General features: G+C 40.6%; 4 protein-coding genes and 3 long non-coding RNA genes across 8 annotated transcripts; 5 read left to right on the forward strand and 2 right to left on the reverse strand.

Annotated features, from left to right (window-relative positions):
* The first annotated feature begins 5512 nt into the window (after positions 1–5512).
* LOC4348218 (V-type proton ATPase subunit a3) lies at positions 5513–14065 on the forward strand. Its single transcript, XM_015758994.3, has 18 exons — positions 5513–5754; positions 6783–6827; positions 7602–7721; positions 7803–7910; positions 8733–8840; positions 8930–9103; positions 9396–9533; positions 9909–10016; positions 10161–10268; positions 10370–10518; positions 11624–11777; positions 12010–12170; positions 12251–12457; positions 12605–12788; positions 12876–12959; positions 13053–13252; positions 13344–13403; positions 13491–14065. Exons 1-18 carry the CDS (start codon positions 5608–5610, stop codon positions 13693–13695), a joined length of 2460 nt encoding a protein of 819 aa, XP_015614480.1. The 5' UTR covers positions 5513–5607; the 3' UTR covers positions 13696–14065.
* A 6868-nt stretch (positions 14066–20933) lies between these two features.
* On the forward strand, positions 20934–24096 carry LOC136353787 (uncharacterized). The gene is made up of 3 exons (XR_010737219.1): positions 20934–21095; positions 22381–22499; positions 23896–24096. It is a non-coding gene; the product is annotated as an uncharacterized lncRNA (long non-coding RNA).
* Positions 24097–29142: 5046 nt separating this feature from the next.
* On the reverse strand, positions 29143–30251 carry LOC107279185 (uncharacterized). Its single transcript, XR_001540523.3, has 3 exons — positions 30043–30251; positions 29833–29898; positions 29143–29699 (listed from the first exon to the last, which is right to left on the reverse strand). It is a non-coding gene; the product is annotated as an uncharacterized lncRNA (long non-coding RNA).
* Positions 30252–45948: 15697 nt separating this feature from the next.
* Positions 45949–46434, forward strand: LOC107279136 (antimicrobial ginkbilobin-2-like protein). Its single transcript, XM_015758370.3, has one exon. It carries the CDS (start codon positions 45949–45951, stop codon positions 46432–46434), a length of 486 nt encoding a protein of 161 aa, XP_015613856.2.
* Positions 46435–47162: 728 nt separating this feature from the next.
* On the forward strand, positions 47163–53200 carry LOC107277867 (L-type lectin-domain containing receptor kinase IX.2). Its single transcript, XM_066304931.1, has 4 exons — positions 47163–47566; positions 50531–50638; positions 50895–51262; positions 52333–53200. The coding sequence occupies exons 1-3, from the start codon at positions 47473–47475 to the stop codon at positions 51176–51178; spliced, it is 486 nt and encodes a 161-aa protein (XP_066161028.1). The 5' UTR covers positions 47163–47472; the 3' UTR covers positions 51179–51262; positions 52333–53200.
* Positions 53201–58327: 5127 nt separating this feature from the next.
* Positions 58328–58984, reverse strand: LOC107279058 (pectinesterase inhibitor 7-like). The gene has a single exon (XM_015758070.1). The coding sequence runs from the start codon at positions 58982–58984 to the stop codon at positions 58328–58330; it is 657 nt and encodes a 218-aa protein (XP_015613556.1).
* A 6924-nt stretch (positions 58985–65908) lies between these two features.
* LOC4348219 (uncharacterized) lies at positions 65909–68184 on the forward strand. Of its 2 annotated transcripts, XR_010737071.1 has the most exons (6): positions 65922–66540; positions 66630–66843; positions 66953–67035; positions 67493–67542; positions 67666–67836; positions 68003–68184. It is a non-coding gene; the product is annotated as an uncharacterized lncRNA (long non-coding RNA). The 2 variants fall into 2 exon arrangements; XR_001540220.3 differs by lacking the exon at positions 67493–67542 and having other exon boundaries at positions 65909–66540.
* Positions 68185–71798: the final 3614 nt, after the last annotated feature.

Genomic DNA, 71798 nt, shown 5'->3' on the forward strand with positions numbered 1-71798 from the left:
CTGAGAGGATTTGGGCCACTTATCAGTACATCCATAGTGCAAAGAGAAACAATCTAAATGCCACAAACGCGGATAAGCTTGTGTCAATCCACTCAAACTTACCTCTTCTATCAAGATATACTCAAAGCTATAAAGGAGGGCCTAACGCCAAGTTGGATATAGATCCCGAAGACTCCACAATCTAAGTGGTTGGAAATGCACAGAAATCATAAGTTAACTGATTGTTTATTTATTTGTTTTTCATACCTTGGTAATAATGTTCATATATATTGTTATGTGTTTACATGAACATGGAAAGATCATATGAGTGCTACCGCAGAAAAGACCTTCATGGTGATGTTGTGGATCATGATGCTTGCCGCCAGCAACCACCCACATCTATAATTTTATATATATGAAGCTCAATTTGTGATCTTTCTCCTTTCATCCACTGCTAGAGCATATTGGTTTATATACTTTTTCATTGTAATAATTTATTCTGAGAACTTCTATTACACTTTGCTATAAACTTGAGTTAAGTTACTTGTTAAAAAAAATGATTGGAACAATATTCTTGACTAGGGTTCCACGTTCCATGCTATTGTTCCAACAAATATAGGAACATATTCCTCTAGTAGGGTATACCGTTCTGGATTATCATTCCGAACAACCTAGAAACATGTTCCATCTATAGTTCCGTAGAGTTTTGGATTATCCTTCCAAAAAACCTAGGAACATGTCCCACCTATAGTTCCATAAAATTGGAAGAGGTATACCCCTCTCATTCCATGATTTTGGAAAATGGCGTCCCCCGTTCCACGTTTCAGTTCCTGGATCCATCGATCCAAGAACTTTTGTGACTTAGGCCTAGTCCACAGCAGCAAGCAATCCCACCAGCAGTTGTAGCAGCTCGTGGCACTGTAGTAGCCTAAAAACACTGTGGCGTCGAGAATAATATCTGAGGAGCAGCTGTTATAAGGTGAAGATGCCTTAGGGCTATTAACTCCAATCCAGATTTTTTGCGTGAAAGCGAGGACGAAAACAGAAGAGTTAATAGAGTAGGTGTGGTCCAACAAGATGAGATGGACCCAATACCAATTTCGGGCCCTGGGATTCACACTCCCCCACTTATATATTAGGTCCATTGCCCTTCCACAACTAATGTGGAACTATTATACAATTTTCTTGGTTCATTTAGGATGTGTTTTTGTTGGAGAGATATCCTTGGATGGGAGATGTTGACCCAACTTTTGAGTGTATTTGGTTGGTGAGCAAGGATTGATAGGGCGGTCAGGAGAGGGAATATTCCACGAAGATGTTGGATGAGTGCATGTGCTTCTGGTCAAATTGGGTAGATGAGGATATCCACCCTTACTAGTCTTGACTGTTAGTAATTAATCAGTGATAATTACTATATTTTGTTGTTAATTAGTAATTAACTTGTCAAAAATAGTGTTGATAAGATATAATTAGTCTATTTTATGGCCAATTAGTATAGTTTGGGGTAAGGTTAACGATAACTAACATATGTCATTGTTACTTAATAGTTTATTGTTTTCATTCTATTCACCCTCATTCATCTAACCATACAAAAACTAGATGGTTGTATCCACTCAACTAAACAAAATATGGATCACCATATCCCTCAAATATGGATCGCCATTATTGTATCCAACCTTGACCATCAACTAAAAGCACCCTCAGCTCATGAGCTACTCGCAAGCCAGCTCAAGATGGCTCGAGCAAACAAACCATGAGTTTTTCATCCAGCCCTAGGGCCGAGGTGAAATAACTTCTAAGTTAGGGGTCCTTGAACTTGTTTAGGCTTTGCTGGCAAGTGGTCTAGGTCATTTTGTTTGCTAGCAAGTTCATTGTCTTTCTATCCTTTTGTTTATTTTTGAGTTTTGTACTTTTTTTTCCTATTCTTTGATGAAATAATATGCAGTTCTCCTATGTATTCGAGAAAAAAGGTATAGAAGGAAAAAATCACTTGGTTTTGTTTTTGTGTTTTAACCACCAATCTGGATAAAACCCATCTCTCAACTTTCTCAAATTAGTTGATACTCATCCCTTATACTTCCATTATTCTTGTTGACAATGGTTTTCTTACCACTGTTGAACTAATCTAAATAAATTTGGGCAATCTACATTTCTAGCCCTTAAATTTTGCTCAATATCTACTTCTTATTCTAACCTAAAAAGCAGGTTATTTTTTGTCCCCAATTTTCTGAACTAGACAAAATAACCCCTCAGAGTATTTTTAAGTAGTTGTGTATAAAATGGAGGTGGTTATACTTGTTCATAATTTTATTTTGTTGACATATGTGTGACTTAATTAATTCACAAGCATTAAACTTACCTAATTAAAGTTCGCCTTAGCATAAAATTCACTATTGTACCAATCAAAATTACCATAAATGTGTTTAGGGTGTCATGGCCCCAACTTTTTAAACTGACACATATCTTGCTAAACTTTTCGTGTAAAGCAGGATGTGATGTTGAGTAGAACAGAACCATGGAAGAAGTAGTACTATATGTGGGACTAGCTGGATGATGATGTGACTCCATGGAATCCTTTCTTACTATAAAGTTGTAACGCACTAATTCCTAAAACTTAACATGCAAAGATGCCACATCATAACCCTTTAACAATTATTATATTTAAGCATCATGCAAGCATCTACGTTACCTGGATACTCCTCTCAGGCCTCGTATCCGTATCGGATACGAGGCCGGATACGGATACGTATCGGATACGCCCCGATACGTATCCCGTACATATCCTCTCTTTTCTTGATTTTCAAATAAATAAAAAAATTCCCGATACATCTCTGATATGTTCAAAACCTAAATCCATCGATCAAATCCCCAGCCTGCATCGAGCGAACCAAATTCCACAGTCCACACCACCAGCGCCGCCTCCCCAAGCCCTGATTCTGCTCGCTCTCTCCTGCGTGGCTGCGTCGTCGCCGGCTCGCCGCGTCAGCGCCACCGTCGTCCACCGTCGCCGGGCCGCGCCTCCGTCGTCCGCGGCCGCCACGCCGCGCTTCCGCCGTCGCCGGCTTGCCGCGTCGGCGCCACCGCCGTCCACTGTCGCCGGGCCACGCCTCCGCCATCCGCGGCCACAGCGCCGCGCTTCCGCCGTCGCCGGCTCGTCGCGTCGGCACCGGCGCCGCCGCCGTCCACCGTAGCCGGGCTGCGCCTCCGCCGTCTGCAGCCGTAGCGCCGGGCCTCTGCCGTCCGCTGTCGGCTCTGCCAGGCGCAGCTCTATCGTGAAGGGAAAGAACTCGATGAGCATTCTTCCTTTTTCTTTCATGTGAATGAGATCTTACACTCTCGATGGGCAAAAAATAGTACTCCCCTGCATTGCTTGGCACACTCACTAAACCCCAATAAAGTTCTAATTCATTTTGTTTTTTTTCCATATCTTGTAATAGTTGCTAGCAGCTTGATTTTTTTTTTACAATGTGTAGGTATTATTGTGAAACTTGGTCGGAGGATGTTCCAACTAGCCAAGGCTCTCATATGGATGCAGAGATTTTAGAAATGAGAAATAAATGTTTTAGAAGGTATTTCTCTGAGGATGACTTAAGAAGGATCAAACAACAGTTTGCAGATTTTTCATTGTCTGAGAGTGGGTTTAATTCCTTTGACTCAATTGAAGATAGAGCCCATAATGGAATCTGATGGTTGGTCGCTTGGTGTTGGCATGCTCTGCTCTGCTAATTGTCTAGTTTACTCTTCAATTTTTTTTGTATTTTTTAATATATATATATATATATTAATATATATATACGCGTATCCCCGTATCGCCGTATCTGGGTTACTGGGTAACATAGGCAAGCATATGCTATATTATCTATAATTTTATAAAAGCTTAACATGCAAAGATGCCACATCATTATCCACTAACAATTATTACATTTAAACATCATGCAAGCATGCTGTATTATCTATAACTCTATAAAAGCCTAACATGCAAAGATGCCATATCATCATTCACTAACAATTATTACATTTAAGTATTATGCAAGCACTCTATATTATCTATAACTTTATAGTTTATTAAATTTTAGAGATATAAAATGTAAGCATGTTAAATCATTCCACATAATTTACATAATATTTCAATATATCTCTCCATCATTTTTTTAATATTCTATATATCTATATAGTTTATCCTCACTTGGTTAAATATTATTTCTCTTTTCTCTCATTAAGCCATACCACATCAATTGTTTTAGCCCTTGGATATATGCATAAATTATCTTCCTTCTCTTGTTCTCTCATAAAGCCACATCATCTTACTTTTAAATTTGAATCATCATTCTATATACTATTTAAATTTAAATCATATCAACTTATGTAAACTTATGTTGTTTACGTTATCTTACACATTGTTTTTTACTTATTGTTATCATAGTAAACTCCCGCTGCAATGCACAGGGTTTCACCTAGGTAGTGATATGATCGCTACACCACAAAATCATTCTCAATACCAATTAGGAACTTTTTTTAAAAAAAAACCAATTAGGAACATATTTTGTCTAGTTTTGTAAGTTTATTGTTGCCGTCATCTAGTTTCGAAGTTGAGGGACAAAAATTAGACAACACAAGTTTAAGAGAGATATTGGAGAATTGGCTTGTAGGAATTGATGAAAAAACTAACAAATTTATGGGGCATTTGCTATATGTTGGACTCTATAACTTTGTAGAAATAATATGGTGTTGGACAAATCCTTATCTAAATAAAAAATGCAGATCCTTTTCATAGCAATGTTCTGATTTTGGTTTTAGGCACAACTACAAATATGTGATGATGACAGTGATCTTATACATCATATCGTAATTTAGAATGAACAGTTATACTTTTTTTTTTGTCAACTATGGATGGAGATTTATAAATAGGTTTCAACAATGTTGGATTTCTATTTCATATTAAAGGTCATTAGTTTGTGCATCGTATCCTATTCTTCCGTGCTATTTGTTGAGAGGATAGTATGTGCTCTTCTTTAAGAGAATGGTTTGTGCTCTTTATTGAGTGAATTTTAGAATAATTAGCTATAGTTAATTTGAAGCAAATGCTAGGATTTATATCCTTATCTTTAAAAAAAGTTTAAGAGAAAGATAAACTTTTTACTCATAGGAAAACATATACTTGCCGTATGGGCCGCACGAACAATATGCACGAGACGTTCGTAGTCTACCATTTTATACCGAAAATAAAAACGAAACGAGACGTATTCGCCCACAGTAACTGCCTGACGATGGGCCTCTTACGTCGTGTAAGCAACCGCAACGTTCGTCCCCCAAAACTACACCCACAGTCCCTGACCAATGGACTCCACCCATCCGGGAACCATCCGGGCCCACCATGTCAGTGACTGCCTACGACACCCCCCTCGGAGAAAAAATCCCTCGCACACGGATCGCCTCCGGCGAGGAGAACTAGTTGCTTTCTTCCACCTCGTCTCCTCCCCCCCCTCCCCTCTCTCTGAACCCGTCGCCCTCGCCTCCCCGTGGACCGCCCCCCGAGACGCCCCCCCTCCGCCGCGCCGCCCACCGGAGCGGGCGCGCATCGGACCCCCCTCCTAGCCCGCGGAGTTCACCGTCAGCCGGGCCACCGCGATGTCGCGCGGCGGCGGCGGGTGCTGCCCGTCGATGGATCTGATGCGGTCGGAGGCGATGCAGCTGGTGCAGGTCATCATCCCGGCGGAGTCCGCGCACCTCGCCGTCTCCTACCTCGGCGACCTCGGCCTCCTCCAGTTCAAAGACGTACGCACCGCTCGCTCGCTCGCTCGCTTTCGATTTCGATCCATTTTTGCGCCTCTGGACGGTGTGTTTCTCGATCGAGGGGGTGGGGGATTTGTTAGGGTTTGTGGCGTGGTGTTCCTCCTCCTCCCGCACGGATCTGGCGTGGATCCTCTAGGGTTTTGGGGCTCCGGTACCGTGATCGCCTAGCCAGAATGAGTAGGACGGTAATTAAGGTTTCTGATGCGCCAATTAGAGTCCAGGAGGTGAATGGATGGATGTGTGGATGCTATTTGTGAAATACGGTGGGAGTTTCGCAAATTGGTAGTGGTGATCGCAGAGTAGTTAGTTAGATGAGGTGATCTTAAGTGGCAGTTTAACATGGGCGATCCTGTTGCTAATTATAGGGTGACTCTTGATGAGCTAAAGATAGCAGGTAGGATGCTTCAAATTGTCGAAATGGTTAAAACAGTTTTGTGACAGTTGTACGAATTATTTTTCTGCTAAAAGGGATGTCTTGACAAAAACCAAATTGGAAACATTTCTGCAGAAAATTAATAATAATAATAAGAATTCCAACAGTTACTTTGCTATTACATTTTTCATATTCCATATTGATGTAAATCTTGTTAGTAGAGATCTTATATATTGTTTTCCCTAACTGATTTAAATGTTTTAGGTGATGCAAGATATATAGAATGATATGATGCTACGAATGAATATAAATATCCTTTCCAAAAGATCAATTGAAACACTAATGGTTTTCAAGTTAACAATTACCTAGTTTATGTCCCAATGATACATTTACAATACATTAAAAATTTGAGATAATGGTTTGACACATTTTTTTCTGGAAATCCTTTCATGGCAGTCCTATCATGTGAATAATAATAAGGAATCTAAGGCAAACTTACTTTATTGTTGCTACCAATAATACCTAAAACCTATGGGCACAGGGTACTGGAAACTGCTATTGGGTCATGCCATGCCTTTCTAGTTCTGTTGTATGGTGGTTTAGCCTGGATTGATCTGACATTTGTTTATTGCTTCAGCTTAATGCCGACAAAAGCCCATTCCAGCGGACTTATGCTTCCCAGGTACTCTTATCTTCTGTGTTTGTTTTGTCTTCTCTCTGATGTCATGCTGTGTTTTATGATCTTATATCTAGCTGGTTTATCAATAGAAACGATTGTTTGAATACCCAAAAAAGCTTGTAGTCTATTCTATTTTACCCAGTCATGAAAAAATGTTTTGGACATCGACATGGTTTAAAAATGAAGCTTTGACCACTATTTCCATTATAACATATTTATATTACTCAATAAAACTACATTACTCTGAAAATTTGAGACAAAAATACACATGATTTTCATACATCCAGCCTAAGTAAGTTTGGAAAAAAAAAGCCCAGAGCATGAAAAGTATAGTTGGATGCCAAAGTTTGGAAATTGCATGTCAAAAAGACATGTTTTCATGACCAGAGGGAATATATACTTCAGTGAGAGTGCTGTTGTTGGAAAGAGTACCTATTGTGAATGCCTAACTTTGAGCAAGTAATGAGAAGACTTATTTTGCTATCAATTTCTATCATCAATTCAATTTTTAAAACTAATTGTAAGATTTGACCCCTCTATATATTCCACTATGTCTATTTGCAATCAATTATGCACACACGAAATATGTCCACTTGAGGCACCCTAGACGTAATCGTCTTGTGCTGGTTGACATTTTTTAGATTAGTCTCTTGGGAATTGACTAACTCTTTTACTTTATGTTGTGTTGCAAATCTTAACATTTTGTTTTACAAATGCATGCTGTCCTATGAATATTTACCATCTTACTGTTCTGCCTATACTTTACACCCTGCAAAGATCAAGAGGTGTGGTGAAATGGCTCGCAAGTTGCGGTTTTTTAGGGAACAAATGTCAAAAGCTGCCATAGCAACTTCTACACAATTTTCAGGGACTTCTTTGGAAATTGATGATTTAGAGGTATTTAGCAAAGAACCATACACCATTATCTTGTGCAAATTGTGTATAATGAATTTTGCTCTAACCTTGTGAAACAAACAGGTCAAACTTGGAGAACTAGAAGTTGAGCTGACTGAAGTTAATGCAAATAATGACAAGTTACAGAGGACATACAACGAGCTGGTGGAGTACAACATTGTTCTGCAGAAGGTTTGATTCTAGCTAATAGCATCAATTCTTAGTTAGTGACAAGTGAAAAGAGCTAGGTTCTTAAAATTATCATTAGGTGGAACTCTGGAAAGCACAAAAAGGAAAAAAAAAGTGCATGCCAGTAAAATCTTGAATAAAGGAGAATTGTTCTGCTCATACCACTATTCGGTTCACATATTTATTTTAAACACGGAAAATTAGTAATATACACTCTCTTGCAATTTGTTCTTTTACATGTCTTGAAGTTTAGCAGCTGATCTTCGATTATAGGTAGAAAGCTACAAAGATAAAATATATAGTCACTGATGTGTCTTTCTCCAAAAACCATCTCATTATTTTGACAAGTTTTGGCACATGGTTCAATTTTTTTTTTGGGGTTCTCATTTTCTAAATCAAATCTTAACTTTGCCTAGAAGCAGGTCCCAGAGTGCTTTTGTGATGTAGTCCAAGGCTATTTCTCTTAACTACATGTTCCCACCCAGCCAGTTTGCGATGCCTTGTTTGCCTTACTATGAGTTTCCAGGCAGTCCTTGTCTCCTTTTCTCTTCCATGCGCGGATGTGCCTAGCCTTTAACCTAAGTATGTATCTTGTGATTTTTACTACACTGGATATTAGCTCGTTCTCTTTTATGATGGATCAAACTTGATGCTCCCTTTTGTGCTGCTTTTTGTACTTGCACATGTTCATGGTGAAGGATATTTTTCAACATTACTATAAATTCCTCCTTACTGTTTTATAGCACAATATACATAGTTAACCATACTTTAACCATTCTTGGACCACTTAGTACTGTGTTTTTGACTCTTGATATTTGCTTTCAGGCTGGTGAATTTTTCTATTCAGCTCAACGAAGTGCAACAGAACAACAGAGGGAAATGTCAGCAGATCAATCTGGCGATTCTTCTCTGGAGAGTCCTTTATTGCAGCAGGCATAAACCATAACTCTAGAAAGCAATATCTTAGATTTCTTTCTGTGTTCTCCTGGAGCCCCCCTTGATGGTCTTTTTCCTTATTTCAGGAAATGGTGACAGATCCATCAAAACAAGTGAAGCTTGGTTCCCTGAGCGGTCTTGTGCCGAAGGAAAAGGCTATGGCCTTTGAACGCATACTTTTCCGTGCTACTAGGGGTAACATGTTCCTTAGACAAGAACCTGTCGATGAAACTGTCACTGATCCATTATCTGGAGAAAAGGTCACTATCTCTAATATCCCTTCGCTGGAAATTTATGGAATATTTCTAATATTTTTTAATATTATCCTGTTTCCCATTTTTGTTTCTGCATTGAAGACAGCTGTAATCATTTCAATCATTTTAATGAGTGAAAGATGCACCTAATGAGCATACTATAGGGCACACTGTAAAAAGCTTAAGTGACATGTATCTGTAAAACATTAGTTTTACAAATTTATTTTTCCTGCTAGTTTTATTATTCTGAAGTTCAGTTGTTCTTTCTCTCTTTTGAATGCTTGTACTATATTGACAGGTCATTAAAAATGCATTTGTTATATTCTACTCTGGGGAGAGAGCAAAATCCAAGATTGTGAAAATATGTGATGCTTTTGGTGCCAACCGTTACCCATTTCCAGAAGATCTAGGCAAACAGCTGCAGACTATTCAGGAGGTATGACACGCCACACTTGTTGTCTTCATTTTGATCTTGTTGCAGTAGTTCTATGAGATTTTAATTTTCTTTTTGTGTCTCCAAAATGTAAGCTGTTTTTTTCTCATCTGAAAAATAGTTGATTGCTTGCTGTAGCCTGAAACTTGAAAGAATTTCATGCCAGATGATTCTTGATGTGGGAATTTCTTTATGTATTAATCTTTCATGTTGGATGAGATAGTTCCTCTTATTTTGTTTATTCACACTATTCATGCTTAAATTGATCTCTTTTTGTTTCCAACTGCATTTTTCAAAACATATGTTTTATAGCAATTGTATAATTTAAGTCAGAGTTATTGTCTGTTCTGAAATATTTGCAACTCTGTATTTTTATAGGTATCTGGAAAAATATCAGAGTTGAAGGCAACTATTGAAATAGGTTTAGCTCACCGTGACAGCATACTTAAAAATATTTCTTCCGAGTTTGAGCAATGGAACACCCTGGTAAGCTTGTATTATTCAAGATGTTTTCTGTAAATTCCCTACCCCACAAATTTTCAACCTATACTATTTGAATAACTTTTACGTCTGTATATTTTCTTTTGCTTGAATTTAAGTTCTTTTGTGTTTTTTATACAAATGTGCCAGGTAAAGAAAGAAAAAGCTATTTACCACACATTAAACATGTTGAGTCTTGATGTGACAAAGAAATGCTTGGTTGCTGAGGGATGGAGTCCGGTGTTTGCAACAAGTCAGGTAACCAGATGCACTCTCATCCTTCTGCACTTTTTTCTTTTGTCTATTGACACATTTTTAGTTTTCTATCTGTTTTCTGGTTTTCATTTTCTTTATTTCAGATCCAAGATGCACTTCAGCGTGCTACTGTTGATAGCAAATCCCAAGTTGGTTCAATTTTCCAAGTTCTCAACACACAAGAATCTCCTCCAACATTTTTCCAGACAAATAAATTTACTTCTGCATTCCAGGAGATTGTGGATGCCTATGGGTAAGCTCAAGAAGCATAGTGCTGAGACACTTACTCTTATCTATTCCATGATTTGGATGATTTATTTTGTCTTTATATTTTTCTTAAAAAATATTTTAGCTTTTTATAATACATTTCTTGATTCCTTAGAGCTATTGTGTATCGTTGCTGTTTATTTCAGGGGTGCAGTTTCCACACATAAATCAATCCTAAATGTTATAATTCATGATACACTCATAGTAAACATCTCAAAACCATTGTAGGTTGCAATTTTTTTGCTTGTCATTTTGGCAACTTTTGCTTTGTACTTTTAAAAATGTTCTTTATTAACTTGCATGCTACATGAAGTACATAATGAGCATATACAGATATAAACGGATTATAAATGTGTTGTGAGTTGTGACTTTAAGTTATAAAATCTATGCCAATACAAATTCTGCTAAAAATGTGAATTATTCTGATGTGGTATTATTATAATTAAAGAGATAGCTAGTTTTAAATAATGAGTTGTGAGTTGTGACTATAAATAAAGTAAATTTTTACCTTAAACTAATATTTTTAGTTTTACTCCTTAGTCATCAAAGAAAGATATTCATGGCTTATTAGCAGCTACCAAGAAAAAAAAATTAGTTCTTTTACAATACTACCCTTTGAACTCACCTCCATTGGGAATTTGGGATCATAACTTGCTGTATTGAATACCTGGTGTTGTTTACTTATTAAGAAGTGCATAATAGGGGCCTAAGTGGCCAAATCCAAACAAAGTTTTGTGTACTAAGGCCCTGATTGGTACAGCTCCAGCTCCAGCTCTAGTTCCACCTCTCTTGGAGCTGGAGCTCAGCCAAACAGTTTCAGCTCCACCTAAAATGGGAGCGGAGCTAGGTGGAGTGCTCTCACAAAATGAACTAGAGATGTGGAGCTGGGTTTTGGCTGCTCTACAACTCCACTCCAGACCCAATTCCTGGAGCTAAATTTTGGAGTTGGGGCTCTACCAAACAGGGCCTAAGTGAGAGGCCCCCAAACAACTTCACTCCTTACAGGAGGGAGTATATGATAGCATAAAGGACTCAAATCATGTACTATACATTGTTTGTATACTAATATTATGTTAAAACATTGGCTGCAGGATTGCCAAGTATCAAGAAGCGAATCCTGGTGTCTTTACCATTGTAACATTTCCTTTCTTATTTGCTATCATGTTCGGAGACTGGGGCCATGGAATTTGTTTACTACTTGCAACACTGTACCTCATAATCAGAGAGAAGAAGCTAGCTTCACAGGTTCTCTTGACAGCCTTCATTATAATTTTATTACTGTGGATGTCACTGTTACTATTACCCTGTTGAAATTATCTTAGGGATTATATATACTCCCCTAAAGATTAATTAATTAAGCCTAAAGAGAAAGATTAACTACAAGAAGACATTCCATTGCTCCTTTATTTTCTGTCAGTTTTGGATGCATACGTATCCTGGAACTTAGTTTCTAATAACTTTGAATTTGGCTTTCCAGAAACTGGATGATATAATGGATATGATGTTTGGTGGTCGCTACGTGATTTTGATGATGTCACTCTTTTCAATTTACACTGGGTTGATATACAACGAATTTTTCTCAGTCCCATTTGAACTCTTTGGTAAATCTGCCTATGCGTGCCGTGATCCTTCTTGTGGGTAAGGAGCTTTTGAACTGCTAATTTGCAAACCTTATTTGATGCCTTTCTAAAATTTAATGTTCTGCCATTGTTTTATAGAGATGCTACTACAGAAGGATTAATTAAGGTGAGGCCAGCATATTCGTTTGGCGTCGATCCTGTATGGCATGGTAGCCGCAGTGAGCTGCCTTTTCTTAACTCCTTGAAGATGAAGCTGTCTATTCTTATTGGAGTTGCACAAATGAACCTTGGAATAATGATGAGTTACTTTAACGCAAAGTTTTTCAGAAATGCTATTAATGTTTGGTAAGTAAGAATCTTCTATGGAATATGCCATGATTGAGTTGTATGACAATAAGATTACATATGATACATGATATTTTTTTAGAACTATTATATTGTTTTACTTAAAACAGTAGGCCATTCTCATTCAGTTGTGTAACTATGTAACAGGTATCAGTTTATTCCTCAGCTGATATTCTTGAACAGCTTATTTGGTTACCTTTCACTCCTCATCATTATTAAGTGGTGCACGGGCTCAAAAGCTGACCTTTACCATGTGATGATATATATGTTCCTGAGTCCAACTGATGATCTTGGGGAGAACGAGCTATTTCCTGGGCAGAAACTAGTGCAGGTTTGGCCATAATCATTTTTTGCTGCTATATGTTGATTGTGTTGTACATGCACACCGTATTCTGAACATTTTCTTAATTTCTTATAGCTTGTACTACTTCTGCTTGCTCTGGTTTCTGTGCCTTGGATGCTGATTCCGAAACCATTTTTCCTGAAGAAGCAACATGAGCAGGTATGTGTTTGCTTGTCTCAGTTGTGTTCTTAACTGACTTCCCACCAGAGTTTATAAATACCCGGCTTAATTTCTGTTTTTGCTCTGTATTAGAGGCACCAAGGCCAGCAGTACACCATGCTTCAGGCCACTGATGAATCAGTGACAGAGCTAGAAGAACACCAGGATGACCCTCACCACCATGAGGAGTTTGAATTCAGTGAAGTCTTTGTTCACCAGCTGATCCACACAATTGAGTTTGTGCTCGGTGCAGTCTCAAATACAGCCTCTTACCTTCGTCTTTGGGCTCTTAGGTACCTCTGAACTTACATGATACATAACAATGCCACCTCTTAATGTCACATGGAAGAAATTGACGGTTGAGTAATTCTATTGTTCGTGCAGTCTTGCACACTCGGAGCTGTCCACTGTCTTCTACGAGAAAGTTCTTGTTCTATCATGGGGGTAGGCTGCTCTCTATTCTACTGTTCCTTTTCTCTCTCACACAAGTTCGTGCGCGCACACATGCTGACTTGCTTGCTTTCTCTGCAGGTACAATAACATTTTCATCCTGATCATTGGAGCAGTGATCTTTCTCTTTGCCACTATTGGTGTCTTACTTGTGATGGAGACCCTAAGTGCATTCTTGCATGCTCTGAGGCTCCACTGGGTGGAGTTCCAGAACAAGTTTTACGAGGGTGATGGATACAAGTTTGTACCCTTTGCTTTCGCATCAATCATCGAGGAGGAAGATTGAATCTGAATTGTTGTATGTAATCTAGAATGTAAAATCGTAAGAGTCCTTCCCTTGAATAATCATTGTTTATCACCATTGGTGAAGATTCAGAAAACCCCAGTTCGTTGTGTCTGAGCAGGGGATGCCAAATCATTCTTTTTTGCCTACACGATTAGCCATGCTAGGTTATTCTGTATATTATGATCTGTTATTACTTTGAGCGGTGACAGGAGCGGCTGGGACGAAGTTGCAAATAAGTCTAGTGCATAGCATAACTGCCTTTTTACATGGTGCTATGTTAATAAAAGTTCTGTACTCATGGCTGTGACACGAGTGATGTGTCTTTTGAATTACACTTGTGGAAATAAATAAGTTCCATTCTTTGTGATTATTATTTCATTGTAGTGGTTTATCATCCATTGACCGTGAAGCTAAAGTACTAGGACTCTGGATTTCACTAGAAATTTGGCGCACCTGTTGGTGCGCCTGTTAGATTTAGCCCGTTTTGTATTATTTAGAGTTAATATATAATGAGCTTTATGAAAATCATTGTAAATCTTGTAAAAAATTATACATTTTATTTAAATTTCAGCAAATAGCTTATATTTATGTGTTATTTTTTGTTGTTAAAAATATTATTATTTTTCTTTCAAACTATAAATACCATACCTTCCACTGTGTTTGTAGTTCTACTTTGTGATTATATTTCAACTTCTATTGTACTTCCACTGTGCTTTTTATGGAATTAATTCAGCTCCCATTGAATTTCTACCAAGACTTGGAAGAAACACTTGATGGGTTATTAATTTGTAACTTAACATGTATAATAGTAGATTTGTTGAATTGAAAAACCTCAAGATTCCCTTTGCTAGCTCTCATGAGTCTAAATCTTGGGGTTGGATCGATTGGGGCACCTTCCATATTCTGGCTCCCATCGGATGGCCTATTCAGCCAAAGAAAAAGCCAAATTTTGAATTTTTAAACTTAATTTTGACATTGATTTTAAGATATTTTCAACGTAGTTTCTTTTTCAGCATTGGCTTTTAAGTCACCGAGAACACACATATAAAAGTTTTACCTACAAATTTATTTTTATTTTCTAATAAGCCGTTTTGGCTTATTAAAAGAAAAGCCAAACGATGGGGCCCTCTTATTGGAGCTAGTGACATTCTTATTGGAGCTAGTGACATTCTTCTAGATCGCATCTGTTGCCATTTTATATATGTAGATCTCCTTCATAATACAATAGCAAAACACTAAATAGTAAAATAATTAGTGAAGGGAATTTAGCTTCCAACTTAACCTATGATAAATCGAGGTTTTCTCATTATCCCTGAGAACCAGAAATCTTGATATTTCCCGTATTAAACATATTCTATTTTTTCGCATGAAAGATACATTATAATTTTCAATAGATTTTTTTAGTGATGTATGGAACATAGAGAGTTTAGTTTATCTTCATACATACAGTGTTGGATTCATTTTGTTTCTTTCATCATCTCTAACGTAAAGAAGTAGATAAAAATAGCTTCTATATGTATGTGATTTATTAGATGTGATATTAGTAATTTTCTAGACATATTACTTAAGCAACTAAAAAAATATATAGCGCAATATTTTTTTTTCTTTTGATATTCTTTTGTCCACTTCAATTGGGAACTTAGTAGAAGTTGATGGGGATGTGTTGTTGTTGTTGAAGTCAAAGAAAGGAAGAAGTGCGAGAGAAGAGTATTTGAGACTTTTAGCCTAGAACCCTCTAGAAGTTTGTGCTCTCAAAAGATTTTTTTTTTCATATATGATCTTATTTACCTGCAAATTTAGAGGTGCCAAGTGGTCCAATAGGCTTGCAGGAAACCTGCCAGCTTTAGATTAGTAGATTTATTGCAGATGAACCTTATGTGCAAGAATCGTTTGTCGACTAGACTGAAAAGATATCAGAGTAAAATGTATTCCTTCCATTTCAAAATATAGAAAGTTGGATAATTTTAGAACGAAGGTAGTAATTGTGATTCTCACAAAATGGGTAGAAATTCTTCTGCAATCAAAACTATTTTTTTTAAAGAAAAAAAAATCATTTTTACTCCCTCAAACTAATTCGATGGATCACTTAACTCCCTGAACATTTTATCCCCCAAATTATTAAAAATGGTTTGTTTTACTAGAACTACTATTAGAGCGCACTTCGTTCCTAGTATTCCGTTCACATTATTATCGGAGTAAACGATTTACTTTAATAATAAAAACAACTTCCCTGCTTCCTATTACACCCCATGTCTCGTCATCTTGCTTCTAGTATTATCGGAGTAAATGATTTACTTCGATAAAAACAAGTTACCTCCTTATTGTATTTTTTCCCGTACCCAACTTAACACTCGCCCCCACTTTATTTTTTCCTTTTTTTTATCTGAATCGATCCACCATCCCAGCGCACAGATCGGTGATGCACCATGGAGTAGGACGACGACACCGTGGCGGTTGATGGCAGTGGCTAGCGGCGGTTGAGGCGAAGGCGCTGCTTCGGGCCTCGCAGTCGGACGCCGGTCAGCACCTTAACTAGCAAGGAGGTGCTAAGAGCAACAACCGACGACTGCTCCACGTCGGCGACATTGACAAAACAAGCAAGTGAGGAAATGACACTCTGATTTGCATCTGCATACTATCCTTCACCTTCACGCATGAAGCTCCAATTTTTTTTTTACAAATCAAATTAATGTGCAATCTCCAATATTACTTGATTTGAATTGATGAGCTACTCAGGTCCTACATTTGCACATCGTGCTTCATGTGGCTGGGTGCAGAGGATAGGGTGGAGTCCGCCGTGATGGAGGTTGTTTGCTACTTTTCCTTTGCTCGTCGTCTCTATGACATGAACAAGAATGCTTTTTGCATTTTTTTTTGCTTGCTAGATGAAGGATGGCTGCTACTGCGCAACGTCGAGCCCATCTCTATACCACGCTGCTACATACTTCCATGATTCCATCATTGACTACAGCTCACCACCCGGTTGCCCTCTCTACTACCAATCACAAGAGACAGATCAACCTCTTTATCCTTATTGCAAGGTCTAGCAAAGCCACCAGGATCCCTGTTTCACGATGGATTTTTGGCTGAATCATTTTTTTCCTTTTTGGTTTGATTCACTTGAGAGTAATTTTATCACTTGTGCGTGATTGTGCCTGTAATTTTTTTTCATTTGTACGGCCATTTTGTGATACAGATTAACAATATTCTCAGTATTAGTTTTTACTCCTATACTGTGACATCAGTAAACATATTACTACACAGTGACTACGAGATCATGGGCTATATCGAGAGGAACATGGTAATTGTTTTATTCGTAGACCACAAAATCTAAATAATATTTATAACATTGGTAAAATAATTTACTACTCTCTCTGTCCCTAAATATAGGGGATTTTGGTTGGAAGTGACGTATTCTACTACTATAAATCTGGACAGTGCACATGTCCAGATTCATAGTACTAGGATACGTCCCATCCGTCCAAAAATCATTTATATTTTGGAACGGAGGGAGTAGCGTTCTAAGCTGGTAGTAATTTTTTACGACCATCTAGGAATGGTGCCGTATGATGTGGGAGTATTCATGCAAGTAAATTTGTTACTTTTGAATGAGTAGATGATGGAGGCTGGGAGTAATGGAAAACTCCACAGAGTAAATTCGTTACTTTTTTGAAACGTGGGAGACACTAGAAAAATAGAAAACTTGGAAAGAAAAACTAGACGGTAAATATTTTACTAAAATGCGAAAACAGAAAAATTGGAGAGAAGAAACCGAAAAGGAAAAGGTGGGGTGGTAAAAAAGAGGAAAACCGGAAGGAGGGAGCGTTGTGTGGCGCTCGAACTAATATACTGTGCGCAGCACGTGGATGAGCGCTACCGTCATTTTACTCCTTAATAACAATTCTCTCTTTTTGTTACTCTTTGTATAAGTTTTATTTTAAGCTGAAATTTATTAGACCATGGATGGCACAATTACCAAAGTTCAAAAATATTTTGAAATTTTTCATGGCGTTTGCTCGAACTATAAAATTTTGATGTTTAAATCAGTTTGAAGTGCTTTCAACATATGTAAATAGTGAGAAGAAAAAAAAATCAAAGAAGAATGTTGATACGTAAGTTGTGGATGCATCTATATTCTACCAAAATTTCAATGCAAAATATGACTTATACAGTGAGAACTGAAGAAGATGAATAGAGTTAATGGGGTTAAGTGAACCGTTTTCAGTAGTTCGGGTGTAAAATGAAAAAAAATGAATAATTTAGGGGGGGGGGGGTTAAGTGCTCCAGTGAAATAGTTCGGGGGAGTAAAATGGTGAGGCCATAATCATGGCCACTTTATATATTATCAACCTAAGTTGCAAGCTATGTAAAAATTGCATGTTATATATTTGAACAAATATTGTTGCATCGACTTTTTATGTTCTCGTTTGTAAAAGTTTTTGTTTGGTAAAGGGAAAGAGACCGAGCGTGGGAAATGCACGGATGATCAAAGCAATTGATTGAGAACCAAACCTATACTTTTCCCAAGTCTACTCCTATATCATTACGTCACTTTTGATCAATAGAAAACAAAAGATGAAATTCTGCACGTTTTGGATTCGGATTTGGACCCCCTGACAGCATCATCTTCAAACGGACTAGTCACTATCTAGAAGGGTTTTCGGGGGCCATGAGTACTTGTTAGAAAGCTTAAGGAGTCTACTTTTAGATGGTTCTAGTTCCACGTATTCCTCATAATCAGTCGGAAATTTGCAAAACAAGTCAAGCACATCTTCCAGTTCGAGTCTGATTTAGTCCTTGGGTCTTATAATTGTTTCGTGGGCTAAGCCTAAGAGGAGGACGGCCTAAGGCTAACCCTGGAATGTTCGTAATCATATTTTTCTAGTAGCTGTCATAGTTTAGAGTTGGGTTTTACTTAGATTATTTTGCCAAATGCAGTTTCGCCACTAGTTCGGTACGTAAAATCCCAACTTTGAGTGCTAAGTCATTTATTTGCAATTGAGTTGCAATCTACCTAGCTCTTGCTTTTGTTCTTCGATTCACATGTAGGGATTAACCTTCTTGGCAAGTGTTGACAGCTGTTAAATGCCAAATTTACGCCGTCAATACCTGCATAAATCTAAAAGTATAAAACATTCAATATAGTGGTAGGGTTTATTTCTTATAGTTTCCACGAGTGTTGGTGTATATTTGGATGCAGGTGACAAACTACCAAAGTTGAGACAAAAGATACATAAAGAAGGAGGTGAATTGAACTTCCATATTCAAGCCTATGGAGTTTTGAGCCCACAAACCTAACGAAACACATTCAAATGGGTCCATCCACCATACATATGGGCTGAGGGATTCTTCACCAGAGCCTACGAGAAAGATCGGGGCCAAATGAGCCGGCAAGGGATTCTTATTCCGTGATGAACAATTGTCATTTGAGATTATCAGTTTTAATTCCGCTAAAAGTTTTGGTTTTTGGGTACTACAACCACTCACCCCCCTCTGGTTGGCTTAGTTTTTGCTGTTCGATCCTACAAGTGGTATTAGAGCCTTGTTTTCTTCTTTGTATTTTAATCGATCTAGAGTTTTAGCCATGGCTAAGAAGTTTTCAACTAAGCCACATGTTTTCGACGGATTGGATTTTTCTTATTGGTGTGACAAGATGCAATCCTACATTGGAGCAGGATACCTGCAGGTACCCCTCACACTCCACTCCACTCCGGCTAATTCCTCCACCTAACCACGCCGGCAGTGCTTCACTGCCGTTTGCATCCCTTCCTCATGTGTGTTTTTCTCTTTTTTTTTGCTTGATGATTTCCGTGCTGATTTTTTCTCCGGCTTATATGGATGGTATTGATTCCCATGTTTCATCCTCTTGAATTCCCCCAATTCCACGGGTACCAGCTACCAGGAACCACACACCATGCAGCAGATACCATACTGTTACCAGGTACCAGGTACCATAGGTACCATACACCATGGAGCTGGCACCATACTGGTACTAGGTATCAGGTATCATGTACCAGCCTATGTTGTGCTGTGCTGCTCCGGCTGCTGAGGAGCGACATCAGCGACAAGGTATCGCGTGCACGGTTCCGAGGAGAAATCGGATAGGTATCGTGCCTCTGGTATGTGGTACCAGGTACCAGGAGTGAGCACACGTGGAATCTCATCTTTACAGAAGAAAGGAAAGGGAGGAGTCACTTAAAGTATCCTGTAGCAATGAGGTCCCGTTGTGTAGCTGCCCTCGAATTAGTAAGGCTTTAATTAAGAGAGCAGCTACAAAACGGGATCCCGTTGTAACGGGATAGTTTAAGTGACTTCTCCCCGCTTCCACGTGCACTCCATCTTGATATCTAGTACCTTGGGTATCAGTTGGTACATGGTACTTGGTACCTTTGGTACCTGATACCTGGTACCGGCTGGTACCTGGTATCTAGTACCATGATACCTGGTACCAGGTACCTGGTACCCGTGATACCTGGTACCTGGTACCCATGATACCTGGTACTTGGGTAGCCTGGAGGAGGAGGAGGCGGTGGCGAATCCGGTGGTCGGCGAGGCAGAGTGTGGAGGAGGAGGCAGCGGCGAATCCGATAGTCGTCGAGGTGGAACAGCCGATGAGAAGACCAACGAGGGCGGGAAGCCAGAGCAGCGCGGTAAGGGAGGCGAGCTTGAGGGCGACCCTTGCCGAGGCCGCGCCGTCATCGTCCTCCTCGGCGGCCGGGGTCCTGAGCCGACAGGAGAAGCTCCCGCCAGGGAACGCCTTCCCCGGCGCCAGCAGCGGCCTCCGTGTCCCGCTACCACTCTCCCTCTTGTTCACCGCACCCGTCGCCGAGCTTCTCGTCGTCGCCTCGACCCCCGCGGAGGTGGGGCAACGGCGACAGGGACAACGGCAGGCACCGGCTCCGACGAGCGTCCTCCACGCCCAATGCGCCACCCCACACAGCTAGCCACCATCGTCGTCTTTGTGCTGGTAGTCACAGAGAGAGAGAGGGAGAAGGAAGGGGAAGAGACAAAGAAGAGGATAAGAATGCTAGATATTTAGTGGTAATAGTTGTCCCATTGCAACGGAAGCCCGTAGTGTAGGTTTTCTGTTAACTAATCATAAAATCAACTATACGGCCTTCCGTTACAACGGGACAAATTAAATGCGGGATTAAATAGCGTAACCGGCTAAGAGCGATTAATTAGTGTGACCGTTATAATCTTTTTCCGACAGCATTATCCCTTTGTCCGCTCCATCCCCCCACACCCGTGGCTCCTTTAGAAACGTGCGGCGCTCCGAGCTATTTCATCGTCGCCCACGTTGGTGGTTCTCTGGCTGCTTCCACCGTCCCCATCGTCGTCCCCATGCGTGGCGGCGCTCCGTCGCCAGTGACCTCCTTCTCATCCCCTCTACATCATAGGTATTGCGAGAATTCCACCTTATGCGTGTTCTTTTTTTTTCTGTTTTTTCTTAATGATTTCCTTGCTATTTTTTCTCTGCGTTACATGGATAGCATCGATTCCCCTGTCCCATCTCCATTCTCTTGAATCCCCCAATTTCACAGTTTCAATTTTTTTTGTTACCTCTATGTTTTCTAAGGTTTTACAAGGGTTGGTATTAGATGTTTTGGGGTTGATACGGTTGATTTGGGGACAATCACTACTGAGTAGGACGCGACTATAGGGACCGTATGCACTCATTAGTGCTAACCAACGACCATCCTTTTTTTTTTACCAAAAATAATACAGTGTGTATCCACTCGTTACCCTTCTTACTAAAAGTAGTAGCACCTGCCACTTGCATCCTCATTACCCATCTAAATTTCAAATAAAATTTTCTCTTAAATTACTTATCTGATCTATAATCCGATTATACCGTTGTGTTCATTGCAATTAAATCTGTATAAAAAGATCTTACATGATTATATTATAATAAAAAAATATTTATGTTTGTAAATTACTTTTATTATATACTAAGTTACTTTTATCATATATATAAATTACTTTTAGATTTGATTAAATTACTTCCTATACATTCATAATGCTATGAGGTGATTACTTTTATTATTGGTTTTAGTCAATTCCATAATTTGTGCTATTAATTTAGTTTCTAGATAGAGTTATGTTTTTATCCCAACAACGGATTTACTTCTAATGTCATGGCAAAGTTACTTTCTTTTTGTTTAAGTTACTTCTATAATATATGTAAATTACTGTTAGACTTTATTGAATTTACTGTTATATATCTAAGAAGTAATTTAGTGAAATCTAAAAGCAATTTAGATATATTATAAAAGTAATTTGTAATTTTTCATTGTAACATAATTATGTGAGATCTTGTTGATTTAATTACAACGAACGCAATGGTGTAATCGGATTGTAGATCGGATAAGTAATTTGAGAGAAAATTTTATAAGAAGGGAAAAAAGACATGGATGCCTAACACTCAGATGCCTCTCTCAGGCCTCTCTCAAATTCTAAACTCTGATGTTTCTCGACTAAATCAGATGGCTGCGCCTAGTGTCGCTGCATAAGACCAGATCGACAGACCTCTCGTTATAGATTTTACGTACTGAGTAACTATCCATACGTTCAGTTAATTTTGTGTGAATTCAAATAGCATATATACGAATAAACGAATAGTAGTGACAGTTATCTAAAATGGTAAATTTGTAATGGCATAAATCCAATTAATCTTTTCTTTAGAAATGACGCCATGACAAGAGAGACAAATACCCATGTGCAGTGCTTGAAGATTTGACGCCTAAATGGGGAGATGCAGGGATCGAATGGCCTCACCAGTCAACCAATTCAGCGTGCAGCTGGTAAGTTTTTTTTCTAATGTAGAACTACCTCCATTCCATAATATAGGTAGAATGAGTACTATGGATTTAGACCGTGCTGACAAGATTTATAATATTAGAAAAATATGTCTTCTATATTAGGTAACTATATTTTAAATTTTGTTAAGATTCATGCTACTACGACCTACTATCATCTGTCCATTGTTGGGGAGGGGAGTGGTGGCGATGCGCCGGCTCTTGGCCTCCGTCCTGCTTTGTGTGGCTGGTTCGCGCGTGGAATATGGAAACGGTCGAGGAAGCGATCTGTTACAACATCTGTACCATCTGCTGGTTGGAGGTTCGGCTAAAGTTGGGCTGGGCTTTGATTTGTCCCATTAGAACAGGGCATGGGGCTTCCAGTTCCGGTGCTGGCTGGATGGCTTGTCTACCTATCGGGAGACTGCCCACGCTCGGTCGACCGGCGCCAGCCGCCTGGATCGGTCGCTCCCCACACGTGTCTTCCACATTAGGCCCCACCACGTGTCCCTATCCACCTGCCACTTATCCGCACATAACTCTATTAAAAAAAACCACATATTTTAAAAACTCTCTATTAAGAAAATTTGGTTTATTTTTTTTCCACCAAAAAATATTTCACCTAGTGTACTCACAATGTTTTACTATGTAATATGTATAGATCTAATGTTGCAGTGAACGAAACATTTCATTGTAACAAAAAACCCACATATTTTAGAAACCCCCTATTAAGGGAATTTGATTTATTTTTTTTCCACCGAAAAATGTTTCACCTAGTGTACTCACAATGTTTCACTATGTATAGATCTAATGTTGCAGTGAACTGAAACATTCTTTTTCTATTTGCTGAAATATTGTTTTTATATAAGGTGAAACAAGACTCGATTTAAACGAGTGAAACATTTTCGATTTACTTAGTGAAACAATTTCGATATATCTGGTGGAAAATCGTGCAACATTTAAAAATAATTCAACAATAAGCTAAAATTTTTTTCGTCGGAATATATCCATGTGTGGTCTTGTTTTGAAGATTTAATTGCAACGAATTTAATGGTGCAATCGGATCATGATTTGGATAAGTAATTTAAGAGAAAAATCAGTTTAAAATAGTTTTGCACGTAAATCGGGCGCTGACGTCATGCTGACGTCAACGCCCGATTTTAACTTGCTCCCATCGGACGCCCGACGGAGAGTCACGTACATACCTATCGTCCAAGAAAAATTGGGATGACGTGGAATATTGGGAATAGGATGAAAAATACCATTAACTATATTAGGTGGAGATAAATTGTATCGGTTATTATATAGATTCTTCATATTGTTTCAATTATTGTAAGTATGGTTCCCCGAAAAAAAAATTATTGTAAGTATGGTAATTGAGTGTATGGTTTCTGTTCTTTAGGACCTGGACGACAGGGCAGATCCGAGTTACAGTTGCAGAAATAAAGCCAAGGCGCCAATTAATTTTGAGAGTTGTTTTGTCATGTTAATTTAGAGGTTGACGATGTGCTTCCAAGATGTTAAGTATGTAACTTCTACTATTGTACATTAATATGGCGAAAAGGAAAATTGATGCAGTTATTGAGAGACTGAAAGTTTGAAATTGTTCACGAGCGAAAGATTTCCTCCACATATGCGCAATGCACAGATCCTCTTGTTAGAAAGACCATGTTTATCTCTTCCAATCTCGTTTCGTCTCCAATTTGGTTTGATCTCAGCAATTTGCATATATGTGTAGGATCGAAACACAAGAACTAAGCCAACCAGAGGGGGGTGAATGGTTAATATACCCAAAAACCGAAAATTTTTAGCGGAAATAAAAATTACCCTCGAAATCGATGGAGATCGGTCTGACCGGAGTAGATTAGCCGGTCTGACCGAAGCGTAGCCGCCGGTCTGACCAGTGATGATCTACCGGTCTGACCGCCGAGATCGCCTGCCGCTCGCTGTCGCCGCCGCCGGTCTGACCGCCGTGCTCCCGCCGGTCTGACCGCCGCAATGCCGTTGGTCTAACCGCCGGTGAGTTGCCGGTTAGACCGCCGAAACCCGGTGAAACACAAATCGAAGAACTCTTAAAGTAGATGACGACTTTATTACTTCTCTCTGTATTTACAAAGTGCACCAACAGCACTCCTTACAAAAATTTCGACTAAACTCGAAACCCTAACTCAAAGCTTAACTAAATTGCTCTCTAAGCGATACCGGGAAGCCTCACGCTCCCCCTCTATTTATACATGAGGTAGGCAGCCTAAAGCCACGAACCAAACTCATACTAGGAGTCCTAAACACCTTAGCAAACCACGAACAAGATCCAAACCACTTAACCTAGTGAGATGATCAAAACCAACATGTCCAAGTCTACAATGCCAAAACATCACATCTTTATCAAACTTAGCAACCAAACATGTTATCACAGGTCAAACAGAATTTTCAAAATTAGCTTTAAACACTCTTCCATAGCGAGAAATATTCAGCACAATCACCACGAGAATCAAAAACTTTACTTCCAGTTTTCTTAAAGTGAACTTCAAACTCTTCATCAACAATTTGTGAAACCGAAAGCAAATTGTACTTTAAATCCTCAACCAAAGCTGCATTCTTCAATTCAAATTTTTCATTTACCTTAACCAAACCTGTAGCGACAACGGCACTAGTAGAAGCATCGGCAAAGACAATTGTTTCAGTCTTGGATGCCTTCTTGAGGGAGGAGAACCAATTTTTATCACCGGTCATGTGCCGCGAACAACCGGAATCCACGATCCACACGTTCTTATTCCTTGCCACCAAAGCCTACACACAAGCAGAAGTCGAAGCCTCAGTACTGGGGTTAGATAATAAAAATTTAGGAATCCAGTACTGAGACACACGACCAGAAGATCCAATAGGCATATATCCACGTGCAAAATCAATTTTAGAATTTTCAGAAAAATTCCTCCGAGGCTGGTCTGACCGAAGAACAGTGGCCGGTCTGACCGCCTCTGTACCGCCGGTCTGACCGGTGTCCGGTCTGACCGATGCACTGCAGCCGGTCTGACCGGTCGCTGGTCTGACCGCGGAACCCACTACGGTCTGACCGGTTTCCTCGAGGGAAAACCCGATTTTTGCCACTTTGATTTTGCAAAAGCAATCTCTCTCTCCTTTTTCTGTTTATGAGCTAATCTGAAACAAAAATCAACAATATGTCCATCTTTTCCATAAAAAGAACAAGTGTATTTTTTACGTTGTTTAGATACATTGTTAAAACTTGAAGATTTAGCAACACATGCAGAAACAGGAGGTTTTGCATGCACAACATTGGATTTTAAAGAAGATGCATTCATAGTAGACATGATACCAGCAGATTTAAACACAGTTTTATTTGTATCAGGTTTAACCAAAATCTCACCTCTTCTAGCACCAACACCTAACACAACAGGAGGATGTCTAGAATTATGAGCATAAGGATCGAAACCTAAACCACGGTTATTTGTGCTAACCTTTGATTTATCCAAAATCATATTGAGGTTCTTTTTACTATCAGAAAATCTTAGCAAAGAAATTTTCAAATAAGAAACCTCTTTTTCTAAATTAGCACAATTTTCACAATCTACCATGACACCTTTGCTTTTACGACATTTGGGGCAAGAAAGCACTTCATTGTTTTTCACAACATCTTCCATGTACTCAACACGACCTAAAGCATCTTTTAGTTTCATCTTATTCAAATTACATGTTGAGCAATCCAAAACATCATGAGGTTGTTTTAACTTTTTAATACAAATCATGTTAAACATCAAACTAGCATGAAAAGCAATTTGATATTTTTGCAACAACTTTTTAGTTAAAAACAACTCATCCAAAGTACGTGTGTGCAAATCAAAACTACAAGCAAGAGAAGATCTATTTCTCAAATCTTGTGCAGCATTAACATCTCTAATTTTTGAAATCTCATTCATTAAAACCTCACAATTTTCACAATCATCATCATTAGGAATAAGAGATTTTAACCTATCAATTTCAGACTTAAGAGATTCAATGATAAATTCCTATTTTTTATACATCTTCTCACACTTTTTATTTTTTGCACTCAAAATATTAATAGCTTCCTCAAAAGCACTCACCTCATTATCTTCATACTCTGTGTCAGATTCACCACACGCCATGAAGCAAACATCGGAGACTTTTTTCCCTTATCTTCATCTCCACTTTCACCATCTACATCACTTAGTGGCTCGAAGGCGGCGCAAACTTGTTGAAAAGCCTTCCTAAGATTCTCCATCTTCCTCCCTTGGTTAGAACCCTTCGACTTGTTGTAGTTGGGCTTGTTGTTGTTGGTCTTCTCACCATCTTTGTCTTCTCTTTTGCCTCTCCCAAGCTTAGGACAATGCGAACGAAGATGATCAATTGAACCACATTCAAAGCAACGATTTGGACCACCTCTTTTCCTGTTCCTGGCATTATTCATAGCTCGAGCAATTCTGTTAGCAACCAAAGCCAAATCCTCCTCCTCGATTTGTTCGAGTTGATCATCGGATGTGGCATTAAAAGCAGCAAGAAAAGAAGGCATAGATGAAGAAGCATCAACAACCAAAGAAGAAGAAGAAGAAACCAAAGCACTCGATTTAGAATCAACTTTGCGAGAACGAATATTCATCTCATGTGTTTTCAATTTAGTATAAAGTGAATCCAAAGTCAAAGTAGACATGTTAACAGACTCCTGAATAGATGTAACATTCATCTCCCAAATAGACATGTCGAGACCATTCAAAAAGTGACGAGAAATCTCAGATTGTGGATAATTAACATCATAAGAAGAATCAACAGATCTAAGATCACTCAAAATTTTATTAAATCTAGAAAGATAGTCATCCAAAGCCTCTCTATATTTCATCTCAAATTTAATGTACTCCTTTTTAAAAAGATCTCGACGAAGCTCTTTAATGTTATTTGTTCCTTGATGAAAATTTTTCAAAGCATTCCAAATCTCATGAGCAGTTTCAAGATGTGGAACACGATCATAATCAGAACGAGAAATACCACTCAAAAGAATGTTGCGAGCTTTGCAATTTTGTTCAAAAGCAGTTTTTTCAGCAGCAGTATTAATAACTTCAGGAATCACATAAGCATGAGAAACTTTTCTCCAAATATCATAATCTTCAGCCATAATGTAAGATTGCATCCTACTACACCAATGAGAAAAATCCGTTCCATTGAAAACATGAGGCTTAGTTGAAAACCTAGCGGGAGTAGCCATGACAAAAACTTTAGATCGATAAAAATCCAAAGAAGAAAACGAGGCTCTGATACCACTTGTAGGATCGTAAAGGGCCTTTCCCACCCCAAAAGCTAGCCATTGAGGTGAGGGGCTCCCCCACTTATATCTTAGGTCATTTACCCTTCCACAACCAATCTCTTCAACAATCTCCCCCTTCACACATTGGTGTCCCTCAGCCCTTCACCGCCCCTTCACCGTATCCGGGCCCCCACCGGCCCACGGTCCATCAGGTATACGGGCCCCACAGGCTCCCACGGTCCATCAGGCCTTCACACGTGTCCATCGGGCCAGAGATGTTAATCTAGCCTGGCTCTGATACCAGTTGTAGGATCGAAACACAAGAACTAAGCCAATCAGAGGGGGGTGAATGGTTGGTATACCCAAAAACCGAAAACTTTTAGCGGAAATAAAAGTTACCCTCGAAATCGATGGAGATCGGTCTGACCGGAGTAGATTAGCCGGTCTGACCGAAGCTTAGCCGCCGGTCTCACCAGTGATGATCTACCAGTCTGACCGCCGAGATCGCCTGCCGCTCGCTGTCGCCGCCGCCGGTCTGACCGCCGTGCTCCCGCCGGTCTGACCGCCGTTGAGTTGCCGGTTAGACCGCCGAAACCCAGTGAAACACAAATCGAAGAACTCTTAAAGTAGATGACGATTTCATTACTTCTCTCTGTGTTTACAAAGTGCACCAACAACACTCCTTACAAAAATTTCGACTAAACTCGAAACCCTAACTCAAAACTTAACTCAATTGCTCTCTAAAGCGATACCGGGAAGCCTCACGCTCCCCCCTCTATTTATACATGAGGTAGGCAGCCTAAAGCCCCGAACCAAACTCATACTAGGAGTCCTAAACACCTTAGGAAACCCACTAGTACAAGAAAGAAACTTTACATAACCAAACGTACCAAATTTGGACTCCTTCCAAATTCGACTCCGCATCCCATACGCACACAATAACTCCATCGTATGCCATATGGAAACTCCATCAACCATGTGCATCAACTCTAACCTAAGTATCCCGCATGATCTCTGACCACCACGGACGTCGTCTTATCCCCAAGTCGACTCCCGGTCCATCACCGCAAATACTCTCCCGAGACATCGAGTCACCTACACATGGAACAAACAAAGAAACCATATTCCGAGACCAAGCTATCTCCAACTTGACTAATTAGCAGCAAACAATAGTATTACATACGTATAGTATCCATCTAGAAGTCATAATCATGGAATAAACTCAGATATCCAAATAAACAACCCGAAACCGAAACCAACACAGTGTCGGCCGGTCAGACCGCGGGCTGCGCCGGTCTGACCGGCTACCAGAGCCCGGTCTGACCGGTCCACACAAAATGATAAATCCTGCAGATTCACCTGTAAAATCCAATCATCTCCAAAACCACTTCGTGATTAAATTCCAAATAACAAAACCAATAATCTCCAATGCCCAATTGTTCATCACAGAATAATAATCAAAAACACCTTTGATTTTACAATATGTACATGTGCAACGGTAGCAGATATGGATAGACGTATACAGTTGGGCCCTCGTAGTTTATTGTCTATTGATTGCGTTGTTGTGCCATCAACATTGTATGGCCATAGCGGGAGGCAGTACTTGGGATAGGGCTGTCAACGAGCCGAGCTCGAGCGAGCTTATCTACCTAAGCTCGAGCTTGGTACAGGCTCGAGCCGAGCCCGACATGACCTTCAAGCTTAAAGGCAGGCTCGGTTCGAGCTCGACCAAGGCTCGGCTCGACTCGAGCTCGGTTCATAGAAGCTCGTTAAGATTGTTTCTTTCAGCAATCTGAACTTATCTCCCAATAATAACTTGTTAAAAAGCCATAGTTAACAGGATTCGGTTGTGCTTCTTTTGCTGCTATGCAATCCCTATTGCTCGGTGACTCGATCTCTATAGATAGCTGTGTTGATTGCTGGTTTGCAGACATCTACAAAAATTAAAAATACCAACTGCTATCAATATATATTCTGCACAAGAGGAGGAATCAAACAAGTACAAGAAGAAAAGCATGGCATCAATTTACGTTGGCAAATGGCAATAAGCACACGGTGTTCTACAACCTTCAGTCTTTCTTCAGAAGAGGAGCACAGCAAGATAACTACCACTCCAATACTTCAGGTCTCCACCTAGTCCATAAAATTCAATGTAAATCAGTAACATCAATCAAGTAACTAAACTCTACACAGTGGATACATGTAGGGCCCTAGATACAGGTGGGTGCAAAAGAAATCAAAAAGTAAAATCGTACGAGGAAAGAAGAGGAAACATACTCAGATCTGGCTCGTCAGTTCGTCACTCACGGAGGAGGCGGTGGGCTGCTGCTGTCCTCCATGAGGTTCTAGCTTCCTGGACAGGAGAGGTGTAGGCTGGCCGGTGCTTGGCTAGATCCACAGCAATGGAGCACTGGAGCAGCCTAGAAGTGTAGATCTAGGAGAGAAATGTTTGGAGGAAGAGAGCAAATGAGCTAAGGTTTGGGTACGGGATGGGGGAGTTGGGGATAAGGGAAATAAATGGTTAGGTGATGGACTGCAGGAGTGCAGCCTGCTGGTGGGATTTTGGAATTAGAGTGCGGGAAAAATTGGGATGGGTAGCGGGAGTGAAATTTCAAGCTTCTACCGAATAGCTCGAGCTCGGCTCGGTAGAGCTCGCAAGCTTTGCGACAAGCTCAAGCTCGGCTCGAATCCTTATCGAGTCGAACTCGAGCCGAGCTTGCGACGAGCCGAGCTTGAGCTGCTCGTGAGCTCCGAGCTTTTTTGACAGCCCTAACTTGGGACAGAGGCTGCTTAGAGAGCGACCGCGAGGGGAACATGAAGCTACAGTAAACCCTCCTCCCCTGACCCCTCTTCCCCAGAGTCCTCCTTCCCTACAGTATAGTATAGTCAGGTCCTCCTGTTGTGTAGGTTTATCCCGTTTTCCCAGTTCTTGCCGGAATGTGAGCTTCTCCCATGGTGGTGAGTGGTGGAGTTGCAGGCGGCGGTTTTGGATGGTGGCGGTGTCCTAATGCCTCGGTGACCCTGAAGCGAATCCACTCGGTGGTGTTCAACTTGGCTGGTGTTGGTTCTCTGATTTGTTAGATCTGGAGCTTCTATAACCCTCCCTCTTCTACTGGTTTCCAGCTTTCTCCACCGGCTGCTGCTTGCAACGGCCATAGTGTGGAGGCTGGCAACGTTCTCCTGTGTCTTGGTAGTGAGGTGGTGTGCATACGGAGTGCTCCTGTGGCAACCTCCGCAGCTACATCCCATGCGGCTGCGTGTCGTCGTTGGTTGGGTGCTCTTGTGCCGACTCCTGCTCACCTGCCCACTCTGCTCCTTGTTTAGCCGTTGTCGATCGTCTTCATCTGATCGACCCTTGTCTGGGACGGATGGCTTTGGGGGCGATGTGTATGAACAGACAGAGCTGGCCTTGGATTGATTCAGCATTATCAACGAAGTTTGCATCTTGCTGGTCTTGTTGATTTGGCAACATTGTCTGGAAGGTATGGATGCAATGCATATTGCTCGACGAGTTGCAAAAAGACACTTGCAGGTCATTTCCTCCATTAGGTTCTGGTGGGATGTAGCAAGGCATCAGTTCTATCGCCATTGTCCTAATTGTCTCATGATTGAGCCTGTTGGTCTTTAGGGACGACTTCTAATTTTATCTGCAGCAGTAACCAAGTCGAGTGCTTCGTTCGGGTTGAGTGCAGACCTCATGTCCGATTCTTGTCGATAGGTTTGCAGTTAGCATTCCTTATATTTGACAGAGAACTTCTTGGCAAATCGATGTTAGTCAGGTGAAGTTTAAGCAAAATCTATGACTCAATAATCAACCTCGAATTGTGCCGTTCCCGTGGAGGCAGCCGAAGGGTCGCCAGTTTGTCAAGTGGAGTGCACACTATTAGTAGAGGCTTGTGGATGCAATCGTCGCGGCAGTGCCGTAGCCTCTTCTCAGATTTCATCCATTACAACTATTTGGTTTATTTGGAAAATTTGTCCCCTTAGATAATTTGGCTTTACCTTTTAAAAGGATGGTTTCGCTCCGCAAATTGTATCATATGGCGATGTCTTTAATCTATATAATAGACTTGAATTTTCAAAAAGAAAACATTGTACGGCTATGGGGGAAAGGAGACAGGAGGGGAGAGGTAGGAGAGGAAGAAGAAATTGGGGAAGGACATGGAAAAACGTGACGGCAATGGCACGAAGAGGATGAAAAACATGATGGCGGTGACATTATTTCAATTTTGTGTGAATTCGAATGACATACATATGAATAGACGAATACTATATAAAATAACAAATTTAATTTGCAGCTACATTTGTTTTATTGTTGTAACTTGTATAAGTTAAAATTGACCAAGCATATTTGTGTAGTGATTCATACCAATCTATCTTGTTGATTTATTTTTCTAATTTTTTCATAACTATGTGGATGATACGGAAATAACAAGGGGATGACCTCTCGAGAGTTTATAATAATTTCCCCATCTATATTTTCAATGATGTTTAGATTTGTTGTATTAACAAATATATCATGTTTTAGAACGGAAGTAGCAGCGACGAAGCATGCATCCAAGCGTGATCTAGAATTTTAGGGCCTGTTTGGTACAGCTCCAACTCCTAAATATAACTCCAAGAGTTGGGTCTGGAGTGTAGTTGTGGAGCTGCCTAAACCCAGATCCATAACTCTAGTATATTTTGTGAGAGAGCTCCACCCAACTCCACTCTCAGTTTTGATAGAGCTGAAACTGTTTGGCTGAGCTCTAGCTCCAAGAGAGGTGGAGTTGGAGCTGGAGCTGTACCAAACAGGCCCATAGTTTTCCTCGCCTGAAGAAAACAATAAGAATTCTAGTTTTTAGGTCTCCTCCCCAGTGTACTACTACACACGTCCCTATCAGAGCTAGTTTAATAGTATAGCCAACCGATGGCTCCAAATCATCTATAGTCAACTTAACAGCCAATTTGTACAATAGCTAGTTACCTATAAACATATACTACACAATTAATATGTGGTCGCACCTGTCATACACATATGCATCTTGTATTCTGCTATTATATCTCCTCTTTTATATTCTCGAAATGTTTTTATAGCTAGCTTATAGTCTGCTATTGTACCGACGCTCGGTAAACTTCGATATCAAATTAGGGCATGTTTAGATCCCACCCCAAAATTTTACACCCTGTCACATCGAACGTTTAACACTTGCATCAAGTATTAAATATAGGCTAAAAAATAACTAATTGCACATATTGCGACTAATTTGTGAGCCGAATCTTTTCAGCCTAATTGCTCCATGATTTGACAATGTGGTGCTACAGTAAACATACGCTAATAACAGATTAATTCGACTTAATAAATTCGTCTCGTTGTTTACTGACGGATTCTGTAATTAGTTTTTTTATTAGTGTCCGAACACCCCGTACGACACCCTATATAATACCCGATGTGACATGTTAAAACTTTACGCGACCTAAACACCCCCTTAATCATGGTTAGGTGTTAAGGCTTAGTAGAGCTCTAGAAGGCAAGTCAAAGTTTATGCCCCCACACAATTACTACGTACCTTCAATATCACATTAATCATGTATTAATCATTGTAGCTGTTAAGGCTTAAGTAGAGTTATACAAGTCAAGTCAACGTTAGTTGCATGGCCGAGGCTATCTAAAGGGTGAAACAACACAAACTTTTTGCACAAAGAGTATACGCTCAAGTTCAACTAACCAATTAATAAAAGGGTTACCACGGCAAGCATACATCTTTGACAGAAGAAAATGACATTTTTCGATGGTAACTTTGTCTAAATGGTCAATTCTCGATTCGATCTATATAGTTAGTTTTAATCAATAATGATTATATTGAGAGGAATAGGATCGATCATCTGCAAACTCAAGATGCCTCTTAAAACTAATATCTTTATTTGGTATCCGCTTAAAGGAATAGTGTTAACAAAGGATAATTTGGATATGAGGAATTGGAATGGTAGAATGAGATGTTTTTTTAATGGAAAATGAAACAATTTATCATGTATTCTTGGATTGCCATTTTTCCAGATTTCTTTGGAGAGCAATACATATTGCTTTTGGGTCGTACCCTCGACATGTATATGTTATATATACATTTAGGGATTGGCTCGTGGGTATTGATAAAAAAACCAAGAAACTTATCCTTGTAGAAGCATCTGCAATATGTTGGGCTCTATGGCTTGGTAGAAATGATATGGTTTTGATAAAAGCACCATCAAAATCTTATATGCAGGTACTTTTCAGGGCAACATACTGGCTTTGGTATTGGGCTCAACTACAAAGGTGTGATGAAGACATCAATCTGCAGTATGTTGGGCTCTATGGCTTGGTAGAAATGATATGGTTTTGATAAAAGCACCATCAAAATCTTATATGGAGGTACTTTTCAGGGCAACATACTGGCTTTGGTATTGGGCTCAACTGCAAAGGTGTGATGAAGACATCAATCTAACAAATGATGCATGTCGTAAACTTGAGACACAGTTATGTAGGTTTTCGCCAATTTCGGATGAAGATTCACAAATAGAATTCAATAATTCTAGGTCATTAATCTTGTGTTGGTGCTTATATTGTGTTGCTTTATGTTAAATTTGTGTGTTTCGTGGTTTTATTAGATTGTGTGGATGCTTTTGAGCGTTGGAGCAATAATTGGCTGTAAAAAAAAATATTGCCAATCTATCGTAGTGGTGTTGTGCATAGAAGATTATACTCTCTGAAAACTGCAGTTGGCGTAGTATGCGCGCCGGTGAAGGCGGATCAGTTTCTTCGCAGATGAGCTGGCACTACTATAAAAAGGCAAATAGGTGTCGCCACTATAGGTGTCGGCACACCAAAAACAGGCACCTATAATACCTTCTCCGCCCATGCTCCCACCACCACGCGCTACATATTCAAAAACCGATACCTTTATATTCAAATAGGTACCGGTTTTTAAATAAAACCGACCCCTAAAACCTGTACCTGTATCAGAGAAAGGTGCCGGTTCTAGACCCAAAACCGGCACCTTTAATCTTCTCCCTCCCACACTAGTCGTTGGTAGGCCCCACACATAGATGTCGGTTTTAAGACAAAGGTGCCAGTGCTGTGCCCAGAAGATTACACTGTTTGAAACCTGTAGATGGCCTAGTGTGCGCATTGGCTAAGGTGGATCAGTTTCTTCGGAGAGGAGCTGGTGCCATGGAGGTCACTGGCTATGATACTAGGCTGAGTTCCATTACGAGTTTAGAAAACATGCTCATGGTAAATTAGGAAGTAGTAAAAGCCAGACACTCTACTTAACTCACGTTTTTAACTGTTTGAAAAGTGTATTGCAACACATAATTTACATCTCACGCGGGGCTGCCTTTGGAGGGAAAGTGTGGCGCTGATGGATATCCGGTCTTCTCTACTAATTGGAGCAAATTCCCCATTGGTCCCCGTTCATGGGACAGATCAACAAAATTAATTAGCATGTCCTTTTTGACCGTAGGAGAAAACAATTTTCAAAGGTCTGGTCCGCCCACCGGATCGAGTGTGAAAACTCTTTTTGATCGTGGGAAAATGTTATTTTAGTATGGATGTCCGTAACAAAAGTTGAAGCAGAACTACCAAACTCCTTTTGGATCCGTAGGACTATTAAATAGTCCTCCGGAATCTTGTTATTTAGGAGTATTAAACATAAATTATTGACAAAACCTATTTCATAATCCCTAGGCTATTTTGCAAGACGAATCTAGCAAGGTATATTAATCCATGATTTGCTACAGTGATGCTACAGTAATGCAGGTAATTATGGATTAATATACATCATTAGATTCGTCTCGCAAAATAGCTTAGGGGTTATGGAATCGGTTTTGTCGGTAATCTACGCTTAATACTCCTAAATAGCAAGATTTCGGAGGGCTATTTAATAGCTCGGAGGATCCAAACAAGACCCAAGTCACGTATGTATAGTGTCCATGGTGCGAAAAAGCTGTTGCGCGAACATTCACGAAAACGAGTTCGCGCGAACGCCGATCTTCCAGGTCGCTTGTGTACTTACGTGAATCACTGTAGCGTGCAAATTCTGAGCACCAACCGATTAGATTCTGGAATCTGGATACATACCACATGGGACTTGTGGGCCATAGTAGTTTAAGTTGACATTTCTATCTTGTTTTTAACTTTTTTTTTGAACATCTTTTATTCTAGTTTGTTATTTAGTCTGTGATCACAAAATATGTACCATTTGTAAAACATAATACAACATCAAATTTTGTTTGAATATCTTTTTTCTCTATTATTTAGAGAAGGGATTTTGAATCTTATATAAACTTTACATGTGGAAAGTCTATTATTTATTAATAAATTTTTTAAGTAAAAAAATTATTATTTATATGCAAAGTATTGCCATGCAAAGTATAAATTAGAATTGTATATGTTGGATTTTAGTCTAAGCTCACTTAAAACACGTACTTAGATTAGAGGGTTTGAATGAGAAAGATAAAGACATATATATGCTTGAGCTAGCTAGTGGGCCCTAGAAGATTTTGCATATACGTGGGCTGTGTTATGTGATGGAGCAGAGAGGCTCATGAGCAGAAGTCGACACACACGAAGGGAATAGTTAGCCTCGACACGTTCGCTCGATCCATGGTGTATTATTGCTTTCACCTAGTTGTTTCCGTTGGAACAGTGCATACAAGTCGTAAGTCCATCGTTTGCCGAAGTGTTGGTTGTGGTTCTGTGCGGTTAGCCTGCTGACCGTGTGCGCCGCAGGACTTGCAGCGTCCGAATTTCTGATGCATCGATTCGAAGGAGATACTCCAAAACGCCTGCTAAAGTTTGGGTAACTCCTCAATACTCCTCATCAGGCCCACACACTCTCATATACTCCTTCTGTGCCAGAAAGAAAACATATGAGGGGATCCAGATACATTATCAAGAGGGGTCACATCCCCTCGTAGATTGATTCCTTTTGGGACGGAGGGAGTATATGATATAGGCTCTGTTCGTAAGTCCTAGTTCCGCCTCATTTTCTGAGCGTACGTTTCCCAAACTGCTGAACGGTACGTTTTTTAAAAAAGTTTCTATACAAAAGTTGCTTAAAAAAGTTCTAATACTTAATTAATCACGTGCTAATGGATCGTTCCGTTTTCCATACGCAGGAGATGGGTTCCCATTTCTCAACCCATTCCTGCGAACACAGCCATACTCTTTGTGTGCTACTGCCATATCTTACACGTGCCTACGAGCACAGCGGTTCTGACCTACACAAACAGGGGGGCGCTGATACGCGATCAGCCTCGCGCCCCCATGCGCGCGAGGGCAGTCGCCCCACCTCTAGGCCCTCTCATATATCTACATTATATGTATATACTATACGTATATATATAAATATATATAATTTTTTATATGAATATATTTTTAGTACATAAAAAATATATACACATATATAAAGTTTATATAGGACGCATATAAACTTTATATACATATGTATTAAAAAAATAAAAAAAGAAAATACATCAAGTATACAAACTTTGCATACGCGTATATAAACTTTACATACACATATACAAACTTTGTAAATAAACATATTGAATAACCATGAGAAAAAACAGGAATACAAATTTTGTATACATACATATAAAAAAGGGAAAAATCAAATCATAAGAGAAAAAAAAGGGAAAAACCAAAATAGAAGAGAAACCGAAATATAAACGGAAAAACTTGCTCCTCCGGTTCTCCCATGCGATGCGCCGTCCGCCGCATACTCTCCGTGCATGACACATGTCTAGTCTCATAGGGGAGGAGCGTGCGTGATTGGCCGCCCAATAGCATTTTTGTACACAAACAGCTAGAAACAGAATGAATGCAGCAAGGATAGTGCGTTGAACTTCATTAAGTCCCCACAAACTCAATTTCTCACTGGTAGTACTAATTAAACTTTCCAACTTATTATTGTACAAGTCACTCGATTTTATGTCAGGCCATTTGCAATGAGAGATGTCATTTTGATGTTTCTAAAATGCTACATAAGCAATACTGAATTTAGTTAATGATTGGAATAGCTTATAAAATGTATTGTTTCATTTTTGTTGTTTCATAAACAATACATGCAAAAGACAATCCGAATTGGAAACAGTGTAGACATGGTTCCATGTTTCGCTTTATTAAGGCCTTGTTTAGTTCTCAAAATTTGTTTTCCAAAAACGTCACATCAAATCTTTGGACACATTCATAGAGCATTAAATATAGATAAAATAAAAAATTAATTGCACAGTTTATATGGAAATCGTGAGACAAATCTTTTGAGGCCTAATTAGTCCATGATTAGCCATAAGTGCTACAGTAACCCACATGTACTAATGACGGATTAATTAGACTTATTAAATTCGTCTCGCAGTTTCCAGAAGAGTCATGAAATTAGTTTTTTCATTCGTGTCCGAAAACCCTTTTTGACATCTGGTCAAATATAACACCCAAATTTTTTTTTCGCAAACTAAGCAAGGCCTAATATCTTGCCCCCATCATAAAAATACCGATATGACACCCTACTCTGACAATGAAGTTGTCTTTCTTTCTTTCCTTTCCTTTTATTTTTTACAAATGGAGTAGCGTTTTTTGCTGGGTGCTTTCACATATTTAATTACTGATTGCTTGACCTGATCCAAAACCCATGTTACCGATCAATCAATTTATCTAATTTGATGGAAATGTTGTTCGTTTTTGATTGATTTACTGCCTCCATCAAAATCAATAAAAGAATTAATTAAGAATCGAGAGGTGAGTCATCCGAATCACATGTATTCTATCAAGATATTTGCAAATATTGTTGTAATATGTCAAATATTTTGCACTAATTATCTTGGCACGTTGCATCAATATATTCAGTACATATAGCTTTTGGGATCCAACATTGAATAAAACTAAACATTATGTTACATATGTATAATATAAAATGTTTTACTCCATAAACATAAAACATAAAGTTATACCTTCTAGACAGCCGACCCTATTAAATTGGCAGGTCATGTACGTGTCAGAAAGTTGGACTTTATATTGCAGTTGTTCAAAGATAATTGATCGCAAAGCTAAAATTTGTGTGGCTATTGTTCAATATAAACTTTTCAGAAATCTGAGTTGCAAGTGTTAAATATAAACGTTTCCCAAAGATAAACTTGTCTGTGTAGTTGCTTTATATAATTGTTTTGCAAAGTTGAGCGTTGGTATATGACATAGTTGTGGTATATGGTCTCTTGCTCAGTACTGCATGCACGTACAACTTTCAATCCTCCATATATGCTGTCAATGAGCGCAATTATCAGTAGATAACCTCGACAATAACATATCGATCTAAAGCTCAATAATCGTAAGATGGTCTGACGTTTCGTGGTGTCCATTAAAGTAAAAGTATAAGGTATGGAAAATAATATGAAATAAAAGCACATAATATTTTCCATTACCAGCTCAACGAATGAACCAACAATCTGGCATAATAACATATACAGAGTTGAGTCGTCCGTCCATTCTAAGAAAATATGATAGTGAAGGTCTCCCTTTTTTATAGCCCAATGACTTAGTTGAACATACAAGTGTTGACTTTCCATCGAGTCCACCTAGTTTATTCGTTTGTGCTTTTTTTTTAGAACAATTCGTTTGTGCTTAACTTGATCATTTATCTCTTGTCTACATATATGCTAGTGACATTTTATCAACTCCAATGATTTGTCATGTCAACATTGTTACGTGTTGACACACTACCACGGAAACCATCTTTCGTGGCGGTCATTTTGGATTTTCGCTGGTGGAATTTAGAGCCACCACGAAGCAAAGGCTAGTGAAGATCTAAGATTTTCGCAGGCGGTTTCGTTCCGTTTGCGAAATAGCACAAGCGGACACGATTTTTGCTAGCAGTTGCGGTCTGCTTGCGATTTTCGCAAGCGGACAAACGAGTTTTGCTTATGTTTGAGGTCTGCGTGCAAAAACCCATTTTCTCTGGCGGTTGCCTAGAGAGAACCGCCAGAGAAAATCAACGTACCCCGCCAAAAATCCCCTACCCCAAATTCAAAATTCCCCACCCAGCCAAATTCAAAACAGTCCATATTTGAAAATGGACATGAACATCATTCAAGCATCAATCAATCCAAATCGAGAGCATCACAAATACATTATATTGGCATTAATCCAAATACAGAGCATCAACATTGGCATCATCCACAGAACGGATTAACAACACACAAATTAAGCAAACAAACATCCTTACAAACCAAAACAAGCAAAAACACACAAGAGAACCCTAGCCGACGAAGCCATCGGGGGCGAGCTGCTGCCAAAGCTGCCACCTCCGGCCATCCGTCGCCGAAGCCACCACCTCTGGCCATCTTGAGTTGTGAGCCACCGCTGGAGGCCTCCTCCAGAAGAGATAAGTAGAGGGAGGGGAGTTGTTGCGCGTGGTCAAGGTCGCCAAGCACGGCCGGCAATGTCGTCGTCGTCGTCACTGCGGTCGTGGTTGTCGTCATTACCTCTGCCGCTGCCCGCTTGCCGTCGCTGCGGCGGCGGCCGCCGCCCCCCTCCCGCTGGCTAGATCTGGGAGAGGGAGAGGGAGGGGAGGGGTGGGGAGGCGAGGAGCTGCCTGCCTGTTGTCGCCATCGCCTCCCACCGCCACCACCTGCGTGAGCCGCCATGACCACCAGCGCGAGCCACCTCCACCGCCGCCGGATCACCCGAGCCGCCGTCTCCAGCCGCGCCGTCGCTTGTGCGTGGAATGCTGGTGGGGAGGGAGGAGGAGAGGAGGATGTTGGCGGGTGGAATGGATCTGGAGGAGATATTTAATCTGGAGATGTGGCCGAGATGGGTGGCTATTATTGTAATGGGTGGGCGCACGCAATTACTTTTTTAGTGTGCGTGAAATTTTTTTAAGGGCGTTGCTCTTAGTACCCGCCAGTAAAAATAGGATTATTTTTACAAGCGGAAATTTTAAGCAACCGCTAACAAAAATCTACGCCAGTAAAAATAGGGTTATTTTTGCAAGCGGACTTCTTAAGCAATCACCAGCAAAAATAGATTTTCGCTGGCAGTCCTAAACCCTCCGCCCCTCGATAGAATTTCACAAGCGGATTTCTCATATAACCGTCAGCGAAAAAATAGGATACCACCATGAAAAATCATTTTTCTGGTAGTGATATAGAGTAAAATACATGTGCTTACGCAGAGTCCACTTATTTTGTAATCTGTTAACAATTGCGTTTACCATTTATTTTCCTAACAAACTAATCTTTGATGAACTTTTAGTATACTACCGTAGTATACAATATATCGATATAAAACAAAAAGACTAAAATACCCACATTTTATTAAATCCCAATGCAATCATTTCATATCTTATCTACTTTCAAAACTCCAATGTAATGATTACTTAGATATGAACTTACTTCGGGACAAATGAGAAAGAAAAAAGAGAGTAAATTTTAGAAAACTGCAACTTTAGTGACAAAACTATCAAACTATCAGTTTGCTACAACATTAGCGACATGTTTCAGTTTGCTACAACGATAGCGTGGGGAATGATCATAAAACTGTAACTTTTACGTTATATGTTGATACAGTTGTCACCTATATGTACTGTAGCAGCATATAACGTAAAAGTTGTAGTTTTATGATAATTTCCCACGCTATCGTTGCAGCAAACTGAAACATGTCACTAATGTTGCAGCAAATATTATTATGTCACAAGTTAACTCAGAACTGACACTACTACAAAACCCCTCATGGATCTAGATGTAGGCTCATATGTGCCGGTTTATTTAAAACCGGCACCTATGGACCTTTTTTATACCACCAGAGGATAAAAAAAAACAAAATCGGCACCTTTGGGAATTATATGTGTATCCTTGTAGTGGAAAGACCGGCACCATTATAGGTACCAGTTAATTAAAAGCCGGCACCTACAAAATTTTATAAGTACCTTTTTTTAAAAAAAAAACAGGTACCAAAAAAATGAGCCACCTTTTTAGCCGCCTTCCCCCCACCCCCCACCCCATGTTTCCATCCCTCTCTCATCCTCCTCTCGTCACTAGCGGAGGAGAAGGTGTTGGCGGTGCGGCGAACGGAGGGGTCATTGATGGGGGACCTATAGGCATTGGCAGCACCAGGTGTGAGGCCCATCGAGACCTCCTCCTCCTTGCCCAACGCCCTGCCACCAAAGCTGCTCTCGCTCCCTCCTAGCACCACTGCCGTTGCGCTCTCCCCTCTAGGCCGTCCCGCCACGCGCCATCGGCCATGGAGATGGAGAGGCAAGAAGGTCGGTGTCGTCGTCGGCACCTTCTCTACCGCCATGGTGGTCCAGGCACACGCGCCTCTACTCATCCTGCCCCTTCCTCCTCGCCCTCTCTCGTCTATCTCAGAGAGATCTTGGATGACCGGGTGGCGGTGCCTCCCTGAGACCCATTTTTTAAATTTTCTTTTGAAGATTATATGTGTCGGTTCTATGGATAGAAAAAAAAACCTATAATCTCTATAGGTGTCGGTTGCCGGTTCTAAAATCGGCACCTGTGCCGGTTTACCTGAGTATGGTTAAAATTTAAATATGATTTAGGATAGGTCTGTGCCTAAAAAAATGCTTTTGCAAACTGAGAAGTTTCAAATACTAGTTTTAGACAAAAATAAACCTAGTAGGCCATTCCTTTTTTTTCCCCTTATGGATTATATCCATGTCCTTGTGCATTGCTGAGTACGAGTGTCTTACTCACTCTTTCTTTCTGTGGCTCAGAAAGTGAGATCCGTTGAAGGTAAAGGGCTTCGCTAACTGCTTGTGTGTTCAGCCTCCTTACTCTTTCATTTTTATTTTCTTTCTTTTTAATCTATAAGGGCCATCGACCATGTATTATGGTAGTACCGTACCTTTTTACGCTTTTGCCTATATGGCTTTGTAATAAATCATTTGATATTGTACCATGCCTCTTGGGACTTGGAATTATGCAATAAAATACTTGAAAATATGGTTGCTTATTTCCGGGTGTTACAACCCTTGCTTCCTTCTATCTCCGACCGCCTCTCACTCCCCTCCCCCTCTGGTTGCTTTCCTCCCCTCACCGCCTCTTTGGCCACCTCTCCCCTCTGGTTCCATCGGTGAGTAGAGGTCAGGGAGAGGACGGCAACAGCGAATGATGCGGTGGCAAGGGGCCAGATTTGACGGTCCCCGAGCTCAGGACCACCCGATCCAATGGTCCCTAGCTTCGGAGCCGTCAAATTTGGTTCCCAGCCTTGCCGCCTCCAATCCCCTAGGCTCGATGACGACGGCCATTCTCGATGCCAGTGAGCGACGATGGTGATTACAGCCACAGCTCGAGAAGACAATGGAGGTGGCAGCGGCTCCGTGGGAATGATGACAATGACAATGGTTCCATGGGAACCACGACGACGGTGGTGACCCCCTTCTCCGCCGAATGGTGGCAGCCATCTATTTCCTGGGGACGACGGTGGTGCGTGGCAGTAGAGCTGCTGTGACAAACCAAGTATTGTTGTGAGTTCTCACTGGTGGAGAAACCCTTTTTACTCCCGGTTGGTAAGCCCCATATAGTCCCAGTTTTCCAACCGGGAGTAAAAATTCAGAACTAAAGATCGCTATCTTTAGTCCCGGTTTAAATACCCGGGACTAAAGATCGATATTTAGTACCGGTTGATGTTACCAACCGGGACTGAAGATGTGGTCCCGGCTGGAGGTTTTTTTTTTCTTTTTTTTCTTCTCTCTTTCTTTTTCACTGTTCTTTTGCTTTTTGCCCAAATCATCTCGGATCAAACATTCACAGCAAATCATTCACAGCAATATAGTTCATCCCAAATCATTTACAGCAATAGTTCATCCCAAATCATTCACACAATAGTTCATCCCCAAATCATTCACACAATAGTTCATCCCCAAATCATTCACAACAACAACACAGATCGAATCACACATTCAATATGGATCGAATCATTCAACACAGATCAAATCACACATCAAGGAAAAAAGAAAAAAAAATCCACGCAACAGCGCCGGCCTCCACCGCCTGCCGCCGCATTGGTCTATGCACTGGCCGCCACCGGGCGTGGCCCTTCGTGCGAGGCTGCCATCCGGCCGTCTCCCCCTTCGGATCCTGCGGCGGCCGGCCGCCTCCCCTCCCGGATCCACCGCCGCACGAGGGCCCCGCCGCCGCCGCCGCCTGGCCACCTGAGAATGGGGAGGAGAGGGGAGGAAGAGAATGAGGAGAGGAGGAAGAGGAAGAGATGGGGGTGAAGAGGAGGAGGAGATAAGGTGAGGGAGGAGGAGATAGAACTTATTAACTGATCTGTCTCCTCGATCTCGCGCACGCCTCGTCCTATCCGCCGCGCATGCCGATCTTTTTTCCCGGTTGGTAACACCAACCGGGACTAGAAATAGATCTTTAGTTTTAGTTGTTGTTACCAACCAGGAATAAAGATAATAGAGGGGGTCTGACACTGCCTATTAATTGTTCTTTGAACCGGGTTGGTGTTCTAACCAGAACTAAAGATAAAAAAGTAGCTCTAACCTTTTGAACCGGGACTAAAGATAATCTTTAGTCTCGGTTTTTATTGCAACCGGAACTATTGTAGAATTTGGTCGACTGATGAAAGATGGTTTCTCCAGTAGTATCTCTTTCTATTCTCCCTTCTCTCACTCATATCTGGATGGTTAGGTGGCCGGGCAGGTTAGCTGGCTATGGGCCTGCAGGACTCGGGCAGCGGTGGACATAGGAGGGGGCGCTCTCGTAATCGATGGTGGACATAGGAGGTGGCGGACATGAATTTGTGGATGTAAATTGGGTAATAAATATTTATGTGGATTTGAACTAGTTGTATTTGTACTTTATTGTACGTGAATCTGTTTATTCTTTTTGAGCCAATCTGAATGAATTTGAGCATGTGAGTGCAGCTTGTGTCGGAATATCCAATTAAATTGCATTTTATCTTATTTCCCCCCCAAATGCTCATTACTGCCAGTTTCCAATTGGATTCATAGAGATACTTAGGGCATGTTCAATGGTAGAGATGGGTATGGTTTCTTAAACAATAAAAGATTATTTAGAGACCGTGCCTTTATAACAGTTGAGACGATAAAAGCTCTAATCATTAACTCAAAAATATTCCTTTTGTTAGTATTTTTTTCCATTTTTCTACCCTCATGCAACCATATTTCCATATTATAGTGATTAAGAGTCCATATTATAGTGATTAAGAATCGTTGTTAAGCCGTTGTTACGCATAACAACGAAGTTTTGTCTCTCCTCTTCCTCTTTCTTCCATGTCAACAAGTATTTCTAATTAGCAACGCTAAGAGACCACTATTGACAACCATTGTAGATGCCCTTAAGGGCATATTTGTTTCTAATTAAGATAATAAATCCTTTTTTAGTTTGCAATAATTAAACTTCAACTAATCCTGCACTAATGATTTTCTTGTTTTATGTGTTCTATCTTCATCTTCATATTCAGTAGCAACGAACACTATATTATTGTTGATTCAGCAAAGGCAAAGCATGTATAGTAGCCGGCCATCACTACCACTTGTGTCATAGTTGTTTGAAAACCAATAGTCATGAACCGGTAGGCATATAGGCATTTCTGTACTGGTGAAAGTGGGTGATTTTTTTTTTTGCAGACGGGCTACTTTGTCGCTAGCGGCTGGCTTTAAGTAGTTGTCACGGATAGTATGCCTTATCACAGGCAGCTACCAATGCCGCTGATACATTTTCACAGGCGATTGGCTGTCTATGACAATAAATTTATAGAGGCGGCTTGTGCCTCCATCCTTGATCCAAATTTATGATAGGCGGATCTAGTTTTAGCTGGCCGTCTGTACATAGTAAGAGGAGTGTAAGAAAAACAAATCAAAACGGAGTCAGTTATACTAATTAAAGCACCGTGGTATTCCATGTTTTTTTTTATCAACAGATGAGACAATAATCCTCCTACCTCATTTCTCAAAAATGAAAATTAACAATCGACGTCAACGGTTAAGCCTTAACGGTTGGAACTTCTCAGTCAACTAATCAAATTGTATAGTAGTTGGCAGTAAAGTACTGAACAGGTATACTTGTCGGCACCTTTCTAGTCCTGTGGCAGCTGCGTCTATATATAGCCATTTCGTAACCTAACAAAAGAGCACGAGAAGGTCTAATTAAACCATAAAAGCTGCTGCTTAATTAGCCATAGCCATGTTGACGACGTTCGTCTACCATGCTCTAGGCTCGTTCTCCTGTGTTTGCCTCCTTTGTTTTGCCAGCTCGTTGGTGAGTGTAGCTGACGCAGGCGGCGCACCCGTGCTGCAAGCGTTGGAGTGCACCTCGACGGCCGCCGGCAACTACACGCAGGATGGCGCGTACGCCGCCAACCTTGGCCGCTTGCTCGCCATGCTCCCGAACGAGACCGTGTCAAAGAACGGTGGCTTCTTCAACGGCACGGTCGGCAACGGCACGGCCACCGTGTACGGCCTCGCCATGTGCGCCGCCGACTTCAGCCGCGCCGACTGCATGGACTGCCTCGTCGCCGCTGGGATCAGCGCGGGAGGCGTCGTGAAACGTTGCCCCGGCAGCACCACGGTCTCCGCCATGTTCGACCAGTGCCTCCTCCGCTACTCCGACAGTAGCTTCTTCGGCACAGCCCATATCAGTACGCAACTACGCATAGTATATTTTCAGTAATTTTATCATATTTAAGAAGTGATCGGGGGTAGAGTATAAAATATAATAACCTCGAGGTATCAAAATTTTAATATAAACTTTTTAGATAACCTGAGATATTTTCTCAAGTATTGTAAAATTTTTTTTTTATATTATACAACTATTGCATGCCGCCGTTGAACGATTATACACGTTATTATGCATGTATATATGCAGATATAACATACGTTTCGGACGGGGAGATCTTGACCGGCAGGCGGCGAGCTCGCCGGCGCGGTTCGCGGTGAGCGAGACGAACCCGTACACGCTGGCGCAGTGTGTTAGACTTAATCTTGTCGTTTGTGTTTTTTCATCCTATCAAGTCGTGTTTAGCTAATTAGTGGTTTGTGTCCATGTTAATCTTTCCATGTGTGTGTACTGAGCAGTGAGCAGGTCAATAGTATGTGTGATTTAGTTTGATCAGGGAGGCCATGATCTGCATGCAAGTGAAGCATGGATTCTTGGCGAGAAGACTGGATCAGATGGCTCATGCATGTGTTGGTTAGTGATTTAGTGGTGCTCTGCATGCAGCGAGTTGTGCCTTGCATGTGGGATGCATGCAGCGAGTTGTGCCTTGCATGTAGGAAGGTGATTAGAGGATAATCCGCGGGAGGTGCTTGCCGGTTTGTGCGGCAAGACGTGGCTTAACCTGTGCGTGTGTGTGGTCTATTTAACCAATGTAATCAGCATTTGTTAAAGTGTGCCAAAAGTGAAGTGAAAAACAAGTGTTTGTGCTGTGCGCGCTGGTGTGCAGCGTGGAAATTCCTTGCGTACTGTTCATCTTCTTCCTCCGTCAGTTCATCATCTGTGTGTGTGTGTTTCATCAAGTGAGAAAGAGAGAGGTGTGTGTGCGAGTGAGTGTTTGGGCTGACACAGTGCACCAGGGACCTGCCGCCCGACGCGTGCAAGGGCTGCCTGGACGCCCTGGCGGCCAACGTCTCGGCCACGTTCCCGGCGACGGCGCGCGGCGAGCGCAAGAGCTACAGCTGCCGCGTCCGGTACGACGTCAACACCAGTTTCATGGTGGTGCCCTTCAATCTGAGCACTGGCAGTGCGGGTACACCGACGTCGTCGCTGGCAGGTCCTGGATCCGTGAATTCTGCCAAGAACAACGGTCAGTACGATGTTACTTTCCTGCTCGGCGATGACTTTTGGAATAAGTTTAAATATTTGTATTATTTAAAAATTTTATATAAATATACTATAGTATAAGTCAACTAAAAGTTTCTTGATAAAATAAGTCAAAACAAAATAAATAAATATTTTTAAAAATAAGATGAATGACAAAACATCATGATAAAAATCAACCGTTTTATCAAAAAAAACGGAGCGAGTATACAGAATGAATATGTTGTAATATGAAAGTAAATAAGAAGTAGTTGGTAAAAAATATATAAAAGGGGAAAAGTCTAAATACCCCCCCTAAATTTAGATAGAAGTCCGTGTAGCACCCTGAACTTTAAAACCGGACATCCAATTCCAACCCCGGCCCTGAACCTTGCAAAATCGTTCATATTACCGCTAAGGTGGTTTTGTATAGTAGTTTTTCTGTAATTTGTATATAATTTGGACGAGTTTGAACACATGACATACACATTAGACATATATATTAAAACCTTCATTTAAATTTTCTTTTAATCACTTGTTAGCTCTCACTTATAAACAAGTCTCAACATAGTAGTATGGTATCTCCGTATAAGTATGAATTGATTACTTACAATTGATGATACGCAGATATGTTATATTAGTTATTTAAAATTGTTCGTTTAAGTTTCTAAAATAAGCAAAACCACCATCTAAAACCATCTTAGTGGGTAATATGAGCGGTTTTACAAAGTTCAGGAGATTAGATGTCCAGTTTTAAAGTTTCGGGTGCTATATGGATTTTCATCCAAAGTTTAGAAGGGTATTTGGACTTTTTCCTAAAATTCACTATAGCCTTATTTTAGAAGAGTATAAGTGTGACAAATTTAAGCTAAAAATATTTCAACTGGTTTTCATATATAAATATCAGGAAAAAAATTCTATGCGGCAGCGCCGCACCAAGCTTCTCGTGCGGCACACCGCGCGAACTGCCGACGCGTGTCTATCGCAATTTTCGTTGGAGCCGAGCCGATGCCTTTCGCGACGAGTCCAAGCCGCAGGCCCACACCTTGAAGTCGAATCGTCGCTCTCATCTGCTATGGCGATGACGGTGGCGGCGGCTGCTGCTGCTTCTGAAACGGCGGCGGCGCACCGTAAGGGTTCCCCTTGCTGCTCTCCTCAGACTTGAGTCCCCCCTACAGCGGGCGATGGCGCGTCGGCGCAAGGCCGCGAGGCAGCAGCCGATAGGCAGGTGGACAGCGGAGCGTCAGTGCGGCTGCGCGAGCCGCGAGTAGCAGGCCGGCGGCAGCGTGGCACCTCGGGAGCACATGAGTAGGAGCAGCGGTGCACCAGGAGTCCGTAAAAAATAGAATATGATATAGTGATAGTAGAAAAAGATTAAAAAAAGGAGCAATGATATAAAGATTAGAAATATATGAAATTCATCATTTCCATTGTGAAGAATAAAGTAGAGACCAAATTTATAAATAATGAATGGCTTATGCATACTCACTACACGTATGCACGTCACATCCTAATCAACATCACTTCGTAAAATTAACATTACCAAGTTATTTTGGTCCTCGTTCGCACGAACTAGAAAGGTTCGTGTACTGAAATGAGCATTTTACAAGTTTATGTACTAATTAAATTACACCCACCTAACAAGTTTGTGTACCACCAATGTAATTTACTCTTTTACTTAATTTCAGCTCTTTTTTTCTTTATGTGCTTACTATATCCTACTTATGTAAACATGTTTCCATCTTGCCAAGCCCCTCTTCCAACTTGTGAATTAATTACTTTTAATCTTTATACAGTGTGTATTACAAACTTACATTGTAATTATTAAAATTACAATGTATTTTTTTCAAGTTACAGTGAGCACCGTAAATACAGTCCCAAAACTAATGCTAGGAAGGATGTCTATCTCTCGTACGTCCTAAGATCTGGGCAAAATAACTTGAGTCAACAAGCTTTTTTTTTATTCAAACCTTGCAGTTATTGCTTTTTTAATTGAACTTTCAAGCTAATTAAAACGAGGTAATTTTTCATCTAGTTCTTATACAACATATTCTATTAAAATTCTAATAATTAATGACAATAGTTCAAGCTGCACAACCATAAATAAATACAAAATTCCCTACATGCCCCCAAAAATTTCATGCTATCGCTTCTACACCCCGAGATATGCTTGATCTTATGTACCCCAGATTTCTTGTTTTAATCCTTTACATGTCCATTCCAGTAATTGACCAAGAGTTGACCACTTGTTTCATTAAAATGATTAAAAGTGAGAAATTTTTTAAGTGGGAATTGTTTGAGTTATGGAAAATAGTAAGGGGCAAATCACCGAAATCATTTATATTTCAAAATTTTGTGGAACTTTGCATCAAATTTGAAAATTAACTTTTGAATGAGTATTCGGTTTGAAAAATGTGAATTTTGACAATCATGTATTCACCTTCGATTACTATTATCATCTGATGCAAAATTTGTCAACTTTTTTTGAATACTTAAACACCACTTTTTAAATTAATTAAAAGTTTCAAAAAAAATAGTCAATGTATATTTCATACACTAATAATTTTTACCGTTCAACATCTGTCACTGTGTGGTATAACCTCGGAGCAATAAGGATGTTTTATGAATATTTAATGTTCCATTGACGACAACTGATAATCAATATGGTATCAGAATAATAGTTTTTGAGTTTGAATCTTGGCTGGCACACAACTAAAAAAAATTACATCCCATTTTTATTCCATGCAAGAGGCCAGCTAAGGGAGGCTCCGTGTGATTGGAAGTGTTTGTTGTTTTCTTATCAGCTTGAGATTTTTGTCAAATATGGTTGATGCATGTAACATAATACTATATGTACATTCTGTTAAATTTCAATTTATGACAATAATTCATGTTGCACCCACACAAAGTATTTCATTATTCCTGACCTCTGGATAAGATTTGGAATTTTAATGTACTGTTTTAATTACAGGGCCGGTGATGATTGGATCCATTGTTGCTGCAGTCGTTTTTGTGGTCCTCGTTTCAGTTGTTGTTTGGCTTTGCGTCAGGCATAGAGCCATCAAGAAGGTTGCACTGGGTATGTACAGTTCTTATCGTTCTACCGAACTAGCACATATAGACTACAGATATACTCGTTATACTACAGATAAAAAACACAAGCTGGAAACAGGGGACGGCCCCCTCCAACAATTTTTTCCACAGATAATCATTTAACTAACTAGATAATTAACTTAAGTAATAGTGTATTAGGCCCCTTTCCAAACACCCTTGGGGCCATTGCCTGGAAACATAGAATGGTCACACGATATATATGATGCATCTATTTGTTGCAGCTGGTCCAAGATCATACTCCTACGAGGAATTGTACACTGCAACAAATGGTTTTTCAGATGAACGAAAGTTGGGCCAGGGTGCGTTTGGTGCTGTGTACCGGGGAGTCCTGTCAGATCCATCTCAGACTCTTGTGGCCGTCAAGAAAATTCAGAGGATGTCTGAAGCAGCGTGGCAGGAATTCGTGGCAGTGATAACCATTGTTACCCAGCTTAAGCATCGGAATATCGTGGACCTGATGGGCTGGTGCGACGACCGTAACAATCTTTGCTTGTCTACGAACTGATGGACCGTAACCTTGATTACCACCTTTACCCTCCACAACGCATGGGGGAAAGTGAAGTTGTGCTAGATTGGAAGAAAATTAAAGGTAATGAAGATCATAGATGCCCTATCTCGGCTGCTATGAAATTATTTTAATTAAGCCTTTTTAAGTTAGTAGAATTAATTCCAGCCTTTGCTTTAAATAAGATGTAACCAATTATTAAAGATAGTGCAGAATAAAGGACTGCTCGCTACAAAATCACATATTTTACTTAAAAAAAGGAAAATTGCTTAGAATAGCACCAATGGATAGAGGTTTTCGATCTACAGCGAGATTATTGTCTTAATTACTCCCATCATTTCCGTTTATTTGTGACCATTTTTCTCCAGCTTAACTATAACAAACATGTACTTTAATCACAGTAGATCTGTAGGACAATATATAGAACTTTAGTTTAATTAATTCTAGATGGCAAACCAAGCACTTATTTAATTCTAGAAGTGATTGATGGGTTGGAGTGGTGGGCATGCTTAGTTCGATTAATATGAACCGATGTTTGTTTTAAAATATATGAGAGTAAAATTAAAAACTGTTTTTTGAGTTAAAAATAGAGTGAGCAATAAGAACAATATATCAAACTATCGTCACTATAAGTTCTATAGTAATATCCTGTTGGCATACATCAGCATGAAACAAGATATTAGGGATATTCTTACCTGCTTCCTCTCTTGTAATGCTAAGGATTTAACAATTTTAGAATGTGTACCCTGGCGCACCATGAATAGGACCGTCTATCTCACACTATAAAGGGTTAACCAAACCAATATTTTTTTATGTTATACCATCACAACACAAAAAACTAACTTGATAGGTGACGACCATGCATTTCACAATTGTTGGGCATAGTGTCCTCACGGAGAACTATGGATAACGTTATTGTTCTCCTCATGGTTTGCTATCACGAAACCACCTGAATTCGTAACATCCCATTCCAGCTGGTACTTCCGTGACGGCGGCTATCAGGGTTAAGTAGTCATATGCCTAATTCATATATTTTTTGGAACCTGTTTTCTGCTTAGGAAGTAGTCATATGCTTAATCCAGTTTTTTTTTTTTTTTTTTTTGGAACCGCTTTCTTGCTTAGTAAACATATGCTATATATTTGGTGTGTCACAGGTACAATATAATACTCGACATGGCGAATGGTCTCCAGTACCTGCACACCGCGCGTAACGAATGTGTCCTGCATCGCGACATCAAGCCAAGCAACGTGATGCTCGACGAGAACCTCAGCTGCGCGAAGCTGTGCGACTTTGGGCTGGTGAAACAAATCAACCATGACGAAGTGACCCCGGGCCGGCAGACAACCGTGATTGGTACACGGAGCTATCTCGACCCGGAATGCATCAGGACGTCGATAGTAAGCGCGGCTTCAGACGTCCACAGCTTCGGTTTGGTCCTGCTCGAGATCGCGTGTGGCCGGCAGCCGACCATGCTAGCTGCAGCATGGCCACAACAACAAGAACAGCCTCGTCGAGTGGGTACAGGACTCGTTCCGCCACAGGAAATCAGTCGCCGATATGGCAGACGAGAGGCTGAAGGGTGATTTCGATGAGGAGCAGATTGAGCGGGTGATCCGGGTTGGGTTCCTGTGTGTGCTTCCGGAGCCTGACAAGCGGCCGGACATGGCGACGGTGGTGGGGACTACCTGAAAGGAAGGAGCGAGGTGCCTGCAGCAGAGCCATATCCTGCAAGTCCAGCTAGCATTCATGCTGCTAACAAGTATGAATCGTCACCGGCCTCTCTGCTCGTTAGCTGAGACCTTAATGCTAGTCGTGACTAGCATGAACTCAACAGAATGCGACCAGACACAGGTTAACTACATTGGCAAGGTGTTATGTTGTTTTTATTATATATTGATCAGTGTATTTTGTTTTGTATATTTGTATCTTTAAGTTTGATATCAGTACTCTCATTGTTGATTTTGAACGCTCTGACGGTACTATCATTTGAACCTAATAATTCGAAGTGAATTTAGAAGACACAACTGTTTGAGCTACAAAGTCATTCCTGCAACCAATTCCAACCTCTTGGACAATAGAGTCATTTTCTCCACCAATTCTGACTTCTCGGAACAATTTCATGATTTGATTGGTAGAATAAGAAAATAAACGTTGGTTGGTCAGGAAGCTATATATCGTGAAGGTTTTCGCTCCGACATGAAAGCAAATTTTATACGAATAGTCAAACTCGTTAGAGAGAAAAAATTTTAGATATAGTTGTAAATTTTTCATCATCGATACCCACTAGGGTCCCTGCTGATCTCTTGTGGCAGGCAACCATTGGCACTTAAAGCTGTTCCTTCCTCTGTGGGGTATTAATAAACTCAAGGGCGAAGCCACGATAAATAGTCACCGGGGTCCATACTCGTTCCGATCAGAATTTACGTTTTCTACCAAAAACGATAGAAAACCACACAATTTTGACGTCTCCACACGGGGCAAAAGTAGATTCCGAGTGATACTTTGAATGGTTTTCGAGAATTAATTTTTAAAACAGTAAAATTAGACTAAAATTTGATCAAAATTTATCAAAATGTTGCGAAAAATGTCATATCGCTGGTAGGAATCCAACACTAAATCGAAAATATGTCATGTAGCTTGTAACTAATTAGTAAAACCAACTCCTGTTGTAGTAGTGTTACAACAGGAATATAAGACTACATAATACGAGACATAATACATAAATTTTGCGAAAAATGTCATATCGTTGGTTGTCATCTAATGATATAAGACTACGTGATATGAGACAAACTTATTAAAATAAAATCAACTCCTGTTGTGGTAGTGTTACATCTTACTTATTACAGTTTCTATCTATAAAATTATTAAACATGTACATTATTAATCTGTAAAAGACACCAAATGCACCAAAGATTATCAAAACCACTAATTCTTTGTCTTTCATTATGTTGGAAATAAAATGAAATATGATGTCAGGACGTGCGATGCTGATGCAAGACAACCAGGAATATGATGATCCAACCAGGGAATTTGTGGAGTAGTGGCTTCCGGGTTTATTTATGGGCTCAAATATCAATCATTCATGTATATTGAGCCATCGTATAATTATAAGTGCTAGTTCATTTTCTATTTGCTGCTTGCTAGTATCGTTCCTATAGTAACCATTTGAGCTTCGGAACAATCAACAATGTTACCGGGGTCTAGTTTAGCTCTTTACTGATGTCATAGCTGATAAAATAAAGAAGGGTACTAGACGTTGGCAAAAAATCGTCGGGTTCTACTGACCCCGATGGTTAACTGTAGCTTAACCACTGAATAAACTAATGGACAAATCCTGCCTTACTATTTTTTTTTTCAGGCCACTAAAATCAACTTTGTTTTCAATTATCATTTTTTATACCTTTGATATTCCATATTAGGCCTTTCATTTTTTTTTTCACACACGACACCACTGGGACTCTGCTCTTTCAGTCAAAGAACTTAATTCTGACAGATTTAGGGTGTTAATCAGGTTCAAATTAATTTCAACAGGATTGACAAGGCCAAGCTAAATTTACACCTATCAAACTAGCTATCTCTACAAATGATAAATTTGTCGCATTGACTAGAGAAGTAATCTGATTCTGACATTTGTTGAGAAATGGATTCTTGGCCTCCTTCCTATCAATTGCCAGGTCAATTGATTTCTTATGTTCTCTATCTCTCATCCTCTTGCCTCCCTTTTTTTAATCCTCGGTTGTTTCAGACAAAATCTCTTCGGGTTCTTGGGAGTCAAAACACATCCTCCCTCACATCTAAATGTAGCTTCTCCTGACTCACATCTAATTGCAGCTTGTTCCCGTCTTCCATTGTCAGGTCATTGTTTTGACTTAACTCCTCTGAATCATGTACAACATGGGAAACCAAAACCTTCGGGGTCTACCTGCTTGTGCTTGTTCATAGCCTGTTATTTGTTCTGCTATCACTATTTTGTCAAGGACCTATTAACGGTCCTTAATCATAATATCTGACCATCAATACCTACATATAATGAAGTAAAATATAGTATCCAACTTAGTGGTAGGGATTATTACTAATCATTTCCACTAGTGTTGGTGAAATATGTGTATGCAGGTATATTAAGGAGAAAACACACCCGTCATACGATAAAATACACCTCTGGACAATCTGGACGCATTTACACGGATTGAAGGGCCTATATGTCAATCAAAACCACTTAGAATTGGGCCAAATCATAGCACATGATGTTGGGGGTCCATTAAGCAACCTCCCGGCCGAAAGAGAGGCCGGGGGAAGGGTTTTTGGGTCCGGTCGAACCCATCCTGAGGCCGTTAATCGCCATATTCCACATGTACGCTCCTGATTTCTTCCCAATGACGGTTGGAGGGCATTTAGGACATTTCCCATAGCTATAATTGTCATTTGGAGGCTATAAAAGGAGGAGCTCACTTCATTCCAACACACACAACTTTGAGCTGAATTACAAGAGGCTCTATTGTATCTTTTGTACATTAATAAATAGGTAGAGGGTGAGGGGAAGCTCTAGAGGAGTGCCCGGAAGTTTGACGCTCTCTCCGACTTCTACCTTGACGAGTGTAGCTTTCTAGGAGGAATTTTGGAGGAGTACCAGAGCTGTCGGTACACTCTGCTCTGAGTTCGGAGAAACATCTTCTATTAAGTAAGTATTCAGGATCATTTCTTATGTTATTTAATTACTTAGTCTAAGTAAGATAGATTTTCATGTTTGCGGATTCATCGTTTAGTATTCATACTAAGTGCTCTAGTATTAGGACTCTGGATAAAGAAAGAAATTCCTGCGCAAGTATTAGAGTAGTAATTAATAACTTAAACGTGATGTATAGGTTAGAGATTACCTTTGTTCGTTGTGTATCCTAGATTTGTCAAAGGTAGACAGCATGTGGTTACTAGGATGGGATTCAGGGCTGACACCACTGGTTGCCTCCGAGCGGCCACCGCTCCTCCCGCCGCGCGTCGCTGATGCCGCCGACGCCGCCGTACGCTGCTCCTCCAGCCGTCGCCCGAGCGAGGTAGAGAGCAGAGAGAGAGCGGAGAGAACGAGAGAGATCGAGAGGAGACGAGGGAGTTCGAAAGAGCGAGTGTACCTTATCTCCTCAACGCGTCGTGGTGGGGCCCACCGGCTCGGCTCAATCCGTAGGTGTTATTTTTTAGAAAAAAAGGCACTATAATTTATTATAGGTGCTGGTTTTTAATATTAAAGGTTCCTTTTAAAAAAAAACGACACAAAATAAATAGGTGTCAGTTTTTATTTAGAACCGATACCTATAATTACTTTATGGTGCTGGTATTTTGTGATTTCAACCCGCGGAGGTGGAAAAATGCCTATACGTGCCGCTTTAACTACTTCCGGCACCTATAGTGCTGATACCTATTTGATGTTTTTGCAGTAGTGTGTACTCTTGTCGCTTGTGTCTTCAGCTGGCAGGTTTGGGCGCTGATTCTACAAAGAGTTGCTTCTCTTCCAACTTGCCAAAGCAAGAAACACATAAGTACTCTGGCTAGTTGGTGGTTGAATTGAAGGCAGTGAAAGTCATGCAGAAGGAGAAGAAAGGGTTTAACTCCCTCATTGTGTATTTTCTCCCATTATTTTTGTCACTTGAAGATTTGGAAGGATACGAATGATTGTGTTGCCAATGGTGCAACCCCTAGTTTAGCAGCAGTTATTCAAACAATGGCTAATGAAGGAAGATGGTGCCTGGGGGCTCAAAGCTCCTAGAGTTGTTAGCTAGGTCGATAGCCTTTGTCTCCTAGAGACTTGTTTGTGGTCGCCTTTTTTCAAACTTTTGTTGTGCAAGACTTGTTGATGTTGAGGGTGAGGGGTTTATTCTAATTCTCTTAAAGTTCTTCTCTCTCTAATTTAAATAAATGATGTGTATATCTTCTGCGCGTTCGAAAAAAATGTGTATAACAAAATAAAATAGAAGAAGGTCTGGGAATGGAGATCCAAGCTTTTCCACAGGGGCAGTAAATTCAGGAAAAGATGTTTCGGACGGTTATAAATCCTCGACCGACATCTCTTTTCATCCATTAGCTTTTCATATGCTGCTTCCAAAGTACATTTGTGTAACTGATGAATATTAATTCAATAGGAGAAACAATATCTTTGGAGACAAAAGTGAGTGTACAAGCACATTTTTTAGTCTAATCACCATACTCGAGCTTAATCATTAATATTTAAAGAATTGTGCACGCCATACTCTCTTAAGGATTTTATAATACACACCAATTGGAGGACTCATGTGTACATGTAGCTGGCCTGTTCTAGAAAATCATTAACGATGCAAAGACAACCAGATCAATATTCCAACATGTAAACAGCCCAGGCGTCCTAAACAATTAATTGCTAGCAACCGGAATATGATCTGCTAGTACAATATTTGCTCAGTACTGAGCAGATTGATCAGATTCTAATATAATAATCGTTTAGATTTGCATGTATGTGGTAGTACGTACAATACGTTTCTATGTCCAAAGTGAATACAGCTCAATCGGTTAGATTTCTTTTAATAGAACTACAAAAAAGTTCAAGCTTTAGACTTGATACGGGTGCTCATATCTACGGCTAAATATCCTCCTAGTGTTAGACGACGTACCCGTTGACAATACGATACTCATGGTGATTTCGCCAATCTTAAAATATTGCTGTCCTATGAAGGTATTCATGTGGGTAGAATGTGCATGTGTATGCTCATAGAATGAGTGCACGCATTGTGAGTGTTTATGTTTCTAATTAATATGTTTCTTTTTAAATAAAGAATATATTTCTCTGTTGCAAAGACATTTCACTTGTCACTTTCTATCAATGTCTGTATGTTACAGCACACGAAACTATCACCGCACCCGCACCACGGCACCAATAACTTATTTAGATTACGATTCCTCTTGTAAAAGAACATTTTCCATAAGTATTGTCCAGATACCATGCTTTCTCTTGTTAATTGTTAATTTGTTATAGTGTTCAACAGAGAAAAGATAAGCAAATTAATCTTCTGCAGATTGTGGCGTATTTAGTTGTACCTGCACCGTCGATTGAAATTGAAATTGAAATTTTTTAACACATACATTTAAACATGACACTGTACAAGTGTACAACACTCTGTCAATCTTATTCATAAGGGAATGCCATTGACAAGCGCAAGGGCGTTGCTGGTGTGCTGCGTCACGCTCGCCACGCCGGCGGCGACCTCCTTCCCGGCCGGCGACGCCGTGGCGGCAGCGCCGGCGTCCTCGAACCCGTCTGAGCACGTCCCTTCGTTCGTCATCGCGGCGCTGAGCCACGTCTTCGCGTTGGAGAGCTGCCACCTCGCCTGCCTGCTCCCGCCGGACGTCGACGTCTCCGTTGAGGCGGCCGTGTCCGCGTCCAGCCGTGTGAGCTCCGCCGACGACCGCTTCGCCAGGTTAGCCGCCGCCGAGATGGTGCTCGCGCAGTCGTGCAGCACGGCGTCCACGCGAGCCGCGCCACCACCGCTGCTGGCCGCGGCTTCCTCCGAGCCGCCGCCGCGGTGGAGGAGCATGTCCTTGACGCGTGCGGAGAAGGCGCGGAGGTGGGCGGCGGCGACGTCGGCCGCGGCGACGGCGAGCTTGACGTGGCTGGTCTGGAACGTGGAGGCGTAGGGGAGGAGGGAGTCGTAGCAGACGTCCGGGTACCGCGTGGTCGCGCAGCGGGCGCGGAGGAACGACGACGACGAGGTGGACTCGGTTTTGGTGGTGGAGCACGGCGCGGCCGCCTCTGCGGCGGTGGCTTGTGTGGCTGAGGCGGCGGCCATGGCGAGTAGTAAGAAGAGGCAGAGGGAAATGGTGCGAGGTGGTGGAGGTGCCATGAGTAGTGGAATTGGTTTGCAGGCACCTTCGTGTCGGAGTTGACGGTTTGACGTGAAAATTATAGTGGAGTCTAATTTAGAGGCTTAAATAGGAGAGCCTCGCTCCGGTGCTTTCTACTTGTAGTAAAAAAAAAATCTGAACCGTTGATCTCATTTGATCGAAGGGTTCAGATCTATTTCTACTACCACCTCACTTAATGGTAGTAGAATTATGGAGGAGTATTTTTGTCCAGATAAAATCATGTACCTGGTTGCTGATGATTCAGCAGTGTCATAGTAATGGAAATCCTGATTTCCCTTTAAAAAAAGAATTATGGAGAGGTATTTTTGTCCGGATAAAATTATTTACGAAGGGGTATAATCGTCAGTTTCTTCTTTCGTTCTGGAGCTGACGCCTACATCTGGAGCCCATGCCGAGAGAACCTCCCTCGCGACTCCTCCCTTCCGCCGCGTCAGCCCACCTCGCCTGCTCCGCCACCCTCGCCCTCGTCGGCCGCCTCCCGACGCACTCGCCTCCGCTGCCTCCAACGTTCATCTAGCTCTCTGAGAGAAATGCACCAGCACATTTACCCGCAGCTGCTCCACTGCTCGATGTCGTCAAAAATCTTGTCGACAATCTACTGAATTGAGCATTTTGCTTTGCATCTTTTCTGACACATTCGAAGCTGGTTGCATATACCATTGAACAGACCAAGGGAGAGCTTGCTGAAGAAGCATGATAGCAGCAAAACCTGACAAACTATTCTTTGATCAACCCTAATTAACTTTCTGTCCCGAGTTTATGTTTGATAGCATATCACTGTCAATGCATTTTGCGACCATCGAACAAGTCTACAGTAAAACGGTTTTGCTATATAAGAGTACATAGGAGTGGGATTTCAATTAAATATATAAGAATGGCAGCTTAGCAGCTTGGGATTTCACTTAAATATACTCCCTCAATTTCTAAATATTTAACGCTGTTGACTTTTTTTTAATATGTTTGACCGTTTGTCTTATTAAAAAATTTAAGTAATTATTAATTATTTTTCTATCATTTGATTCATCGTTAAATATACTTATATATATACATATAGTTTTTACATATTTGACAAAAGTTTTTGAATAAGACGAACGGTCAAATATGTGCTAAAAAATCAACGATGTCAAATATTTAGAAACGGAGGAAGTATAAGAGTGGCAGCTTGGGGGCAAAATATTTACTTCATGCAAGCGATCCAACAGTTCAACTAGCCCTGCAAGTTAAAAGCATGATTCTTCAGATAAGCCCATTCATCTCTGAAACGGAATGACACAGATGCAGAAGAATTCAACACATTGTGACATTTGTTTTTAGATAAAGAGAGTTTTATTGATCTTAAACAATTACATCGAGAGTTTTATTGTGACATACTAGGGTATAAATCCACATCCATATCTGAAACGAATTGCTTCATATCCAGAAGAATTCAGATACATGCTGAGAGTAGGGTCAATTAACCAAACAGACAGAGACAAACAGAAGGATCAGTTACTGTTGAAAACTAAACCAAACAATTGATGATCAGTTGGTCTTCAGTACTAACATGGATTAGTCCATATATCTATGAAACGAACTGCAGCATTTCAGATAAATTTCCAACTAACGTTTTCCCTTCTCTGTTCAGTTCACACCAGAATTCAGGCAAAACGCAACCCATACAAATTCATGAACAGGAAAACATCCCACAGCAGAAGCTCCTGCGTGCACGCCGGTGGGGAAGCGGGTAGACGCCAGCGGAGAAGGGGAACGGAAGGAGAGGGGGCGCCGGAGAGTTGGCGGAAGGGAACGGGATGCACAAGCGCCGCCGGCAGAAGAAGTCGCGGCGCCGGCGGAAGGAGTCACGCTCTCCACCTCCGCTCGATTGCGATAGATGAGGATTCCGAGCGACGCTAACCACGAGACCCACACGGAGAAATAAATTAAGTGTCAAATCGATCTACCCCAAATCTGTCTTAGTACTATACCAATCTACCCTAAAAAATAAACGGTTCAGATTAGTTGTACTGGTAGTATAATACTATGAGTAGAAAGCACCGGAGCATCTCTCCTGTCAGTGACAAGCACAATTATATATATACTCCCTCCGTCCCAAAATATAAGAAGTTTTAGAGTTATAAACGATTATTAAGAAATTAGGTAGAAATGAATGGTGGAGGTTTGTGATTGGTTGAGAAAAAAATGTTGTTGGAGAAATTGTTATATTTTAGGATAAATTCTAAGAGGTAAAAGTCGTTATATTTTTGGACGGAGGAAGTGTTGAATACGCCACTATCTGTTCAATCACGCTTTAGCTAATGTGAGGCTTTAAATGCCCAGATGATACATGTAATTTTTTTCACGTCTTATTGGTGCCGACTCTATAGCGGACTAATATATCTCCCTTTCCAAAGAAAAAAATCTGTACAATCAAAACATAAGTTGATAAAAGAGAGAGAAAGAATTCACTTATATTCCAATACTGTCGTCACGTTGAGGCTTGGGCAGCAATACTATTTTAATTAAACTAGACTCCTGTCTATCGTAAAAAACGAGTATGGATCCATATATTGTGGAATTAGATTGATTGTATTGAGCGTGGTAAAGGCATGAAATGCATACAATGGGTATAGATAAGCATAGACTATATAAACAGATCAATTCACACATAATATTTCTCCGACTATTATATAATTGATCTAACATTCTCTATTGATCCAAGCACGTGTAACACGGATACTTATAAATAAACTGACAAGAGTGCCCAATGATGATATGCCTTATGCCATCGACAAGGTAGCCAAAGCGAAGAACATATAGTAGCTATGTCTGAGAAAACCATGCATAGGGTACTCATCTTTGATGTAGCCAAAGTTGGAGTGCCACTTACGATGCAGCTAAGTCACATGACGCCCAAGAGGAGCCATTGAAGGGTGGCAGACGCACAAGATGCTACCATGCATGGACCAAAGTATGCAACGGCGTGCTTAAGACAAAGAAGAAGGCATGGATACGATCATAGGTGTTGTTGACGGAGGTGACACCAAAACCATAAAGGACGATATGATACACCGAGTTTCCTAGGCTTAGATGCAACTCAAGGAAGATGTGTGTAGCAGTGCTTCTAATATCGAGTGGCAAGGCTGGACACCACCGTGAACCTTGGATCATTTTCAAAGGGACCGCAGCGAAGGTCTGCTAGACGGTCATGGTGTGCATGGCGATGTAGAGAGAGAATTGTCAATGCTACGCGTTGTTTTAGGAGGTAGTCAAAAAAAGGTGATGAGGTATAGCGGACAAAGACGAAGCTGAAGGCCGAACGACCAGGAATGGTAATGTCGGTAGTTATACAAAGGCACTTGGACCACCGGCCTAGAGTGTCAATTTTGGCAGTCTGAAGAAGACGTAGTCACAATGCTTAAAAAAGACGAGAACCCTAATTGGTTGACGATGACAAACATGGATGATGATAAAGTCAATGCATGGATGGCAAAGAAGACAATGAGCACGATGTTTTTGGGGCCCAAGGGCAATACGACCACAACTACGTCAACACAACTCCCCATTGATGTAGTTGTAGGAGGTCCACTAGCAGCGTCGTTGAACATGGACCATGAGCTTGGACACTACGGCCCAAGGTGGCAACACAACAGCAGCCTGGAGGTCGGCATAGAGCACATACTCGTAGCCGCACACTCATGCATTCATGCTATTAAGTCGGCAACATGTGGGGCAAGACATTGATGTTAGAGGAGGGCGTATGAGGTCAATGAGAGGCGGTGATGCAAATCCAATCTTGTTGCGAGAGAGAAAAAAATACAGCAGTTGCAGAGCATTTTTCCTATTGCAGTCCACAATACCAGCGAGTCAATCAACGCTTGTGACCCATATGTGTTCCCATCTATCTCCCTCCACTTCATTCACCAGAAAGAAATTTAGAATGCAGAGGGAACGACTCTAGGGTCAGTAGGATGGACAGGCATATTGGCGGATTTGGCTTGCTACATGATGTGGCGGCAGAGACCGCTATCGGGACCCTCCATCAGCAAGGAGGATAGAGGAGCTTGGTGACAGTGTTGAGCATGGAGGGTGTAGTGCAGAGATAATTGAAGGAAGTACGTACAACAACTGCCATGGAAGCTCCTATGATCGATGGCATGACCTAGAGAAGAGCACCAAGATGTAGTGCGCATGCCTGATGGGTCGACGACAAGGATCTAGATCTACAGTAGTGCAAAGGTCTCCTGGATAGAAGCTTCAGCGTAGGGAGGAAGAAGACTGCTAGAGCTCCGGGTGTAACTAGAGGGAAAGGCTGGCCACCAGCAGCGATGGTACTCGTGGGCAATGGCAACAAACAATGCGTGATGTAATGTGGGGAGACGAAGCTGAGGCGCTAGCTAGCCTTCAGATCCATGGCATCAAAGGCAGACAAAGGGACGACTTCTGCGTACTGAACAATGCGACTTCGGTCGATAATGCGAAGACGAACTACTATTGACACAAAAAATGGTGAGGAATGGAGGGATGTTCCCAGAAGATCGATCCTCTTGAGGCAGAGGCGATGGAAGCATGAGAGCTAGGGGAAGATGGGTATTGTGTAATCAGATTGATTATCTTATGCTTCTGAAGCTAGTATAAATAATGAACCAAGGATGGGATTGAAAATAATTAAGGGCTACATACACAAATCGATCCTATCCTAATATTCCTGTAACTACCATCTGATTTTCATCCTAATGATATTTAATGTGTACTCCTGATTGTACCGTGCTTTGCAGCAGAATGTCTAGATAAATGTACTACAAGATATGTGTGGCTTTTTGACGTATTTAATATGACACAGGCCATAATGTCACTGTATCATCTAATTTATGACATTTTATTTCAGGCATTTCAACTTAATGACAATAAAAAGTTGTGTATCACAATAAATGTCATATAGCTAGTCTAATGTCATCCAGTGAGAATATTTGCTATGTCATAAGACCTATTTGTGTGTCACAAATTATTTATTGTATTATTTTAAATATTTTTGTCCATGTAGGCAACCCTTATTGCCACATCAGATTTTTTTAATTATTTCTTTTAATAATTTGTTTTTTGGGTTCTAATTGGGCCACCTATAGAAGCCTAAACAGGCTGCACCCACAGATGGGCCAACGTGGTGCTAGCCTAACAGCCTAACTCAGCAAATTGCTGGCTCGGCCTGACTCAGCAAAATTTCTTAAAAAAATATTGGCGCTGGGAATCAAACCCACCACATTCTGTTTCAGGGGCAATGTGCAAACCACTGAGCTACACATGATGTGTTTCTTAGATGTTGCATATTATTTTATATATCACGTTTATATCCTCTAAAGAAACTAACCGAACAGGCCTCCAACCTTCCCACTTGAGTCTATACCGCAGTCCTCGCAAGTCCAATCTCCGCCTCCGCCGCCGCTGTGCGGCTCCGTCATCATCGGGAGCGTCACCGAAGCGCCGTGGTGCTCCTCCTCGTTGAGTGCAGTTTTGCCGGAAATATTTTTGTAATATTTTACGTGGTCTAAATTATTCTCTAAAATTTTTCGTAAATTTTAAGAGCTCAATAACTAATTTAATTACCACAAAGTTAATTTAACCTATTAAAATAAATAGAAAACAAATTAAAATCACTCTCTTTGTCCTTGGGCCTTTTTCGGCCAAAGTATTACTCTCTCCATCTCTCAGCCCGCTTCTCTTTCCCTCCTTGGGCCAGCTTCCCCTTCCCCTCCTCCCTTTTGGGCCGCCGGCCTAACCCTTTTGCTCCTCCCTCGGCAAAAAGTCCATTTTGCGTCCTTCCTCTCCATTTAAATAATTTTTCAGTTAGTAAATGATTGCAAATGAAAAAATTGTCAACAACAAAGTTGTATAACTTATCAAGATCTACAACTTTTGTTTTGGTTATTTTGAAAAATGACTTTGTTTTAATAATTTAAATTTGAATTTCAAATTATGACAACTTCAAACAACATTTTCAAGTACTAAATGATTTAAACTGAGAACATCATCCCCAACAAAGTTGCATAACTCATCAATATGTACGGCTTTTGTTTTGGTTATTTTGCTATATGACTTTGTTTCAACAATTTGAATTTGAATTTCAAATTATGACAACTTGAAACAACATTTTCAAGTAATAAATGATTTCAAATGAAAAAGTCATCAACAACAAAGTTGTATAACTCATCAAAATCTATAACTTTTATTTTGGTCATTTCTTCATCCGATAAAGTGATAGTAACATTGTTCACAAAATTTACATATCTCCCTAATAGCTTATAAACTATATAAGAGATATGTACATTTTGTGAATAATGTTACAAATCATATTGTCGAATGAAGAAATAACCCAAATAAAAGTTATAGATCTTGATGAGTTATGCCACTTTGTTATTGATGACTTTTTCAGTTGAAATCATTTAGTATTTGTAAATGTTGTTTGAAGTTGTCATAATTTGAAATTCAAATTCAAAACTGTTCAAACAAAGTCATATAGAAAAATGACCAAAACAAAAGTTGTAGATCTTGATAAGTTATACAACTTTTCTGTTGACAACTTTCCCATTTGAAATCATTTACTACCCGAAAAATTATTTGAATTTCTTATATTTTAAAATTCAAATTTTATATAGTTCAATCAAACTCGGATAGAGAAATGACCAAAAGAAAATTGGTAGATCTCAATGAGTTCTACAACTTTGTTTTTGACAACTTTTTTACATGTGTTCATTTAGTATCATAAAATTCGATTCGAAATTATGTTTTGCATAGAAGTCTGATTTGCCTCCTCTCCCTCCTCCCCACTTCAAGATTTTCACCAACCTTATCTTCTTCTCCTCAGTCCTCACCTCTCCTCTCCTCTCAGTCTCCCGCTTTTTCTCCTCTCCTCTCTCTCTCTCTCACACTGACGACGGCGAGGGCGGGAGCGGCGCGGTGCGCTCGGGTGGGGCCGGTCGACGTCTGCAGCGGCCACAGCGGTGGGCGGGAGCGGCGCGGCAACGGCGGGCTCGACGGCCGGCGCCCTCCTCCTCCCAGATCCAGCGGCGGCGCGCTTGGGAGGGGCCGGGAGCGGCCACGGCGGGCGGCGGGAGCGGCGCGGCAGTCCGCTCAATCCCTCATCTTCTTCTGTCCTCACGGCCTCCACTTTCTGCTTCGCCTCATCCAGTCCGCTTCCTCCCCACATGCCGTTTCCTCTTTCCCATGGACTGCGTCGGAGAAATTGCCGAACGTGAAGAGTTTGGGTAGCTCAATGGGTGGGGAGCATCGCAGCAGCGGCGGGAGCCCCCGATCCGTCGAGATCCAGCGCGGGGAGAGGGTGTGGGACGCGAGTACACCGACGACGATGGACGCCGTCGAGGAGCTCACGCAGCTGTCGGAGTCGATGCGCCAGGTGGCGTCGCTGCTGGCCGACGACGACCCCTGTGACGACTCCGCCCCACGCCGCCTCTCCACCTTCGTCAACGCCGTCGCGCTCGGCAACGTTGTAAGTATAGGCCACCGCCACCGCGATCTGCCCGCTCGCTCTCTCGTGTGCTCGCCCGATCTGATCCAGTTCTGATCTGCTCGTGCAAGGGGCGGGCAAGATGGCCGTGCTGAACAGCCTCATCGGCCACCCCATGCTGGTGAGCTCGTACTAATGGCCACCACCTTGCCCTTCTCCGCTTACAGCCGCGCACCCACCCACTGTAGCACACGGGGTGTGGGGAGCAGGTGATAGGTGAGGCGAGCAACCTCCTCCATGGCGCCGCCCCAGTGCCGATGAGCAGCGTCGTCCCTGCTGTTTGAGGTATTTTTCTACTGCTTAATCCGGATTTGCCTTGGTGGCACTGTTGGTTGCATCTTGGAGGGAGGGTCTGGTCACAAAATTGGTTCTTGGGGATTTTGCATGCATGCAGTGCTGATGAGATGGATGTGGCTGGATGTTGTTGGTGTGCGGTTGCTCCTATGCGGGAAGAGCTGCCAGCTGCAGTGGATGAAAGTAATATATGTGATAATTTACATTAGTTTGTTCCCTCCGGCACATGACTAAGTGATTGAGTACTGTAGTAGTATCACTTCTTGTTGGTGTCAGATTATATGTTTTTGCTAAATCTAAATTAACTATAGGATTGATCAACTTTGACTCTGTGAGTGTACAGTTTGTAGGTTTAAACATTATAGTCCCAAGTGTAAAAATATGGTTTTGTTCAGAATTTTACTTGCTCACATAAATTTCGATTATGCACTTCAGATTTCTGACTTCACTTTTCCTGACCTGGGTTCCGATTATTTTGCTTTCTAGTAGTGATCATTTAGCTGGGCATGCACATGTCAGAGAAATAGAATATCAAATGATCTGTTTTGTTTGTGGATGGATTAAGCTATTTCCAGAAGTGTAGTAATCTTTTGTGCATATGGAGACAACCATCAATCATAAATTTTTGGTTTGTATGCAGAATCCATTTCGCTTATCGTTCACAAGAATTAACAATGCTTATCCCTATAGGTTGGTTGCAATGTTATGAATGAAATAGCCAAATCAGCTTTAAAGTCTGACTACAACAACTTGTAAAAAACTTATTTTATTACTTCCTTGAGGAATATTTCATTGCAATATGATGCTTTGCAGAATATCCATGCAATTTTCGGCTTGCTAAATGGTGAAACAATTAGAGGACCAGAAAGAGGCAGCAAGGAAGAATGAAGAAGAAACTGAGAAGCTGAGGCAGCAAGGAAGTGAAATCCAAAGCTTCGTTCGCTCCTTGATTGGCAGCAAGTTTGCATCATTAGATGCTCAGCAGTAAGCTCTCATACTCAATTAGGTTCCAGATGATATTTTGGTGACACTGAACTTGCGACCATTGTGATTGTGAGATGTTATTTTGGTGCTGTTGTGCTTCTGGCCGTTGTGCTGTTGCTGTTGTGCTTTTGGTCATTGCGATGCTGATGCTGTGAAGCTATTGCAGATGTGCTGCTGTTGCTCTCGATGTAGGAGGAAGATGAAATTTGAGACTTTGGATATGTATTGAATTAGTGGATGGATGTACTGATATTGCATTTTCAGACTTGTGGAGTGTGAAATGCATATGACATTGCAATCATTTGTGGAATGTTAATTCATTTGAATCTGATTTTGTATGTGCAGAAATATTGTATCTGGGCTGAATTGTATGGGCTGAAAAAATCAGTTGAGTTGTGTGGGCTGAAAAAATTATATGGGCTGGAAAAATATATGGGCTAAATTGTAGGGGTTGGAAAAATCATATGGGCTGAATTATGCAGGCTGAATTGGTGTGGGCTGAAAATTTGTACAGGCTGCACTCATTAAAAAGAAGCAAATAATATGTTGGGCCAGCTAGAAACAACCCTAGAAAAAATATATTTGTGGCCCATGAGCTACATGGGCTTTAGCAGGCCGAATCTTATTTTGTGACCTTTTTTTTTCAACCATGTCAACTGCCAAGTCAGCTGTCACGTGGCAAGCCCCAGGATTTTGTGACAATAAAGCAATGTCATATGCTTGCTTGTGATAATAGATGTACAAACGTCACATACTAAATTTGTGACGGTGGCTTTTTGACGTTTGAAATTACGTCAACTATTTGTCACAAATCGTAATTTTTGACATAAATTTCACATATTATGACATAATAAAATGTCAAAAAGCCACACACCTCTTGTAGTGTGTATGCTATTTTTTTTTGTTGAAATGATGGATGGATATATATTCAAATAATATGAAAATAATGTTTAAGATGATGATTGACATACTTATATTTTAAACTCCATGCTATAATAAATTGTAAATAATGTGTCATGTTTATATGAGTTCTAAGGCTATGTTCGGCACTGCCTGTTCCCATCCTCTTCTCCTAGTTTTCCACGCGCACGCTTCCCAAACTGCTGAACGGTGTATATTTTTTAAATATTCTATATAGGAAAGTTGCTTTAAAAAATCATACTAATTAACCCATTTTTAAAGTTTTTTAGCTAATATTTAATTAATCGTGTACTAATCTATCGCTCTGTTTTCCGTGCAGGAGGTGAGGGTTCCCAACCCTCACCCGAGAACATAGCCTAAGATAGCTAGTGAGTAATGATGTGGCATATTTATTGGATCTATCAAGCACCCTGTTGTTCTGTGTTACATAGAAATTATGCAACAACTAATTACAAAAAGAAAAAGGAAGAAAGGAGCAATACCACGTGATTCCCAAGCTCTAGGACATTATATATATGTTTCCACGATACGTATGATTCATGAAAATTGTTTCAATAATCCCTGTATATATCCTTCGGATTAGCTGTCTAAGTCGATTATGCAGAGTAGTACAATATTGGTTCCAAACGTACGGATCAATATAAAATTCCAACGGAAACAAGAAACATCCATTTGCTTGGAACGGTTTTGTTTCCCAAATCTTGGTGCACATTGGTAAACATATGTTTTGCTCCTTGGAACAATAAAATATATGTGAAATCCAATCATGCGGGTCATATGGTTATTGTGCAGATCGCTGGTAATTCAGACAAGAATCATTTCTAAGTACGAGTTGTCAGTTCGCATGCATGTGCTCATCTTTTAAAATAAAATCATATATTAAAGAAATGTAACTTATGTATACTCTTGCGAAATTTTAACTTTTACAGTACAAAGTTTACTTAACCTATCAAAATTTTAATTTGTCAGTCAAGTTAACCATTGCGGTTTAGCTATACCATGGCGAAATTTAGGTGCGACATGTTTCACAATAACCATAATGCTTCTAGGTTTTTTTTTTCATCACAAAGCGATTCTTTACAAAAAAAAATAGTTTATTGCAATTCATGGAATTAATGCTAAAAAATGAATGATGCGGAAGAATACAACGAATGCATGCATTAACTAAATTATCAAGTTCGCAGCCCTCTACGTACGGATATAAATTAATATAACCTATATTATTCGTTCATTTTCAATCATAGGCATCGCAAAAACAAATTTTCAAATCACTTTCCCATACCTTTTCCATATCTTTAAGCATGCCTAAATAATTATATCTCTGCTCACACTATAGAGATTGTGCACACTTCTTTCTTCTTTTCGAGAAACATATTACAAATGAAAACGCTCTCTCCCCCTTGTGAAGGTACACACAAACACCCTAGCTATGTAAGCACTTTCAAAGGACTGCACCAGTACATCTCAACAAAGTCACCATGGGCTATGAACACACACGCGCATACTCTGTATCTCTAACCACTTTCAAAACACCAAGTTGGTATATCTTAACAAAGTCATCACAGACGTCTCGTTATCGACGGGAATGCCACCTACCACTAAAAGAATAGTTAGCCATAAATACAAGCAATTGTGTTAATTTTAGGATTTGAACTCGGGTAGGCTAGTTCCACGGTAAGGAATCTAACCAGTTAAGCTACGCTCACTTTGTGCACACTTTTCATTTATGATATAATAAAAATAAAACTTTTTTGATGCCAATACCAATATCTACTCGTATATACTCGCTTTTTTCCATAATAGAAGCATGGAACCAATCTTTTCCTTTTGTCAGAATTTGAATTTTGATTTTTTTCACTTAATTGTCTGAAAATTTATGGATTTTGTGCACTCGAATCAGTCCACAGCAATTCTTAAATTATGGTACAACCTTTATCCTACTAATGCTTATTAAATTATGAAACAGATGGAGTATAAAACAACAATTTTCACTACCTCTCCCTCATTTACGACGCTACACTCTCTTATTCACTACAAGAAAACATAATATCTTCGGCGATCGAAATCCGCCAAGTATAGTGTCGTAGGCTCTCCGGACTTTCCATTATATTTGAGAGATGAAGTGAATAATTTAAGTCATCAAACAAATATAATGAAATATCCGACGCCTCGAAAGAAGAACATTGGAGACATTGCTGAGCCTTTAGCCTGCCAATCAACTTCAGCCTGAGATGTGCCCGTCAAACCGCTCAAAGGCGGCGACCAGATATATTACACATTCAGGAGACTTGACAAAATGGCAAAAGATCTACAATATCTCAAATATTCTTAACTCATACTCATGTGAATCTAGTTCCCATGATGTGCACTAGATTCATACTTTCATCTTAAGCATGAATATACATAGCAAAATACATTTAAGATGAAAGGGATCACAAATTACAACCACTTAATAGATACATGTGCCGACTGACCAAATATAGATATATCAGAGAACAACGGAAGCTTGACTACCCAAACACAAGCACACCGACTAGGGGTTTACCCTATTAAGTTCAAGTTCTAGAAGAAGCAGACGAAAGCCTGCTTCACTCAACGTAATCTAAACATACAACCTGCACAAATAGATATTTCAACATAGCAAGAGTCAGTACATTATTAGAAATAATGTGTACTGGCAAGCCAAAATCAATCCTAACATGCTACATGTAAGGCATCTATTCAAAGGAGGGCAATATGTGTTTGATTTCAGCATAAAGTAAGTTTTGTTTCACAATTCTTTTGTAAAGGAGTTGATGATTCAGTTAACAAAATATTTTTGTAAGTTCATCATAAATATCGTTATATCATCATAAGCATACTCTTGTTGTCTTCCTTGGAAACAAGTCATATAATCATTATTACACTCACACAACTCAACACATTTCACCCATTCCAAATCCATGTTTCATAACACAGTTTAAAAACATAAGTCTATACTCATGACACTTCACCAAGCGCTCATGACTGTGAGTACGGCTAGTCGATTAGTTTTTATAACT

The sequence above is a fragment of the Oryza sativa genome, chromosome 10, assembly GCF_034140825.1.
Source record: "Oryza sativa Japonica Group chromosome 10, ASM3414082v1".
Classification (NCBI taxonomy): domain Eukaryota; kingdom Viridiplantae; phylum Streptophyta; class Magnoliopsida; order Poales; family Poaceae; genus Oryza; species Oryza sativa.

What these genes read in the sequence shown, in the direction of transcription:
- LOC4348218 (XM_015758994.3), top strand. Translation starts at nt 5,608, where the DNA reads ATGTCGCGCGGCGGCGGCGGGTGCTGCCCGTCGATGGATCTGATGCGG. An exon ending in AGAAATGCTATTAATGTTTG is followed by an intron (nt 12,458 to 12,604) that starts GTAAGTAAGAAT and finishes ACTATGTAACAG; the next exon opens with GTATCAGTTTATTCCTCAGC. An exon ending in GTTCTTGTTCTATCATGGGG is followed by an intron (nt 13,404 to 13,490) that starts GTAGGCTGCTCT and finishes CTTTCTCTGCAG; the next exon opens with GTACAATAACATTTTCATCC.
- LOC107279136 (XM_015758370.3), top strand. Translation starts at nt 45,949, where the DNA reads ATGTTGACGACGTTCGTCTACCATGCTCTAGGCTCGTTCTCCTGTGTT.
- LOC107277867 (XM_066304931.1), top strand. Translation starts at nt 47,473, where the DNA reads ATGGTGGTGCCCTTCAATCTGAGCACTGGCAGTGCGGGTACACCGACG. An exon ending in GAATTCTGCCAAGAACAACG is followed by an intron (nt 47,567 to 50,530) that starts GTCAGTACGATG and finishes TTTTAATTACAG; the next exon opens with GGCCGGTGATGATTGGATCC. An exon ending in CATCAAGAAGGTTGCACTGG is followed by an intron (nt 50,639 to 50,894) that starts GTATGTACAGTT and finishes TATTTGTTGCAG; the next exon opens with CTGGTCCAAGATCATACTCC.
- LOC107279058 (XM_015758070.1), bottom strand. Translation starts at nt 58,984, where the DNA reads ATGGCCGCCGCCTCAGCCACACAAGCCACCGCCGCAGAGGCGGCCGCG.